The sequence below is a fragment of the Trachemys scripta genome, chromosome 13 (genome assembly GCF_013100865.1).
Source record: "Trachemys scripta elegans isolate TJP31775 chromosome 13, CAS_Tse_1.0, whole genome shotgun sequence".
Lineage (NCBI taxonomy): Eukaryota > Metazoa > Chordata > Testudines > Emydidae > Trachemys > Trachemys scripta.
The window spans coordinates 25499380-25571468 of NC_048310.1; the positions used below are offsets into that span (position 1 = coordinate 25499380).

General features: G+C 43.2%; 3 protein-coding genes across 3 annotated transcripts in view; 1 reads left to right on the forward strand and 2 right to left on the reverse strand.

Moving 5' to 3' along the window:
* Window positions 1-1320: 1320 nt before the first annotated feature.
* VPS35 (VPS35 retromer complex component) lies at window positions 1321-42230 on the reverse strand. The gene is made up of 17 exons (XM_034788294.1): window positions 42129-42230; window positions 25900-25998; window positions 23371-23467; window positions 22255-22378; window positions 20126-20308; window positions 19046-19259; window positions 18019-18102; window positions 17013-17122; window positions 13986-14082; window positions 13748-13896; window positions 11813-12020; window positions 10948-11103; window positions 8735-8857; window positions 6858-7037; window positions 5199-5438; window positions 4014-4157; window positions 1321-2299 (listed from the first exon to the last, which is right to left on the reverse strand). The coding sequence occupies exons 1-17, from the start codon at window positions 42129-42131 to the stop codon at window positions 2120-2122; spliced, it is 2391 nt and encodes a 796-aa protein (XP_034644185.1). The 5' UTR covers window positions 42132-42230; the 3' UTR covers window positions 1321-2119.
* Window positions 42231-42405: 175 nt separating this feature from the next.
* Window positions 42406-55326, forward strand: ORC6 (origin recognition complex subunit 6). Its single transcript, XM_034788221.1, has 7 exons — window positions 42406-42533; window positions 47560-47689; window positions 48575-48738; window positions 50997-51086; window positions 52468-52580; window positions 53658-53732; window positions 54623-55326. The coding sequence occupies exons 1-7, from the start codon at window positions 42457-42459 to the stop codon at window positions 54748-54750; spliced, it is 777 nt and encodes a 258-aa protein (XP_034644112.1). The 5' UTR covers window positions 42406-42456; the 3' UTR covers window positions 54751-55326.
* Window positions 55327-56940: 1614 nt separating this feature from the next.
* Window positions 56941-72089, reverse strand: part of MYLK3 (myosin light chain kinase 3) — a 45255-nt gene continuing 30106 nt past the window's right edge. Inside the window, exons 8-12 of the mRNA XM_034788799.1 lie at window positions 71965-72035; window positions 66424-66552; window positions 64567-64719; window positions 61721-61853; window positions 56941-60116 (exon numbers count right to left, since the gene is read on the reverse strand). Coding sequence (XP_034644690.1) covers window positions 60045-60116; window positions 61721-61853; window positions 64567-64719; window positions 66424-66552; window positions 71965-72035 — 558 coding nt within the window. The 3' untranslated portion in view covers window positions 56941-60044. The remainder of the gene's footprint in view (window positions 60117-61720; window positions 61854-64566; window positions 64720-66423; window positions 66553-71964; window positions 72036-72089) is intronic.

Consider the following 72089-nt stretch of genomic DNA (forward strand, 5'->3'; position numbering starts at 1 on the left):
TTGTATTATATGCAGCCTGTGAACCACTGGTTTTGAAAATCTGTTACTTGTAAAAACTTCCATTAAAAAAAATAAGTTTACTGTAAATGAATTGTCTAAGTCATAAAATAGCCTACTTACTTAATACTTATACTCTGGCTCCAGCATACATGGTTACTTTGGAGACAGAAGCTGATATGGTAAAATGGACCTACTCCTAAGACTGTTAATTGTGCTCTCCCTTGGATATGCTTCATGAAGATCTAGCAGATGGGCCTTTAGGACTCCTCCTATGAGCAGGATAGGGGGTCTGTATTGTAAAACAATGGGTGGTTCTTATTTCTTAGCTCCACACCACCACCTACAAACTCTTACTATAAAGATGACTCACTAAACTTTTTAGAATAGAGTTTGCTAGAGCTACAGAATAGAAGCGATGTTCACACCTTTCTAGCATAGTAGTTTGTAGACAAACTGTTCTTGGAAGGCCAAAAGATGCCAATAACATTAAACTTTTCCATAGAGGGCACGACTGGTGCTTGTAATCAGTGCATCTCTTGCAGATCTTGAGGTATAGTGTAAGGTATCCTTTCCAGAGTTTACTATTAAGCAATTATACATTTAAATAAAGGCACTTATCACCATAGCACAGAATCTGCAGTATCAAACCATTTGCCTGGATCACCAGAGATTTCTAGGTGTTCTCCCACCAGCATCAGCATGTCAACACAGACTTCTATACTCACTGCCCAAATGGGTCCACTGCTGCTATTTGTACAAGACTAATAAAACAGTTTTTGGTAGGTGTTGGTGTTGATTATTAGTCCTTAAGTTGAGTTAGGACCAGGCAGAGGACAGATCTTTTAGTGGAATTCCCTTGCAGAATGAGACCACCAAGTTTCTTACACAGACTGACTTTAGCAGCTGGCCCAGTAGCCAATTTTGTAAGTCTCCTACATCTACTTATATTTTCCTCACCCCTTAACAGCCTTCAGCCAAAACACCCCAGCTATCTGGCTGTGTACTTTCTTTAGATTCTAGTGGTGTATTTTATTGTATGACAGATCTCACAAAAGGGATTCTATAAAATAAAAATATATGTACAACTTTCAGCCAGATGCTGATAAGTGAATGTATGTTAGTGTTCTTGGCTGAATTCTGATGTTAGGTAGCCATTTTATAATCCTGCCATCTGCATTCACTGGAACACCAGTGTACGCTCTCCCCATTAGTTTGAGTTAAATGCACTTAGATTTTTTATGACCCCACCTGCAATTCAAGAAATTTACTTTTGCTTTTACTGTAACAAACATTAAATACAACAGCAGACAGACATAAAACCAGAGTTAATAGCAACTTTATTGTTTCAATGGTGCAAAATCATGATACTGAATAAACTTGTGTAATGCATTTTTCCCTAAATTTACAATGGTTATACATATACACTATATAGATCACAATTTCTCTATTTTTTTATACTATCTGGAACAAAATTATCTTGATAAATACGCCCTGTGCACAGTACTGGCCCTCACTGAATGTCACAGAGCCCTAATATGCAAAATATAACCTTTTGTTTCTGAGCATGGTGTTTTAAAACTCTCCAAACATGCATTAATATATTCTAGTTTTTAGGGAAAATATTACACTTAGACTTAACTTGCACTAAAAGAAAAGCTCAAGCAGAATCCAACAAACAATAGCCCCCAAAATCAAACGCTCCATTAAAGAAAAAAAAAAATATATCAGATCACTTTGAGATGGATAGCCACTGCCAGGTTAGAGTTCCATAGTGCTACAGAAGCGACAGTGAACATGACAGAAAAGACAGGTCAGAACATGGAATAAAAGAGCCCTCACATGTCACATGAATTTTAAAGAAACAGGTCCAGTCATGCTAACATGATCAAATCTATAGTTGCTGGTCCAATCTGAACACCTTTTAAATTTGTTAACATATTGAACGCAAGTGTTTGGAAGTGCTGAACTGAACACATCACATTTAAATGAATTGTAACCTAACTTGGCATTTCTGAAAGGCACAGTCTATTAAATCTATCATAATAAAAAGACATACTGTGTGTAAATGGAAAGACAGAAATAAGTACAGTGTGTGCATGTCTGTGCAAGTGTGTCTTCTTTAAAGGACAAGACCTTCGTAAATTGGCCCTTCAGATTCTGGTGATTCCCTCCTCAAACGCAGGTGCTCCAGTGTGTTATGAAAATGTTTGTTAATTTGTTCCGTTTCTTCAGTAGATTCAAGGTTTGGAAGGTCTTCTCGTATCTTTTGTATGAGCTGATTCAAAACCTGAATTGTCACCTACAATAAATATATAAATAGTAAATTCTACTAGTAAATAACTGAGCACATTTAATAGAGATCCGAGTTCTTTTCACCCACAGACCTTGCCTCCAAGTAAGTGCAGTTAGGGCACAAGAAAGCTAGTCTTGTAGCTCTACCACAGGCTTGTGAGAATGATTTTGTACCTCCATTTACCCATCTTTAAAATAGGTACAATGCTTCTTACCTCACAAAAGTCTGCAAAGACTAATTCAGCAACATTAAAACACTTCAAAATCCCTTGTAAAAAATTATAGTGGCAAGTTTATTCATTTCTATTCGCTTTTCTAATAACCTTAGAATTAGAGCAGCTTCTATTGTAGAGAAAGCAGTCCCCGAAGTCTGGGATTTTCAATGGCACTTAAAGGAGTCTGGCATCCAACTCACTGGAATTCAATGGGAATTGAGCATCCTTAGGCTCATCCAAAAACCCACCCTAAACTTTACATAAAGTAAAAGCCATACACAGGGAATCATTTAATCCACTATTAAGTGCAGCTGCTTCTGGGGTGAAGCACAGCAACTATTTAACAAGACAGTACTACAGAACAGAAATCCTGAAATCTACTGGATTTAGCAGATCATTGTAGTCAGATGTAAGAGAATTGATTTTCACAGCAGGATCTACTGAGAGCGTCAACGCAGTTTGGGCAAGCCAGAGGAAAATGCTTCAGATAAATCACAGAAAAGATAGGTCCTCTGAAACTATGTTTTGAAGTTGTGCATCTTGGAAGGGTATGTTAATTAAGTACAAAGCAGCCTCTGAAGTATGTTAACCACTGAAACCTAATTAGGCAACAAACCCATGCAACCTTATTTCGCAGTAATATTATCACAAAGCATACAAAATTCAAAGTTACCCCATACTCATTTTCACAAATCACATACCATATTGTATCTGAAATCCATTTTAAGTCAGTACAATACCAGAAGCCCTACTGATAAGATAAAAGTTTGCATCTGAAGCAAATTAGAACCAGTTCTCTCCCTGGGCAGAATATCTAAACATTCTCCTCTAACAGTTGTCTTTCCCCTGTCACATACATACAAGCAAGATGTACAAAATTAAACATGCTATCTACAATTAAATTAAAGTTAAACTTTAGGAGTTGAGTCCTAATAAATCACTTTATTATCCAGCCTTAGCTTCTCACCCCTTATATTCATCTTCACTTAAAGTCGCTAGTGGGCAATACAAGAATTTCTACTGAACATCTACATTTTGTATTATAACCTGCTCTACACCTAAAAATTAGGCTGACCTAGCTACAATCACCCAGGGCTGTGAAATTTTCAAATCTTGTGAGATGTAGTTAGGTCGACCTAATCTCCACTGTAGAATACTTCCACTGACCTAGCTATTGCCTCTCGGGGAGGTGGATTACTTACATCGACCAACAATCCCTTTCTGTCAACATAAGAAGCATCAACACTACAGCAGCACAGCTCTTTCCTCCAAGAAACTAGAGGCAAATGGCACTTGCAATAATTTAGAAAAAAGGGGATCTTTTTCACAGACATAGAACTGATTCACTACTTTGTCAAGCAAAGGCAATACTAAGTAAATGGTGCTATGGGATGCATTTAACTCACGTCATTAGGAGAGTTGGGTATAAATTGTAGTGCAAGAAAAAACTTCAAATAGGATTCAAATAGGAAAAATCCTATGGTTCTATATTATATCTTCACTTACCGCATCATTTTCCTTTTCGTAAAAATAGATGTATCTGTTCAGAATTTCTATAAAAAGCTGAACTTGGAGTGAAGGATCCATGCACTGATTTGCTATCTTTAGAGCCTTTTTCAAGCATTCCATTACTCTCTTTCCTCCATGAAGCTAAAGATAGAGAAAAACAAAATGTTTATATATAGGGACAAATGTAAGCCTCCAACACCATTCCAACCAACACCTGAGTGGCCAACAGTCAAGAACACCTGTGTACCAGGAATCTTGCACAGCCTGAGCACAAGGACATGCAAAAACCTACATAAATTCACCCACCTATTAAGAGCATTCAAGCACTCCTTGAGACAGGACTACAAATGCACCCAACACTTCTTTTTAAAAGCTTGATAAAATGTTCTGAGACAGTAAATATAAAAAAGTGTACACACTTGCCTAATAGCATCCACTCTAGCTAAAGTGGCAAAAGCTTTCATTATAAACCCTATGTGAGTTTTTCATCATACTAAAACTTTCTGAAAGAGTCACCAACTGGGCTGAAGTTTGTTGCTTGATCTTTGCAGGAAGGGGCCTTTAAAATTTAGTTTGAGAAAAATCCCTCTAATCTCCATGTAGTTGAAGGGTTAAATTTTCCCCTTTTAAAAAATTTAATTACAATTTCTTCTACGCATGAAACAGGACTACAGTAAAGTCAGACAAGTATGAAACTTGGTCAAGTCCTCAACAAGGATTGCTGCTTTGGAGTTTGGGGGGTGGGGGGGAGATTCTGGAACCCACTTGGTCATTTTGAAAGTTACTTGCGCAGAATACACAATAAAATAAGTCTATAAATGAACACTTCAATATGGCACTGCGGCTAATTTAGTACTCATTTCTACTCCCATTCAAGTCAATATTTTTTTCTACTGATTTTAGGCAATACGGCGTCTGTCCTTAACTGCATGCTTTTCAAAATTTGCACTATTCAGGTGTTCATAACTTTTTAGTTATAGAGCTTACTTTACTTTGTAGTTCTCATCAAGCCAATGTTTAGGAAAGTCAAATTTAGTTGTTTTGTAATAGAGAATATAAAACAGACTTTACATCATAGCTTATCTAAGGTCTTCATAGACATGAAACCAAAACTCTTTGGAAAGAGTCAGACACCCAAATGCTGGGAAAATATCTAAAGTTTTTGTGAATATGCCCTCCTACCTCCTCTCCATTTTTGTCAGTGTTTCTGCCAGACCAGAACAGGTGGGCACAAGTGCTTACAGCCCGGCACTGGTCTGGCTTCTTAAGCAGCTTTGAAGCTGCCAGTGCACACTGAGTCCTCAAAGGCTCATGGTTCTCCTCACTGAAGCATTTCATCCTTTCAAATGTTCCAATTATCAAGGTGATTGCAGCCAGCTGTGCTTTTGAATCACTGATTTCATCTTCATACAGAGAGAATGCCTAATACAACCAAGAGAAGAGTTGAAACAAAGTTACAATTACTGTTCCTTACATCATTATTAGCAAAGGGAATGTAAGTGTGTGTTCTAAAAGATCTCTGGAGCTTTGTGGGTGGAATTCCATACATGCTTTTAGGCTGAACACTTAGTAAACAGGACAGATTAATTCCTGCATCGATAGAACCAAGCTAGAAAGCCGGAAACTGAAAAGAAAAAGAAACACAAAAACCCACAAGCTTGTCTAAAGCAGCCACCACACACACACACACCCCTCCCCCCACCAGTGACTACAACAAGTCATCTTTAAAATACTCTCAAAGCTTTACTAGAGCTTTGTTTAACCTTTAGTTAAAATGGCTGCTTAAGACAAGGAGCTTCCTATTACAGACAGCCCTTGGTGCAGGCTCCACTCTATATCCAGAATAGGTAAAATTGCACAGGGGATGATAAAGCCAGTAAGGGGTAAATTAGTGACCCTGCATAGTAAGTCCCACTGATATGAATGTCCAGGATAGAAACTATTTGTAAAGCGGCAATGCAAGTGTCTCATGAGGAAAAGACCCTCTTATTTAAAAGGACTAGGCACATGCACACACACCTGACAATATCAGTCTCACTTTCATAAAACAAGATTCTATACACAACTTTTAAAAGTCCCACACCACCCACAATTAGACAGTGACACACAGCACATGCTGCATGTCTCAACTATCCAGATCTGGCATTGGAGACACAAGGCAATACTTTGGGGGGGGCGGGGGAGGGGCTTTCAAACAGTTATCAAATAGGAAGATTGAGAGAGAGGTGTTGAGGAAAGAATAGGTTGGCCTCGAAAATTCATTGTTTTCCAGTAATCTGGTCAATGTGCAGTAAAGTTAGCTCAAGGAGTTATTCAACAGGGATCTATAAAATAAATGTGGTTCATTTTCAGATAAAAGGACTATCTGAAATAAGTTTTGTGGATTTTAGCAGCAAGACCCAGTATGAAAACTCAACACTGCAACTTCTGAAGCTTATTGTAAATATCTTGGGGTTTTGCCACATCAGACAGGTAGCTGGACCTTTGAACTAAGACTAGAAAACTTGCTGAAGCAGATTTGAGGTCAGAAGAAGCCACATTCTCCAATGAAAGGACTGCTGGAGCAGCAGGTGGCACTACTGTGCTCCAGAAGTTGTTAAATTAAAGCACTCGTTCAGGCAGGGAGAAGCTAGACTTAACATGGGACTGAAGGAGTAAAAGGGAAGATTCAGGGGTCTCTTCCTGAAGAGGATCAGTTGATAGAATCACACCTTCAGCGATCTTTGTAGTTAAATGTCAGATTTAATTTCTATAGCCAACCCATAACAAAGACAAAACTAGCCACACCAAGATTTTAAAGCAATGCAGGCGAAGAAAAATATTCAGCAACATCATTGTTACCTGGGACATGAATTCATAGGCCACCGTTTCGTGGTTTTCAAAACCAATTTCTCCAGCAGCCAGTGCTCCTTGGAGAAAAAGCCGCAGAGGCAGCTCTGCCAATTCTGCTTTGATTAAAGCACTGATGGTCTGATGTGCAAAAGAGAAGATCTTCTGGCATTTCTTTTCCCATTTGTCATCCTAAAGAAATACGGTTAAGTCAAAGCTTGGACTAAGCTATCGCAACAGCAAGAAGAGTAAGATTCAGGAGAAGAAAGTAATCAAAACATGTTCATCATTACTCTTATTCTCTTCCTCTCTCAACTGATCTCACTCAGCTTTGCACACTAATTAAGAAAGCAGAATGTTTAATCACGTTAGAGCAGGTTACCACACAAAACCTGTTTGCACTACTGTATCCTGGTGTAGAATTCTCAATGGTATTTCACAGAAAACCTTCCATTTATAACAGTTCAAAAATAGCACTAAATATCACCTTCCCTTCCACATTTTGGAGCTTGACTTTCAGAAATGTATACCCACTTTTGAGGCAGTTAACATGTTTATGCTTAATGCTCACAAGCAAGTCAGCCCAACTACAAAACAGTGAACGTGCACATGATGTAAAGAAAAGAGTTGTGAACAGGGGTCATTATAAAATATAATCTTAAATTACATAACAGATTTTGATGCTCACCCTGAAAATATTTTGATGAGAAATGTTCTAACATCTCCAATACTAACCAACATCATCATACAAAGTGTGGAACACACATTTTACTGCAACAAAGAGGTCTTTGGATGAAGTGAGATTGCTAGTTTTCAAGGGGCCAGAGTGGAGTAAATTCTGTACATACTTGAAAAAAATTCTGTAAATTAGTAACTACCACATTATAATTAATCTAAGAGAAGGAATTATTTGCTTTCAAAAGGGCTAACATTTTTAAAGATAGTTTATTTTAACTTTATGCACTTTTAGAGCTGCAGGAATCTAGCCTGATTTTAAGTAGCAATTTCATTGCAGTCACCTGAAGTATGCTCCCTTATTCATTTGCTGCATGATATCAGGGCATTAAAGTCAGCCACTTCCAGTCTCAGAACATAATCTAGAACAGGGGTGGGCAAACTTTTTGGACCAAGGGCCACATCGGCATTGCAAAACTGTTTGGAGGGCCAGGTAGGCAAGGCCGTGCCTCCCCAAACAGCCTGGTCCTTGCCCCCTGTCCCCTCCCACTTCCTGACTGCCCCCCCCCGGCCCCCCCCCCCGCCCCCCCCCCCCCCCCCCCATCCCCCCCTCTCCTCCCCCCCACCCCCTCCAGTCCCAGACCGCCTCCCCCCAGAACCTCCGCTCCATCCAACCACCCCCTGCTCTCCATCCGCTGACTGCCCCTCGGGGTCCCCTGCCCCTTATCCAAACCCCTCCATCCCCCCCTTACCATACTGCTCAGAGCAGTAGGAGCTCGCAGCCGCGCGGCCCAGCCATGCTGCCCGGCAGGCCAGAGCGCTGGCAGTGCGGCGCTCTGTGGCTCCGGGGGAGGGGTAGGAGGTTAGCCTCCCTGGCCAGAAGCTCAGGGGCCGGTCAGGACAGGCCCATGGGCCATAGTTTGCCCACCTCTGATCTAGAACTATCCAAGTTTACATCCAATTTTTGTTTCATAAAATTTTGGGCTAACAATTTCTTAGCTAGGAAACTGAGTGGATAAAACAAACTTTTATTTCACTTGGCTGCCTAAGAAATTGATTTGCTTTCTTATTTAATATCTGATTTGAGAAGATAAAGAAATCAGATTTTAAAACCCTGTATCAAATTTTGAACTACACAGTAAATTTTAGACAAACAGATAAGATTTTTAGGAGAATAGGACTAGAAGCAAGTACACAAAATGTGCGTAACTCACCACTTTAGAATTCTCCTTGTAGCGAAAGGCAAGCTGGTATGCAGCAAAAACCAAGGGTGCCAGTGTGAAACGAATACGTTGGTTTCCACCTGCGCCAAAGTGTTTCCGGGCAGTGTTTAAAATCTAAAATGAAAGGACTAAGATTATTTTCATAAGCCTAGAGATATTTTCACATTTGCCTTTTGGACCATATAGTGGTTTATGCCTTTAGGAATTAGGGAATTTTCAGTGAATGAATACAAAACTGGCTTTACACCTCTGACATCAAATCTACTAATTAATACTGCAAAGGTCCATTGAAAAAGATTCCAGAGAGCAATTTAAAACGTTGTTAAAAAAACACTGTGAAAGTGCTTGCACAAGTGCACTTGTGCATAGCCCCTTCTGACAAGGCTGTTGACTGGAAGGAGTATTAAAAGTTGAGAACCTAAGGTTGAGAGCATGTTTTAAGCACAACATATGCACAGGGTAAAAGAGTGGGATCAGAGAACAGCTTGCATATTTATAGCGAAAGCAGTTTTTCAATGCATATTGAGATTCACCTTCAAGTTACTTCTTGTTTGTAGTTTTTGTATAGAATTCCAATCCTAAACATCTGTAGATTACTTTCCATTTCTGCAAGTGCTGATAATTGCTTAACATTTAAATATTCCCACAGCCACACCACTAAACATAGTTGTCATTTTAAGTCTCAGAAGGTGACCCAGAAATGGGTACTGAGTTGTGCAGGATCATTCTGTGGCGGTGTCTTCACTGCAACAGAGACTAGTAATTCAAGCTAGCAGAGAGGCCACCCTGCAAAACCCTCAGCACAGAGCAATTGGATAAGCAGCTAATGAGATATGTCCTGTAGCTATATCCCGACTGCGTTACTAATTCAAGCATCAGCAGCACTTGAGCTTTAATCCACACACAAACTGGCCAGCTAGTTAAGGTTAAAGCACCACTAAACTCTAGCTTAATTGTGTGTGAGAGTGTGGTGACAGGAGTCAGGTTAAGGACAACACTTGAGTTATACCTTGAGCTAACACTGTAGTGAAGACAAACACGAACTTGGTATTAATCTGTCAGAAAGACAGGAGGACTATTCTTAAAAGGCAATATTTTATTTAACAACTACAAAAATTAGCTTATTCCTTTTGTTACCCTTTTTGTTTGTGTTATATTTCTGACACACTCAAGGCATTGATCCATTGAATGGTTCAATGAATGGCTCATTGAATGCTTCTTGAAGTGAGGAGAAAGGTTTCAGAATGTGAGCGTCAAAGGGACCCTCCCTGTGAGGAGGGAGGGTCCTAGAGCCTGGGCTCCAGCCCAAACCCAAGTGTCTACACCACAGTTAAACAGCTCCTTAGCCCAAGTCCAAATCAGCTGGCCCAGGCCAGCTGCAGGTGTTTAATTGCGGTGTAGACATACCCATAATCTCTTTGTGTGACTCAGCACAGTGTGACCCTCCTCACACTGTGACCAGCAGAAAAAAACAAACATACTGTCATAAGAAAAAACGGTTCTGGCTCAAGATTGTCTGGTGTCAAGTCAATACGTTTCATTTTACCTGGTCAGGGAGAATACTGGAAGTATGGAGCAAAGTTAGCCAGTGGATAGAAAATTTAAATACAACCTGAGAGGTTACAGGTGAGTTTGGTTAAGACTAGTCACCCCAATAAGGCACATAGAATAGGCAAAAACTTAGCTTGACTGGCTGAAGTGTATTCCTCAGATCTGCATTTTATTTAACATTTAAGGACACAATTATGTCTATATTTATAGTAGACACCTATCCCATATAGATTTGGCAATACTGCACGTTGCCTATGACTAGATAGCACAAGGGGATACATTCTCTGACTGCCTCTATGTTCACATATACCCAGCATACACTGACACATGCAAGACGGTGCACAGATAACGTTTCTTCAATTTCAAACAAGACTGAAGGCCACTTCAGACTACTTGGCCCATATGATAGAAATTTTAACAGCTGTAACCACTCTTGGACTTCTGCAGCACCAAGTTTTACACAAGAGTCAACCTGTGTATAGGGAAGTCTAAGTGCTCTCCACCCTAATCAGTATTATTAACAAACTAAGATCTAAAAATTAGTTCCTTTGCTTACATTAAAATGTACCTTATAAACAAATGACAGTCTAAGTTATTACCACAGGTGGCATGCTGAAGAGCATGGAATGCATGTGGAAGTGTTAAAACCATACCAGATACTGTTGATCAGGGTCATCTGAATGTAGAAGATGAATAAATCTTCCCACAAGGCTCTGCTCATCAGCAAAGTCCTCAGGGTCAGGGTCTTCGGCAGGCTGATCTGGTTGGTCCTGGATCAGTGTTGATACCAAATTCATAATTGCATCAACCTGTAAGGAAGGCAACAAAACATATCCAATCAGGCTTAGAGTGGTATCAAACATGTAATAAACCACAAACCCAAGCCAAGCCCATTCATTAGATCCTACCAGCACAAACAAGAGTTACTGATCAGGAACACACAAACTCTTTACATTACTATTTTAAAAAGCAATTCACAACACCCAAAGCACACTGGGAAAAGAGACTTCATTATTATTTTAAAGATTCTTTAGTTTATCCTGTTCTGAAGGGTGACCCTCATAATACGACAGCACCCACTCTGCATGAACAGTAGATTTCATCTCTTCAAGTGTGTGTAAGGTACTTTTTTAAAAACTTGTTTAAATACCTTAGATTAAAACAAAACAATCAATGGTAAATTTGCTTTTAGCTAGAGACTTTACGTAGTCCCTGCCGCACTTAACTTACACTCATTAATTAGCCAGTTTCCTCTGATCACATCTTGGAGGTTTAGGCACAGTGGACCAGGGAGATGAGTGAAAATGACCTAGATAATTTTGGAGGGGGAGTGTAACTCTACCAAGTATGGTAAAGAAAATCATGTGCGAAATTATGCTGTGGTTAGACTGTGGTTTTGAGACACACACACCCTCACCACCCACATGAAGTCAATTAGTGTTGGTTTCCAAGACTTCACACAGACAGAAAAAACACTGAAGTTTGCGATAGTTAATATTTAGCTGTATCTTTTCATACCTGTTCTTGGGAGACAATTACTGTATTATAATCCAGTACATTGCTAAGCACGTAACAACTCATACTCTTTCTGGACTCATAGTCAAAGTACTCAAAGAGCGGATGGAAGTGCTTTAGTTTCAGAACTGTCAGGATATTGTTGTAGGTATCAACCGGGATCTTTAAAAGTCGTGTTAGCTCTTTCGAAACAGCACTGCTTGTTGCAATGCTAGAATATAAGTAGACAGTAAAAAAAAAAAAAAAATTAGAAATCTCATCTGTTTACTGATATTTAAAAAAAAAAAATAGTGAAAGCTAAAGACGGAAATAAGCGTTTCACAACAATGTACACCTCTACCCAGATATAACATTGTCCTCGGGAGCCAAAAAAAAAAAAATCTTGCCACGTTATAGGTGAAACCACGTTATAATCGAACTTGCTTTGATCTGCCGGAGTGCGCAGCCCCACCCCTCCCCGGAGCACTGCTTTACCGCGTTATATCCGGTTGTGTTATATCGGGTTAGAGGTGTAATTTCACTGTTCAACATGTGTGTTCAACCACTTGCCTGTAGTGGGATAGAAAAATCCCTCTACACAGGCAATCTTTGATGGCAATTACGGTGGAAGTTAAGGCACAAATCCTGCCTCCAGCATACATCCCAAGTAGCAGGGCTACACACTAGGAGTTGACCTCCCAGACCAGAGTGGTAGCAGAACTGCAATACAGCTACCATTCCAACTGGAGGGCCAGAACAGCCGTGCCTATGCTATCCCACCTCTCCTTCCCCTTTATGAGGAGGAGTGGCCGGTACACAATTAGATCACTGTGAAACTGTACAAAGGGAGGCCCCAAGGTAGCGAACTCAGCTGCATACAAGTCACGTGAACCTGTGTAGAGACTCTCCAAACCCTGCTGCCACCTCACAGAGTGGAATCGATTCCACTGTAGCAAGATCCTCTGTGCCTGAATGTGCGGAGCAGGGTTTGCCCATAAATTGCCTATTTACTGGCAGGAGAGAAGGGACCACAGAAGTAGTATCTATTAGATACCTGAACACCATGAACTGAGCTAACCTAGTAGAAGCATCCTGTTGAATTTAGTACGAGTCATAAGTAAAAGGGAATACAAGAATCCAAGTCTGTGTAATTTTTAGAGATTAAGAAATGGGTTGACTTTACTTTAATACTATACAGTGTGAAGTGTTTCCTCAACTCTTCCTAGAGTTGCATTTGTTGATTTTTCTTCAGAAACCAAAAGGAAACTTTGAAGATCATACCATAGCTATTTCAGGAATAATCTAGTATTCCTACAATATAACTTGAATGCTGTCCACCCCCAAGGGATGTCTTATAAAAGATCTGTGTACCTAGGATAAAGGTTAGCACCAATAAACAACCTAATTTATTCAGGGTCTCTTCACTGTTTGGTCTTCATTAGTAATTTCAGGATATGTCTACACTGCATTTAGACACCCAGGGCTGGCCTGTACCAGCTGACTCAAGCAAAGGGGCTGTTGAATTGCGATTTATCGTTCTGGCTCGGGCTGAAACCCAGGCTCTGAGACCCCACACAGTGGAAGGATCCCAGAACCCAGGCTCCAGCCCAAGCCCTAACACCCACACTGCAATTCAACAGCCCTTAGTCTAAGCCCCACGAGCTAAAGTCAGCTGGCACAAGCCAGCCACCAGTGTCTAACCACAGTGTAGACATACCCTTAGAGACCAAATCATTATCACCTGTGAAGACTGATGTCATCATTAACCCTTTGAACACTGCATTTTACAGTCTAGCAAACAAATGAATACTTAAGATAACATGTCAATCTCCTCTTTTTTTCGGTCTGACAGTAGGGGTTTGGAGGGTGTTATTAAAAAAAAGCCAAACTAAATACTGTTGCTCCCAGAGAAAGCACAGAAAAATTTCATATGTCACAAGAAAATTAGTGTTCACTTACTGCTCCAGATTAAGTTTATTAAAAATTTCCACAGTTGTCTCTAACACTTTATCAACGTAGTCAACACGATCTGGATAGCATTTCATAGCTAGGTTAATAAGCGAGACTTGCAATGACACCACGTCCTCTGAAGGCATATCTTGTCTAGACTGAAATTTGAGACAGCATAAGTTAAATTTGAGAGAAATGTCTAGTTTTTTGTTAAAGAGCAGATTTACATCTTGTATTCAGAACACACCTGTATAACAGTGGCCACCTGCTGTGAAAAGATGTCAAAAAGCTTAATATCTGCTGGGATCCCTGGTCCATCTTCACGGTGAGCAAATAAAGCTAACCTGTGAACAGAGAAAGGAAAAAAGCTCATTCAGGTTAGATTCTTCTTACTTTAGGGAGACAAAGCATTAAATACACACAAAGAAAAGAGGAATCAAGTCATGTACATAGACCCAATGTATTAATACCTACTGGACATGAGTAGGAAGTTCAAGGGAGAGGTCAGAAGGCATAGCCGTCTTCATAAAAGTAAACCACTAGCACAATCTGGGAAATACTAGCCCCAAGAAAAGAGATTGAGAATGAATGGTGACAAATAACAGGGAGAAAGGAAAAAATAAAATAAAGGAGGAGAACGTGAGGCCTCAGTATGTTTTTGAATTCATGCTCCTAAACATGGGGCATACATCCTGCACCTCTGCAGCAGAGGACAGTCAGACAATGGTCATATTCTGATGCACCCACAACTATTTCATGTTATTTGCTGACAAAACATTATTTACTTAATGTCTGTACTGGTCTCAAGAGAAAGGTGTATTTGGAGATAAATATTGACAGCTGTCTGTACACATGAAAAAAAAAATCAGATCAGCAAGTCCAGGACTTTCACTGCTTGTGCAGGGCAAAACGTGAAGCATGATTATGGTTGGAAGCATTGATGATCAATTTCTTTCCATGTTATGGAGAGAATGCACATCTGCTGAGAATGCAAGCAAGACAAGAGGGGATGTTTCAGTTCTGTATGTCATGTAATTTGCTAGAATTATGCCCAGTAGTTAAAACTGTAAGAGAAACCATTCATGCTCACAGCATGTTTCAATATTTAAAGTTACAAGGGAAACAGGATGTGTTGGGGGGGGAAAAAACCATTTCAAAAGAACAGGAAGCCAGTAACGTTTGCTCTGCTGTGTGACAACAATACATAGACTTTGCCAAACTCCAAGCAATGCCACTTAATTATTGTCTAACCACTGTGCCATAGGTGTTCTTCCAGTGCCTCACTAAAAGGAGTGGGGAGGGGAGGGGGAGAACACCCTGACTGAATATGCAGGGAATCAACTTTAAACCAGTTACTCATCTGCAATACTTGTGACATCTGGAACAGGATTTCAATCAAAGTTTGCTCAGACTTATTACAGAAGAGGCAGGTGAGAAAGGTCAGTCTGCCATGCTCTGTTTCCCAACCAGGGGAGAGAGAAGGGCCTCAATGATTTAGTTTAGAGGCTGCAAGGCTCCATGAGCCAGGATCAACCCATCCTCACACTTCACACAGCTGCAAGTGCATGTTTGCAGAGGAGCAGGCAGCCCCCTGAAAGCCAAAACACCTTCCTTTCCTGCTTCCGCAGTGGCGTCAAGGCAACTGGCCATGACAGTAGAACATATGTCAAGCACTGCAGAATCAGAGTAGAAAAACAGTATTCTGGCCGGCAGCAAAACAGAAGACAGAATTTCTGCACGCTGTGGACAGAAATAGTCATAAGTTAAGGACCCCAACACTACAAACCATTTCTGGGAAGACTCCCTGAACAGAGGGTTCTGATAAGTGTGGTGGGTTAGATCTTCAGGATGTTTTCCTCCCCACAAACCAATCCTGCTACCTCCTACTAAGCTCCTTGTAATAAAAAGTAACAGCCCAACCATGGATACGACATCCACCTATGAAACCAAGCTGCATGCCTATCCCCACACACAGCTAAGCCATATTTGATTCGGACATGAGGCTACATACCATAGATGTTACTATGGTCTCCATACTAGACTGTTTGTAGTATTTCATGAATATGTTGGGTGGTTATAAAATTCTTTTGTTCAGCTGGAATCCAAGATGCATAACCTAAATATCAAATTTTACTCAACACAAATGAAGCCATGGTAATCTCCGTCATCTCTGCTGTTCACTTTGGAAGCTTAGCCCTTTTAGTATTTAGGTGCTTCTCTGTTAATGTAATAAGGTAGAATGTGTACATTTGTTTATATTGGAAAAACAAAAGGAGATCTTTGTTTTGACATGGCTGCACAGAGATAGCGATTTGACTCTCCAACTGCACTTCCCATTCTCATTGACACTTTATACACACACACACACCCCCACCCACCCACCTCCACTCCTGGCCACGGCCCCATCTCCAGCTGTGGCCCCAGCCTTGGCCCCCTTACTCCTGTCTGGGGGAGGGAGGGCAGACAGGAGATGGGGGGGTCACTAGGTAAAACGTTTGGGGAGCACTGCTATAAGGACAGAAATATAGGCCAAAACATTTTCTTTGGTTTATTCAGGTATTTATAATTCAAATAAAATTAACTGTTGCAATTTAAATTTTTTTAAAACAGATACCAAGAGGTAAAAAGCAGCTTTTTTGGGAACAGGAGTAAAGCTCTGCTGGTAAACTATGAAATTAAGAACAAAATACTTTTACCTCCTCAAACTAATTCCTCCTCACAACATTCGAGACATGCAAAATGCTGCATATTTTGTAAATACAAATAGATGCTTGGATCTCAGACGCTCAAACAAGAGATTGCATAATAGATAGTTTCTGATATGCAGCCACCTCTGATGTGGCTGCTGCTTTGTTTCATGACTCCACATCAGAGCTCTTAATTATTGTGACTAAGTTCATTCATTCATTTCCTGGAGATGGCCAGAAAAATCCATCAACCAGAATTCACAAGTCACAAATTCTCCAGGATAGAAAATGCAAAGTTCAAAAAAGAGCACACACAATTAGTTCTTTAAATACTATATCTACGATGAAGGAAATTAATATGAAAGCAACATAAGGTAAGCACATGCTTATCTAGTAATATGAAATCATTCAAGACCAGCTATTCATGGATTTTAATTAAAACTGAAATTTGGAAGATACAGAAACAATGACATTAAAATCAAACAATAGGAGAAATCCAAGAAACAAAAAACTAGTAGATCCTCAGCTGTTTGTGCTCAAGCTACTTAGTCAATATTTATTCCAGCTAAATCCTTCCTCATACTCACCTGTCAATTAAAGCAATGATAATGTTTTTCACATTCACATTTTGGTGTAATTCCGCACAGGCTCGGAGAAAAGGGTTAAGGGTCTGGAGATGAAATTCGTCTGGGAAAACCTAAAATTCACATCAAGAATTACCAAGCTTCATAACAATATACACCTTTAGTTACTCATCTCTCTGGAGAAGTAACATGATAAAATTGCTACTAATGTAAAGAAAATAACTGCAGGATAACTGCACTTCACACTATGCAAGAGAAGTGTCACTTGGTGTCACTTCAGGGCAATAGGCAAAATACAAAGCAGAAGTGGATTGGGCATGAAACGAAGCAGATGAGGACTGCAGTGTCTCACAGCACACAAGCAAAGCTGTTACCATCAATCATTTGTAATGCAGACACGCCTGCCTTGAAGAACTTACAAACTTCCATAATGGAAAACGCAGGGGAGAGGAAATGGGATACACTAGCTGCAGCTTAGAGAGTCACACCTCTAGCTTTCCCCACAAACTGAGTCAGTCATCAAAGCATTGTGCTAGTACCAGGAGACAAAGGGCAGCATATGGGAACTGGGCTCAAGCCAGTACATGATAGTCCCAGAACCCCAAACAAAAACTGCTCCATCACCTATGAGAAAGGAGTGACAGCAGCTATGGTCCTATTAAGAATAAGAAGGGACTCGGATGAGGAAAATTAAGTGGCCTAATGCTCAAGAAGCAACATGCAGATTTACCCAGTGGACCAAGACGAACATTTTGACAGCTATTACAAAAAGTATATAAAAAAAGTACTTCTTCCCAGTGTCAATTATATAAGCCAATAAACAAAAACCTAAGGAAATTCAGTAGTCAGTTAAAAAAAAAAAAAAAAACTGAACACAGGTCAACTGCTTAGCCCCCAGCCCTCCACCTCCCACAAAAAACAGACCCACCACACTACAATACACCACAATTTTAAACATTGCCACCCCGACCATCAAATGAAGCTACTTCTGCTCCTTTCTGCAGCTTACCTGAATAATACATTCCATGAGATACTCCTGAGCTAGAGCATCCCTGCAGTTTACTACTTGCTCCAATATTCCAGGCAAAACAATCTGTAGAGGGAAGGAAGATGCTGCAATATTTGTTTCCTGATTGACTTCCTCAATCTATACAAATCCTGAATCAAATTTTTAAAGTCTTATAAATTTTCAGTCTGCCTACGCATGTACAAACTTTGGCATTTTACAGCACTAATCAGAGTCTCTCTCACTAGGTATCAACATATAAATCACGACTGTACACTGACACTAAAATAGTAATGAGAAGAATTTAATGTCCATTCTTACTGAAAACATAAAAATGAAATTTTTCTAATAGAGGCACATGCACATGCTCACTCTCTCTCACCCACCTCACTCACTGGGCAGATTACGAACGGGTATGTCCATTTATATAAATCTCTCCCACTTTAATTAAATGTAATTGTCTTCAGTGGCATTTGCCATGGCTTACAAAGTATTTCTCATCTATTACTTTAGACTGTCCAGATAACTCAGGGGACATTCCAGATTTTTGGATCATCTGGATTCACTAGTATTGACACTGGGGGGGGAGGGGGGAGGTCTATTATTTTGAACAGGAATGTAGTCAATTTCCTGAATGCTTTGAAAGGTATCATTTCGTCCATCTTTTTGGCTCCTTTCCCTGTACACATGCATTGCATGTATGCATATAAAGGGAACTAGTATTTCCCAGTACACAGACTGGGGGACTGGGAGGCAGGACCTCAAAGTTCAATGGCCAGTTCTGTCACCAACTGTGTAATCTTGTGCATATCACTTTGTCTGGTTGCACTTCTTATTAACCTACCTCCTGGACCATTATGAGATTTCATTAATGTTCTGAGAGCTTCAAATAAACAAACAGTGCTACAAAAACACCAAATACATTGACTTTTGTGACACAAATAACTTTCATAGACAATGGAACTCTCGATTCATGTTTTATTCATCTGGTAAATATGGATACAGTTAAGTGTTAGATGAAAAATCTCACCTGTTTATATCTCTCCACATTAACGCCTTCCAACTGACTAAGGCGAACCAAGTTTGTTCCCACTAGGATTCTCAGTTCCTGCCTTTCCCGCTCCCTCTTTTCTCTATCTCGACTGTGTCCTTGGTGTTGCATTCGCACCCAGAGTTTGTTCATCTCAGCAAAGTTCAGCAACACAAAATCCATGGAATCACTGATGTCGCCAGTGGTTTCTTCACTGAAATAAAGTCAGTGGTTAAAAATAAGAAGGGTATGGCTTCTATCATAGAAGAGGAGTGTGTGTGTGTGTACGCATTTTGTCTTTTTAAAACAAAAGATGCATGTTCCACCGTCCCCTTGAAAGGGGAAAGAACTTTCCACCATAAACTTTAAGTGAGATCAAGAGGAATTTTAGTTTTAGGAGAATGTGACAAAAGAGAAGTCTACAACCAATCAAATACAGATACAATAGCCCCAATCTACACTAGCATTTGAACCATGTTGGAAAAAACTGGGGTGGACAGGGTCAGTACCAGATAGCATAAAAAATAAATCTATAGCACACTTTGTCCACATCCACAATGGCCAGAAAACATTTTGCAGACCAGAGATGTATTTAAAACATTAAATGTTCTCTCCTGTAGAGAGTTTATAGTCTACGTCTTGAAGACTAGAGCTCATTTTATCTTAAATCCTACTTTCCACAGTAAGAGAAAACACAAAAAGCTTACATACCAACCTTAAAGCCAATAAATGAGTTGTTACTGACCAAGTTCTACCAATATTTTTGGGTGCATGGGGGAAGGAGGAAAATGAGGATATGTTGTTTTGACCAGCGAGGCCATTTTAAAGCTTTATTTAAGTTTGGGTTTTTTGCCCAAGCATACAAAGCATCTCTTAAGGTCACCTGCCAGGAATTAATTCATCAGGTCTTCACTAGAGACTGGACTTGCATTGTCTATCCAAAGAACAATTACAAAAAACAAATGCTATTTAAAATATGCACCTATTTGAAGCCTTACAAGATCATAGAGAATAAACACTATTCATGTATTCCTCATTTAAGGATGAAGCCACTCTGTGCTTGCATCACACTTCTCTTACTCTGTCTGTTCGCCTTCGTCTGGTAAGATATTCCTGGTACATTGAAGAAGGTAGTTTCGAAGAAACAAGCCTCTTAGAGGATGCTGGACACCGCGGCACATTTCCACCAAATCTTTCAGGATATCTTTTCTGGACTGAGGAAAGGATTTGACATAGACAACACCTACTGTTATCAGCAGATAGCTAGAAAAGAAAACAGAGTTGAAGAAATTCTGATTAAAATGGTGGATTAAGTATTATTGGGGAAAAATTGTCTTGATACATGAATACAATACAGTAACCTGGTCAGAGGCAGGTCTACCCCTCTCTTCTCACAAGATACTTAGAAAGGATGAGAAAGAATTAAATGAAGTAATGTGTAGGGCACAGATTTTGGAGTGGGTGGGCAAAGAAAGAAGTTTTTTTAACTAAGTTTGGGTAACAACAAATACTTGGCCCTATTACAGCGCTTTATATATTCAAAGCATTGTACAGACATTAACTAATCAGTGCCCATAATGCACACCACTTTTGGCTGGTGGGCAAGAATTATTATTTCTACTTACAGAAGGGGAAGCTTAAGGCATGTCTACACTTACCAGTGGATCAGCACTGCCTCAATCAATACAGCGAGTGTCGACTTAGTGAGTTTGGTGAAGACATGCTAAATCGATGGGAGAGCACTCTCCCATCGATTTATGTATTCCACCTCCCAAGAAGCGTAAGGGAAGTCGACGGGAGATGCTCTCCCGTCGACACAGCGCAGTGTATACACCGCAGTAAGTGGATGTAACTACGCCGACTTCAGTTACGTTGTTCACGTAACTAAAGTTGCGTAAGTTAGATCAATTTACTGTGGTAGTGTAGACCAGCCCTAAGAGATGATGTGAGTGGCCCAAGGCCACAGAGTGAGCCAGTTGCACAGCAGGATTGGAATTCAGGTTCTTGTGACTCCCCAGCCCTATACTCATTCCTCCAAGCATCACTGCCCTTCAATGTTCTATTTAACACCCAGAAGAGGATGTGAGGATTTACAATCATAAAAACTTAATAATTATGGGACCATGGACTTAGAAGGGAATTGAGATTGCAACCCTACAAGCATCTCCTCTTAAAAACTTCTGTATTTGCCGAGTACCCCTGAAGACTCTACATGGGCACAGGGGTCCACTCACACAGAGCTGCTTGCGGGATCGGAAGCTAAATCAACATGAGGATAAAGAATGCTATGTATTTAGGGCAATTAATGAAGTTAAGACTTTGCAGTAGCCTCAAGTGTACTGTATCTGAGTTCTGTTATTGTATTTTGTTGTATAAGCTGAATTTTTGTTTTATCTTCTTTAGTGAACCTTACTAAGAGAAGCACATGACTAAGAATCAGAAGTCACTTCCTTTTCTAAGGATCAAAAAAGGGAAGAGGAATTCTTAAACTGAAGCGCCTCTATTCCCATGCAATAGTCACTTTTTAAAATTATCTTTTCAATACTAAGTTTACTGTGGACTGATTTAAGAGCTTTTATTTAAAAGATACTACTAAAATGAAGATGTAGAGACATGTCACAGTTCTGTTTTTTTTAAAATGTATAAACTACAGGAATATTTAATATATATTTAAAATGTTTTTTCTATTCCCTATGCCAATAACTGAACATAAGCAATAGGAAAAAAAGAGACCTCCCACTTATCTTTACACATATAGGGCTAGATCCTCAGCTGCGTGCAATCAATTTACACCAGGTAAGATTTGGAACTTACGTCAATTAGGCTTACTAAGATCGGTACAAAATATTTGGAGAAGTAGTTAAATAAAAATGTAAGTTTCTAACAGCTGGTTTATATTAACAATTAGAGTCAGTGAAACTTTTTTTTTTTAACTTTATTTCACTAAATTGCTAATAAAAGAAAGTACTTGACTGGAGAATCCAACTACTAGTTACAAAAGCTGCATTTGGGGCCTAAATATCTCAAAATAGTAATCAGGAGGCTCCTGTGTTTACCAGATATAGAGATTTTCTTTAGGGTACTTTGAAATCCTGCTCTGAAGCAGGAGACGAACACAAAATCCAAGGCAAGAATTTCCCCCGAGCAAGACGTTTTAGAAAAATAGTATTCATTAGTTAAGAAAGTTTCTTCAGTGCTCATTTACTTACAGTCTCGGGATAATATTGCCAGCATACTGTACTAGTTCATAAAGATCCGCCACTTTCCTTCCCTTGGCAAATTCATCTGTCAGATATACCTCCAAATAGTGTAGCTCATCAGAAATAGCCATATCTTTTCTCTTATGGTTAAGGATTAAACATTAATATTACTACAACAGATATGCATACCCATTTGCTCAACAGTACCAAGAGGAAGATACTGCCCAGGGAGTTTACAATCTGAACCACACAGACAAACAGTAAGAGTTAGGCACAGGGAGCTGAAAGATTGAATTTACAAGTTGAAATATTTGAAGGAGAAAGGTGTTCAGCATGCAGAGGAGTGAGAAAGTATTGGGGGCAAGGATACTGCCGTAGAAGGTGGAAGCAAAGGCACATCAGACTAGGCAAAATGAAGAGTGGGGGGAAGGTCATGGCTTTCACAGAGGGGTATCCCCATCCTTAGCAGCATATATATATTATACACACACACACACTCTTACTGCCTTAATTTTTTAGAGTGGGAAAGTAAACACCTCATTTCTCTGCATGTCAACAACATATTTGCTACATGACAAATTATTAGATGTTCCCTCAATTGATATATCACATAAAGAGAAGTAAATGTACTAGTCTCCCAGCTTTTAGAAAGAAAAAGCTAAAGCACATAGGGGCCAAAAAAGGCAGCTAATGCCCGCAGCATGTTCTTTTGGGGTAGGTAAGTAGTTGTCCTGACTCTAAAGAGACTCCCTAGTTTTCTCGGCAAAATCTAGGTGCTCCATAGTTCTAACTCCTTGCTCAGCGCACACTGTAGTTTTTAATAATGCCATACAGAATCTAAGAGGTCAGGCCCACAGAGTTCTGATGTGATTATGGACTACTTTATACTATACAACAAGAATGAACAATCTCTTTCACAGTGAGCTAGTGTGTTCCCTTCTTCAGCTTATCTGGATAAAGAACAGTTCTAGCAGACAGAAACCTGAATAAAGCAATGTTAGGGGAAAAAATTGATTTTACAAGAGATGAGACCAAAGGGAGATCATGTTACTACTAGGCACACAACTACACAGACTGCAGTGCACAGTACCTCAAATATTCTCCCATCAACCATTCAAAAGATACAGAGTTCATAATAGCTCTTTGGAGATAGCATAGAAGTCCGCAGCTCACCAAGCATGTTGGAGGCATGTTTCAGAGCATCCATAAGCTTGTTTTTGTCCTAAACAGTGAGTGTAGGAACAAACATTAGCAGTGTTCACTTGTCATTCCCCAGCCTAGACAACTGCAGTTTGATTTGTGTAGCGAGTTAGTTTTCTAACACGTTAAAAACAGCATGGAAAACTAAACTGCTGTTTTTGCAAAAATGCAAAACCAACCCCAAAAAACACAAAACTGAGAAACAATCTACCTCAAATCCAATTATTTTAAGTAACTTGGTCACCATCTAGACAGAGAACTAGTGAGTGTTTAACAAGAAAATGATGCAAGTTTTATTCTGAGTGTCTCTTGATATGGGGATATAGTATACCTGTGGGCTAGGACATGAAACACTGGAGAAACAGCTTGTTATTTACACTAGTGGGGCAACCCTCACCCCTCTTCTCCCCAACAAACATAATCCCACCCTGGAGACCAAAGCAAGACATCTCTACAACTCTTTAAAGTTCTAGACCCAAGTCTGCTTTCCAGCTCAGTCTAGTGATGAAGCACAGCACTATGCCCTAACAGATAAAGATACAGGGTAACTCACATTATTAGTGGAAAACTGATTTGGATAAGATTCCCCTGTCCCTCTCCATAAAATGGTATTTTTAATGTGGGGGGAAAGTGGTGTTTTATTAGACTGTTGAGAACAAGAGGCATATTCAGAGTTCCATATAATTATCTGGACCATGAATCTGCACACTTTTGTATGAATATAAAACAGTCTACTGGGTGGGTGAGGATTAAGTCTTATGTCTACAGAGTTTATGAGCATGGGACTTCAAAATGTCTTTAAATAGTGGGACAAGTTCTCCTTTCAGTAACACGGATGGAAAGTATAGTTGTGATTTCTCTGCAGGTTGTTTTGGAGATGCCAACACATCAAGATATGAACAGAGGAAATTCTGTTGGTGCTATTGTTTCATCCTTGCTGGCTGCAAGTACGTGACTGTAGTTGGCCAAGGACCACTATAAGCTTCCATAGACTCAAAGCTTCTCAAACTCATTTTAAATTCAGCTTCAAGTTTTATTCATTCTTTTGGAGTTAAAGCCAAATTCCTCACATATGCTAGGCTTCCTACTGTTTATGCTCCTCTCATCTTCCCTCCAATTGTCTCTTCAAGTTTCGGCCAGCAGAGGTAAAGAGATGAAGGGAGATCTCAGTGCAATGCATCACAGTACAATCCATCTAAGGCTATGTCTACACTACCCCCCGGATTGACGCTCCGGGGATCGATGCACTAGGGTCAATTTAGCAGGTCTAGTGAAGACACGCCAAACCGACCACAGACCGCTCTTCAGTAGACCCCAGTACTCTACCCCAAACGAGAAGAGTACGGTATGTCGATGGGAGAATGTCTCCCATCGACCCAGCATAGTGCGGACACCGCAGTAAGTCGACCTAAGCTACGTTGACTCCAGCTACATTATTCATGTAGCTGGAGTTGCATAGCTTAGGTTGACTTACCACAGTAGTGTAGACATAGCCTAACTAACGCCACAACTGCAGCCCTCGGAAAGTCCCCAGTGTATGCTATAGGAATAGTACTCCTGCACAGCAGCATACAGAGGACTGCCCTGCTGAAAATACATTCAACAAAATTCTGCAGCTTGACAGAAGGGAAGAGACATGGAAAAGCACTGTGGAGAAATATGCACTTAACATAAAAAGCAACAGAGTCCTGTGGCACTTTTAAAAGTAACAGATGTATTGAAGCATAAGCTTTCGTGGGTGAATGCCCACTTTGTCGGATGCATCCTATGAAGTGGGCATTCACCCACGAAAGCTTATGCTCCAATACATCTGTTAGTCTTAAAGGTGCCACAGGACTCTGTTGCTTTTTACAGATCCAGACTAACACGGCTACCCCTCTGATACTTGACACTTAACATACTGAAAGTAAGGGACAAGCAGGATGTGTTCTTACCATGTTATGGACTACTTAGTTTTACATAAAAGGAAAGGGCTACACTAAAACCTTTGTGAAGATTTAATCTAAAGAGCTTTCAGGCTTGTAGGCACTTGCAGATTTCCACTTGAGAAGACTTATTCCCTCACTTGCTGCATAGAATAGCAGGTATTCAGACACTTTTACATTTTGCTGAGGGAAATTAAGTCAGTAAAACTTCTGGCCTATGAAATGAGAAAAATATTCCTTCCATTTCAGCAAGCAGTGGCACTAAAAGTAGTGCTCCAGTTTCACCCTCTGCTGGAAGTGTCACGTCTATTTCTTCGAAGTGTGCTGGGTTCACCCCGAACAAGGGAGTCAGTCAATGCTTGTGTACTCAAAACAGACTGTAAAGTTCACCATGCTTCCAACTAAATCCAATGAATCGAACTGCAGTTCATGGGGGGGAGGAGAGAAAGAGTTCCTTCCCGCTTCAAGAAATTACATTCCACTACTTAAAAAAAAAAAAAAAAAAAAACCCCACACACACATTTCTTACCAAGCATCGCTTCATCTGGAAAGACTGGACTTTTACAGCCTGTATGGCTTCATCCAGGAGCTTTTCCTGCTCATCTTGAGGAGACTGCTGTGTTGTTGGCTAAAGAAAGAAAGAGACAAGGAAAAAAATTGACTCAAGTGTAACTATTTATGGTTTGTTCTTCTCAAAGTTGGATTCCTACCATTTTGGCCATGAGATGTCCGCTGGGCTTCTATAAGCCTAATCCCAGTTCCACAATTCAGAGTTATTTATCATTGTCCTTCACCTAGGGTATGCCTACGCTTCTGAGGCTACGCAGGCACAGATATGTCGGTATAGCCTAATGAGCTCGATTTGGAACAGGTGCAGAGAAGGGCTAATAGGAATGGAAAACCTACCTTGTGAGACTAGACCCAAAGAGTGTGGCTTGTTTGGCCTAACCATAAGAAGTCTGAGGAGAGATATGATTGCGCTCTATAAACACATCAGAGGGATAAATACCAGGGAGGGAAGAGGAGTTATTTAAGTAAAGCGCTTATGTGGAAACAAGAACAAATTAATATAAACTGGCCATGAACAAGTTTAGGCTTGAAATTAGACAAAGGTTTCTAACTACCAGAGGAGTCAAGTTCTTGAACAGCCTTCTAAAGGGAGTAGTGGAGGCAAAAAAACCTAATGGCTTCAAGACTGAGCTTGGTAATTTTATGGAGGCGATGGAATGATGAGACTGCCTACAATGGCATGTAGCCAATCTGCAACTGCTAGCAGCAAACATTTCCAATGGCTGGTGATGGGACACAAGACAGGGAGTGCTCTGAGTTACTATGGAGAATTCTTTCCCAGGTGTTTGGCTGGAGGGTCTTGCCCACATGCTCAGGGTCTAACCGATTGCCATATTTGGGTCAGGAAGGAATTTTCCTCAGGTCAGATTGGCAAACACCCTGGGGCAGTTCACCGTTCCCATGGCATGGGGAACACAGGACTTGCAGGTTTAAACTAGCGTAAACAGTGGATTCTCTGTAACAAAGTCTTTAAATCATGATTTGAGGACTTCCATAACTAAGCCAGAGGTTGGTGGTCTATTACGGGGGGGGGGGGGGGGAAGAGGAGGAATGTTAAGATTCTGTGCCCTACAATGTGCAGGTAAGACTAAATGATCATGATGGTTCCTTGTGACCTTAAAGTCTATAAATCTATAAGCACAGATGGCAGCCTACTCCGACAAAAGGGGTTTTTCTTTTTATGTAGGAACACTACCTCCTCAAGCAAAGTTAGCTGTGTTGATGGAAGCATATATTCGTCAGTGGCATGGTTTTTTCAACAGACATAACTATGCCAATACAGTGTAACTTACAGGCCTCGGAATGAACCCCTGGAAATTTTACCTTCTTCACACGTCCACATATCTGAGAGGCAGTCATTACAGAGAGGAGATAGTAAGAGAGAGCTCTATGGCTGAGTGACACCACCTCACCGCCAAGTCACGCTCCAAAAAGGAACATATGGTTTTGGCTGCATTTGGCACACTCCAAATTGTAACATCCATTCTTTTCCAGCCATAGGCTTTTTTGCAGGTAGCAGACAGGTGATATACTTTTGTGAGAGATGGGAAATAACCTCACACGAGTTTGTTTGCTTTTAAAAGAAAACTGGACAGCTCAAGTGGTACAAAAGATTTTTATCTTTGCCCCACCAGAAGATACTTGAATGACTTCGGGATTACGTGTATTACATGTAATACACGAATGAACAGCTCTCTTTTCCCTGTCAGGAATTCAAGTTCCACACACACAGAGATGTGGTTTTCTCCATAACATGATATTGCCTATACAGCTAGGAACCTACAGGCAGTCCTATCCTGTTCTGTGATGATCACTTTTCCAAAACACATTACAATACAATGTACTTAGAGAACAACTTCAAGTGACCTCCAGCTCTGCAGCTCTCCTCCATCCACTGCAGGAGGGGGATTTTGCATCAAGGATGATGAGTAGAATACAAGTTTCTATGGAGGGGCTTCCTTCAGAAGTGAAGCCACTCAGACAGATGTAGCTACAGCCTCTCCCATGCGCCTCAATCAAGGTACAAGTTAGTAGTATTTCCAAAAGGAAAGAAGGGATCCCAAAATGTGTGTTGCCACATTAAAACAGGGGTTCAACATAATCTTACAGCTATAGGAACATACTCTTATTCACCTCGTTCCAAGCTGGACTCACTTTTACAGAGGAAGAGCTTTAGATCATGTAAGGCCATTTTTGGAAGCAATACAGTAGAAAGGAGCACTATGGGCAGCCATAGTGAGAACATCCACCCACTTTGCTTCTCTACAGCAAAGCCACTGGATATGATGGAAACAAATGTAACGCTCACCCAGGCTCAACAGGGACCTGCATGAAACATTTGGCCAGAATAAAGCATGGAGAGGCTATTGGCTGCACCACCGCCAGGCAGAGAACATTCAGAGGCAACAGAGTACGGCTGCTTCCCTCCCCGGAGCATTAAGAACAAAGTCCCATTCAAAACCATAACATTTATCTTTGTGCAGAATTAGAGGTTAAAGTGGGCTGTAGTCCACGAAAGCTTATGCTCTAATAAATTTGTTAGTCTCTAAGGTGCCACAAGTACTCCTGTTCTTTTTGGTAAACTTTGCTATCCATGTCCTTATGGCCTTAACCGGGGCAAATATTAGAGAAGCAGAACACTAACAGATCAGAAGTGCAATACACATTTGCAGACAGTGAACATAAAACACATCTTTCCTGTATTCTATGACTTCTGCTCCCCTGCTTCACAGCTTTTCACCTTGATGAATCCAGCAAGCTTCAGCTCTGAACAAATTTGGTTCCTTCTCATTGATTTAGATGTCAGACAGCCTTCAGAGCCTATCACTGTTTCAGCAGAGAACAAACGATCTTTTCACTGATACCAAGACTAATGGGATCATGACATATCCATGGAGATATTAGAAGTCGTGCATCAGTAGCATGCAGCTTGGATGATGGACATAAATATTAGGTATAATATCATGAGCATATCCAGACAAGGGAGACAGAGATACAAGTACTCCCTAACCCTACTCCAAATACAATCTCCTTTGTTATTTGCCAGGTTAACATCTCATTTATTGTATCACATTTTCTGCCCATATACTAAGCAGAAAAAGATTTTATTTTAGTCTTCTACAATGTTTTGAGGCTTTGTACATTAAAACTGATCTTATATAAGCAGCTATAAATATTAGTATCAACTGCACCTTCACTTCTGAACTAGTGGAACAGATTTGCCACATTCCAAAATCCCTTTTATAGCAAGCATCTTTTTACAAAATATTTCTCCGTTGCAGAATTATAGTAAGGAATGTAAATCAGTTCAGAAACAGCAAGTTTGAAACTTAAACAAAATATATTAAATTAAGGCTGCAATATCTGAAATGCAGCACAATGCATCAGTTTGCATTAAATTATTTAAATTTTTAACAGGTCATCCCCTACCCCATTTCCTGTGAAGTGGACACAATCGTTTGCTTCAAGAAACTCCTTCCTATTTGAAAGCCTAGTCACTTCCTTATTATTATCCCTTTTTATAAGAGGGCTACGCTTACTACAAAGCAAACAACACGAGGAAGGGGAGATGTTTACTGCAATTTAGGAATCATTTAATTCACAAGAGACTGTGAAGCAGAACCACAAGCTACTGTTTTTATCATGACTAATTATGAAAACTGACTGCAGGAGTTTAAGTGTTATTTGGATAACTAGGGACTATATTTTTAGGGTAATGCCTCATGTACAGATAAGCCTTAATTATGATTAACTAATATTTCTACCCAAATTTTGTGCCCTACTAGACTGTCCAAAAAAAGGCATTGCTCCCAGTAGGCCCAGGATGCATTCTGGTGCAACACATCTTCCCCTAGCTTGGTGCTGGCCAGGCCCTTGAACAAAGCAGCATGACATACCTCTGGAGCAGACTAACCCGAGACAATTTGTTTCAGGAATAAGATGTACATAATTGCAAGAACACATTCTATTTCCCCCCTCACTAACTAAAGTGTTTGGGTTTAAAAAACACAATTTGGATTTTCCTTTTTCATCTGAAAGGTGTGAAGTTAATTATGTACCAGCTGTAAAAATTCAGGGCTTAAGATAAATGTTGTTCATACACATAAGCCAAAAAGTAGATACTGCTAAAGCAATGTCTACAGAGGGAGATGGTCACCTATCCAAACACAGAAAAATAACTGCAGTAAATTCAAATAATCACATTCAAAATAAATATTTGATGCCATTGCAACTTAATACTAACATTATAATTCTACTGATTCTTTATTCCATATGAGTACATCTGAGTTAATATGTTTATTTAAAAAAAAAAAAAAACACATGTGGTGCAAATTACTCCCCAGCACTACTGCTATTCAACCTACAATGTCAGCAAAATTAACTTGGAGTCAGATATCCCCATCACATTTTATGCCCATTCACAATTACATCTCTGAAGGACAGAGATCATTCCCCAAGGCATAGTGCAGTCTCCAGTATTAAAGATAATAAAAGTAGTAATAACAAGTATACTAAAGAAAGACACTTCATTAGTATGATTAACACATAAGCCTTGTCCATGCTGGGAGAAGAATTGTACTAGCTATCACTATGTTTAAATATGGGATAGTACAATGGCATAGTGGGGTAGGAGGTCATAGAAATATAGGGCTGGAAGGGACCTGGAGAAGTCACTGATTTCCAAGATGTAATTCCAGCCTGGTCAGGAACTTGGTGTGGTCCTGGGAAAGGTCAGTTCCCGTTTTTAAAATGACGATAATACTACCTCAGTGGGACAGGACTTGAAGTATATGACAGATGATAGTAGTGAGAGACTACTTACCAGGCAAAAAGTAAGTATAAAATACGAGGTAAGAACTCTATCAAAGGAATCCAGGAACAATATCCTGACAAGAAGCCGAGCCCTACTGGCTATGCTCAAAAGCTGGGAAGGAGGAAGATTCCTAGCAGAGTATCCAACCACACACCCTTGTCTGTGCATTATATATACTACAACAGCTCCTAGCTAGGATGCTAGATACACATGAGGCTCCATTCGCACTCCCCTCATATACTAGAAGGAACGAGGAGCTCTCCGTCTTTTCTCCACCCTCCAGAGGATCCTGGCTTCTACAGCAAATAAAAGAAAAAAGAAGACAAAGTCTCCTCTGCTCTACTCCTCCCCCACTACCCATCTCCCTTTTGGGGGTTTGCCTCCCAGTAACCCCACAGCCTACCTCTGACAGTCACTAGCTTTCCACAAACAGCAGTAAACAATGGAGATTCCCGGGATTCTTGAATGCATCACTGAGTCCCACAATGTTCTTGACAGCAACATGAGTCAGCATTAATTTCACTCAGCTACTGCTTAGTAAAGCTATAAGCAACATCCGCAGCCTAGGAACTCTCTCTACAGATTCAGGAAGACAACCCTATATTGAAAGCGGTCTTTGCAATGGTAAGGGCTAGCTAGAATCCATTTTCTTAAATCAATAGCAGAAGTTCATGATGTGCACCAGGTCAAGTTCCTACTCATACAAGGCAGGGGAATTTCTTCAAGCACTGTTATACCATGAGACCTGCATAGAGCTACATATTTCTAACGCTCTAATTTATGTGGTGCTCACTGTCATAGTAACTGACCACCTGGCAAATATGAATTTTTTTCACAGCATCCTTGTATCTTAGAAAGTATTAGCCACATTTTACAGATAGGGCACCAACACAAATTGTCACAAGCCTACACACATACAAAAAAAAAAAAAAAACAACTGAGAGAGGTGGGAATCAAATCTACACCTGTCCCGTGCCTTAACTACAAGACCATTTTTGCAAAAGGGCTAATTACTAGTACAAGAGCTATTGCGAACAGATTTAGCACACTTTCTCAGAGAGTAATGCCAGGGTCAGGAAAGTTCGTTCTATAATTTGGTCTGCTGGTGGACTTCATGGCACCCTCTCTCTCTCTAGAATATTAAAGAGCATCATCTAAGTACTTTTAGGGCCAAATTTTCAGGTGTACAAGAGCACTCTGATTTGCATATGTAAATCAAGTGTTTTCATGCACACATGAAGAAGTCTTCCTTTGCATACACAACCACAGAATTGCACTCACAAATTAGGCAAGCCTTTTGCCAAGCCTAAGACTTCTACAAATAAAATCAGGTTCTTACTTTCAGTGCAAAATTGTAATGTTGGCTATAACTGTAAGCCAAAGAAGTAACAGACAACAAGAATGGTGGCATTTGAGTCAATTTATTTAATATTAACACTACATTTATCTGAAAGAGAAAAAAAATAAGCATTGCAAGTGCCAGAATATTCTTATCTAATTCAATTGCTGTAAAAAAAAAAAAAATAGTAGCATAATTTGATGTTCTACAGGGATGCCAAATATACAGCCCATGGGCTGGGTACTACCTGCATGATCTATTTGTGTTGCTCAGATGATATCCAGATTGTGAAGAATCTAAGCTCTTGCACGCGCTTTCTGCTATTTTCTTAAGAAGTTGTTTAGTCCTCAGGGTTGCACAGAGAGCCTTCCAAATATGAACCAAGTGTAACCAACCAACAGCATGATGTCTGCCTCATTTGAGTATCAATTGTGGAACCCAGTGACACCACAACATGAACTGCTCCACTGCTAATCATCTTCACAGCTGAAACAAAAATGTTCAGCTTTTCAGGTTTCAAAGAAGAGCTCTGTGCAAGCTCGAAAGCTTGTCTCTCTTCACAGAAGTTGTCCAATAAGAGATTATTAGATAATATTTGAAAAATAAACGATACAGAAAATTTGATGTGTCAGTTATTGGTCATTGGGGGTAGCATACAGTGTATAGGGGGATGTTAGTATTTTGGTGTTGGGCAGTACAAAATATATACAGACTGCAATGTCCCCAATGGGGGCGGTAAACGGTGAGCGGAACCAAGATACAGCCAACAAGCGGTGAGGGTCCATCACTCATACAGAAAGTAGAGACACTCATGGGTATAAGTAAGTGGGCTGGGTAATGGGGATGGGGTGACCCTCACGTGGTGGGACTCAGTTAGATTCGGTGGGTTCAGGGCTCAGGGGATAAAGTCCAGCGGGGGGGTTTATATACTACCTCACCCTCCTTGTGTCCCTAATATCCTGACACCAACACAGCTACCACATTGCATACAATAATACAATTTTTGAACAGTCAGAGTTTCAGTATTGCATATAACTTCCACTGTAGCTCTTCAAGACCAGAAAGTTAGTATATAAGCCCACTGAAGAGAAATATTTTCTGTTTCCATGCTATCACAGCTGGAAAAATCCCTTGCTGCAGTTTGTTTTTTTCTTTTTTTTTTTCTTTTCTTTTTAACTTCTATATCACTTTGAAGTATGTATATTAACATGGTCTATCTGAACAAGGTTGTTGTTTTTTTTAATTTTAATACTAATTTTGGCCTGCGAATGAAAAGTTTAACTGTTCTAAAAACGGAGTGGTGAAGATACAAAGGTTCTTCTTACATCTAGAAGCCTAGATGGAATAGTGAGCAACTGGAGTCACTGACAATTAGAAAGTGTGTGGCTAGTTAGCAGAATTGTCTATCATTCAATAAGCAGTAAGTGAAGTTGTCAACTAGTAGGAGACTTTGCTTGGAAGAAGCTTAAAGACTTCTGGAAGGTGGGCCAGGGCATCTGATGTGGTTTTATAAGGGTTAGCCAGCTTTATTTATTTTTCAGCCTTCACAATCTGCATTCACTAAGGCAGTTCACCTAGTTCTCATTCCAACTGTATAACTATGAAAGCTGCTGCTGAAGCCTGCAAAAGGGCAATATAGTACATTACTGGGTCTCAGTGTATGAAAGTTTGACTCAATAGCCTTAAAGTGTAAGGAAGTGGTAAGAAACAAGAAACTAAATGGATTTAAGCACTGAAAATAAATCATTCTTCTACAGCAAAATATAAACATTGTAAAGCATTAGAAAATGAGAGAGGATTCATGCTCATCTCAAATAGAAAACTGGGTCCTTTTAGATTCTTCAACATCAAAAAAAAGCTACTAAATGAAACTTTGTCTAATTGAAGATGAAGACCAGAACATTGATGAGAATTTGAATTTTCCAATGACAGGTTTCAGAGTAACAGCCGTGTTAGTCTGTATCCGCAAAAAGAAGAACAGGAGTACTTGTGGCACCTTAGAGACTAAGTATGTGTGTATATATATCTCCTCAATATATGTTCCATTCTATATGCATCCGAAGAAGTGGGCTGTAGTCCACGAAAGCTTGTGCTCTAATAAATTTGTTAGTCTCTAAGGTGCCACAAGTACTCCTGTTGTTCTGAATTTTCCAATGACATCAAAGTCCAGCTTCAGTAAGTCACTGTTCCACGATGCCCAGCAATAGAAACTCTTCAACATGGACTATATTGGGGAAAAAAAATGAGTCTCTCTCACATAGACTTGGACTTGCCATGACAGTATAAAAGAAGGTTGCAACTAACACCACCACCTTCAGTGCAGCATAATATGAACAGTGTAATGAAAAGATGCAAGGAAGCACTTTGCCCTGAATAAACTCCTGAGACAGATTTGAATTTGCAGCTGTGCAGGTCCATTACTTAATGCTCTAAGTGATGAAACAGAGGGAAAAATTGAAGGAATAAACCCACAACCCAACCCCTCAATTAATTTGACATTGATGTAAAATGGTTAATTGAACACCAGAAGTGACTCTGTAACAGCTACAAGCATCAATATAGTGAAAAGTCTGTCCCTATGTTATGCTACTGGATTCAGCATATTAAAATAAAACTGCAGAATATTATGTCCAAGGTGTTGAAGATGCTATCCAAGATGAGCAAAGTATATAAAGGAGGTCTCTGCTGTTTGTTCAGACAATAAACAAAAGACTATAAATTCTCTGACAAAACTACCCAGAACTTTTGGCACACGAATATTCACCACATTACTTAAACCTCATCAAGAAAGGAATAGCACTGCACAGTCCCAAGACACAATGGAGAAGAATTTTTGAGTTTCTACAATCATCAGGAAGCTGATCAGCTGAATGAAATAAGATTTATGCCTCAGGTTCCACAATATTTTGTGGAAGTCCCTAAAAGATTGTTTATCTACATTTATATCCAGCTACCTTGTGTTGAAATCTATACTGAAATTTGTACTAAGCACAAAGACTGATCACAACATAGCAGTCATTTCACAAAAGCAACTGAAGGTGGCTTCAGATGGACTTGACAGATTACAAGATGAACACACCACTGTCAAGTGTGACTGAACATATGGCTGCATAAATTAACAAAGTTTTGGATCACATAAGGTCACAGTTATGTGTCCACAGCGAGAAAATATGGAATCTTTCCATTAGTGTATACGATTGATCCCAAACACAAAAGCCATAGGTTGTCCCCAGACAAGGAAGAAGAGAAAGTTACACAGCTAACAGAACATACATAATTCTGAGTTTCTTCCTTCTCTTCCACAGTTTAACATTGCAAAGAGGAATATGTCACATTTTTTTGCATCAAAATACTGGAAAATTATATAAGTCTCTATACAGAGCAGCTGAATTCAGAATGAACAGTTTTTAAAAAGCCTTACATTTGAACACATTGGAGGAAGGAAACTAACTGGCTGAGTGATAAAATTAAGTAAATTGGCTGAAGGATATCACCCTCTACAGGCAGATACAAAAGAATGGTAGGCCTGATTGGTTGGTAAACTGGGATGCTAATTATTTACTCCTGGGGAAATTCTGCACCACAGCACGTGTACAGAATTCATGTCTACCACAGATTTCTTTGCTTTCTCGCAGAAAAATGACTTTCTGACAAGGAAGCTGCAAGAGCAGTCACACACCACTCCCTAGCAGAGTAGATACATTGTGTCAGGCACCCGGAGCAGCTGGCAGAGAGAAATCACCACGGGGCTGGGCTAGTCCAGGCTGGGCAGGAGAGGACAGGACTGCCTCTTTCCCTGCAAGGAGTGTCTGGGGTTGTGTCAGACCCCACGCCCCCAGAAACCGCCCCCCCCAGCTGCAGAAAGCTCAGCATCCTCCTCTGCTTCCTGCCTCCATCACTCCTCAACTGTGGGGGAAGGGAGCTGCTCCCCCATCCACCCAAGCCCCATGCAGCTGGACCTCCCATATCCAGATACCTGCCAAGCCTCACCACGTACATCCAGAACCCCCCTAGCCCCCAATACCCAAACCCCCCCCTGCCCCCGGAAAATGCCCCCCCCCCCCCCCGCAACGAGCCTCTGTGCATCCAGATCCCTCCACATCTAGACCCCCCTACTGAGCTGCCCGCACCCAGATTGTCCCACACAGAATCTTCTCACCCCACACCTGGATTCCTCCCCCACTGAACCCCTCCACACTCGGATCCTGCTTGCCCCACAGCTGGTGTGCCTGGCACAGAGGTGCAGGGCCCAGAGTGTTTCTGGGGCAAGTCCAGGCCTTGTGCTGTGTCAGGGTCAGGTGCAGCCTCACCATGGAGTCCGGGTCCCGGGGGTGGGGGAGCTTGCAAGATGATCTCCCACCTTCAGCAAGCCAGTAGCCTGTGCTCTCCACTGCCATGCTGGAACCTCTGCATTTATTTACTGACAAATAAAACTTGCAGAATTTTAAAATATTGTGCGTAGAATTTTACATGTTTGGCACAGAATGCCCTCAAGAGTAAAGTTGTTTTATTTACAGAACTACAACCTTTTCATTTTGGACAATATGTATCTTGTGTGAGGAATGGATTATTACAACGTGAATGATGTAGTACAGGGGTAGGCAACCTATGGCACGCGTGCTGAATGCGGCACGTGAGCAGATTTTCAGTGGCACTCACACTGACCAGGTCCTGGCCAGAGTCCGGAGGACTCTGCATTTTAATTTAATTTTAAATGAAGCTTCTTAAACATTTAAAAAACTTTATTTATTTTACATACAACAATAGTTTAGTTATATATTATAGACTTATAGAAAGAGACCTTCCAAAAACGTTAAAATGTATTACTGGCACACGAAACCTTAAATTAGAGTGAATAAATGAAGACTCGGCACACCAATTCTGAAAGGTTGCCAACCCCTGATGTAGTATATGTCCAATGTTTAATTTAACAGGAAGAACATGGTCATCCCTCCCCCCACCACCTATTCCCATTCTCCCCCACACCCTCACCCCCAGAAGAGTTTTTTTCAGATGCGGGAGAGGGTGAAGAATCCCAACAGCCAGGTATAGGATAGATACAGATTTTAAAATGAAACACTTCAACAACAAAACCAGCTACTGCTCTACACTTTCCCTAACGTTAATATTTTAAAGTTTGTAAGACGAAAATTTCTCTTCTGAACAGACTGTAAAGTCCACAGATCTTCATAAAGTGCATAAGTTATAGCAACTTACTAAATATTTTTTTTTTTTTTTTTTTTTTTTTAAGAAAAATCTGCATCTGTGTAGCAGCTTTCAGCACTACACAAACTAAAAGAGTGAGGTTACAGGTCCCCATAAAAAGGGATTTGCAACGCCAATCTTTGTAAATCTTATTACGTTAGCATTACCTGGCAGGGCACACAAGTCAGTAAATGGTAAAGTAGGTAAAGTTACATGTGTAACTCCAACTTTGCTCCTTTCGAAGGCCTGGTCTACATCTAAAAACTTAGGTCAACCTACACCACTCGGGCCTCTGGAAAATTTCATGTCCTGCTAGACAGTTAGGTCAACCTAACCCCCAGAGCAGATGCCGCTAGGTCAATGGTTCTTCCATCAACGCAGCTTCTGCCTCTCCAGGAGAGGGGGGGTGATTTAAATTTTATTAGAGAATATTTAAAAAATAAAGACGGTACAAACGATTCAAGGAGTCAGTTGTCAGTTATTGGGGGGAACATACAGAGTATGGGGGGATGTTTGTTATGTTGGGGTTGGCAGCACACATAATACATACGAACTGTAAAGTCCCCAATTGGGGGGGGTGGGCGGTGGGCGAGATAAGGACAGTTGATAATCGGTGAGGGTCAATCTTTCACACATGGGGTACATATAGTCATGGACACAAGTAGGTGGGTTGGATGGTGGAGATGGGGCGACCCTCACGGGGTGGGATCCAGGGGAAATAAGCCCTGCAGGGTGGGGGGGGTTGATAGGTCCCATCCCCCTTGCGGGCAGGTGAGGTCTCCCCGGCTCACTCCTTGGCATTGACGGTGGCCGGTGAGGTTGGGTGGGTTCAGGGCTCAAGAGATGAGGCCCATTGGGGGGTGGAGGGTAAATAGGTCACTTCCCTCCTGCCGGTGGGTAGGGTCCCCTTGACACACACTCGTTATCGACGGTGGTCAATGGGGTTGGGCGGGTTCAGGGCTGGGGCGAGGGGGAAGTATGGGACCCCTCCCCCTCCCAAGTGGGCAAGGTCTCCCTGGCTCGCTCACGACACTGGAAGCGGTCGGTGGGGTTGGGTGAGAAGGGGCCCAGGGGGTAGGGTCTCTGCCCCCTTGTCGGTGGGCGAGGACTCCCTGGCTCGCCCTTGGCATTGGCGGCGGCCAGTGAGGTTGGGTGGGTGGATTCGGGGTTCAGGCCCAGTGGGGGGCGGAGGGGGTGGTAGGTCCCTGTTGGTGGGCAAGGTCTCCCTGGCTCGCTCCTGGAGTTGGTGGTGGCTGGTGAGTTTGGGTAGGTTCGGGACTCGGGGGATAGGGCCCAGTGGGGGGAGGAGGGGAGTTAGTGAGTCTCTTCTCCCTTGCAGGTGGGTGAGGTCTAAACGGCTCGCTCTTGGTATTGGCGGTGGCCGGTGATGTGTTCCGTGTAAATGTCCCGGGACCAACGGATAGTGTCTGAGACCATCAGGCGTCTCATGAGCCGTGCATAGTGACGGCCCACTCCACAGGTCCTCAGCACTCTCTCATTGCATGGGTCCCAGGCGCCCAGGGCCCCGACAAGCAGGGCGTCAGTGTGTACTTCATAGCCCTTTGACCGCAGGGTGTCAGCCAGGGGGGCATATTTTTCAAGCTTGCGGGCTCGGGCTTCACGGAAGGCTGGGGTCCTGTTCTCGAAGGGGATCGTGATGTCGACCATGATGACCTTTTTCCGGACCTCGTCCGTGATGACGATGTCTGGGCGCAGCAGGCTGTCGGTACCAGGGACGGTGCGATTAACGGCGATTTCCCCCAGGCGTGGGTCGATGGCCTTCACCAGGCGATCTTGGACGGCGTTGTGTCGCAGCTGCCAGGCTCTGGCATGGGGCTTGCAGCTGCATAGGACGTGGGGTAGGGTTTCGGTCACGTACCCGCACTTCCTGCAGCGCTTGTCCCGGTTCCCGTGGCGGACGGCTCCGTTGAGGGGGACGCAGTTCAGCCGGGCTCGGTGTATGAAGCGCCAATCGGCGAACCGGGTGAAGCTGCCCGTGGGGAGGAAGTGGTTGCTAGAGTCCCACTTGCTGGTCACCTCGAAGGCCTTACCCTGGTCAGGTTTTTTCTTCAGGGTGTCTATGTAGAGCGCGTGGACGGCGGCCTTCAGGGATCTCTCGAGCATGCCTCTGGCTCCGGGGGTGATGACAGTGTTGTCCTCCGACTCGATCCGCGGTATCAGTATTCCCAGTTCCCGGCGTTCCTCGTTCCACACCCAGCGACAGCCCAGGCGTTTACCCAGTCGGCGAGTGGCATTGCGGGCGCGGGACCACAGCGAGGCGATATCACCTCCGTCGCGGGCGAACTCACCGTCCAAGGAGCCGCTCAGGAAGGTGGCCACGTCTCGGTCAGAGGGAGGTCTTCCGATACGCTTCTCCACAACGGTGCGCAGGGCAGTCGTACTACAACAATGATCAACCCCTTCTGTCACTGTAGTAAGTGTCTACACTACAGCAGCATAGCTGCAGCTGTAGTACCTGTGGTGTAGACAAATCCTAGTCTCCAGATGATCATGTACTGTTCCTCAAGTACAAAACACATTTTTCTACAGCCTGACTAGGTAGCTAAGTTCCCCGTAAGCTGCGCAGCACGCTTCTTAGCACCACGCAAGTGCTCAGGAAACCCGCCCGGGGACCTGCCACAGCCAGGGGAGGGGCGTCCCTCCCCCGTCCCCAACCTAGCCCAGCCCCCAACCTGCCACGTCGCCTCCCCTACCCCCACCCAACTCTGCCATGGCCGGGGAACCTGGACCAGCCGGTTTGCACCTACCCCAGCCCTAAGGATGTGACATAGGTCACAACTCTGTGCTGATTGGGCCACAGGTTGAGAACCACTGGTTTAAGCCAATCTCTATTAGGGACCTTAAAGGGGAGATTATCCTTATCTGCTCATGCAGAGTTCTTACACCTTCCTCTGAAGCCTCTGGTGTCAGGTGGCCACTATTAAAGATACGATACTTGACTGGATGAACATCAGATCTGACCTAGTATGGCATTTCCTAGGTACTACATATTTAGCAAAGGTTGTAAAAAGTTATGTGATCATTTAGTTAATGACTACCACAATGTATTTGGAGAGGAATAGAGATAAGGCTACTCATTGAACTTTTATCTTGTCATTGCCTGACTTGAATGCTTAGCCACACAACCCAAGTCCTCTTAGCATGTTTCAAATGAAATGTTCCCACACACCTTGATTAGGTTTGCAATAGGGAGTCCCTGCCCTGCATATCTTAGGAAGTATGTGGGAGTCCTTTTTCTCCTGCAAAGTTTCAGAGCTATGCAGCTTTTACTTTATAAGATGTTCAGCAAATAAGACAAGATCTTTGCCTCATTCACTGCACACTATCACTAGTTTTTTCCATTCCATAACTAAGTCAGTCAACACCTGAATGCAGTGCTGCCTTCCTAACTGTACACGTTACAAGCTTAGCAATAATACACAATGCAAAACACACTGAACATATACAATTTTAAGCATATCACAACTTTCAAGTCAAAACTTAAGTATTCCACTGAAAATAAGGCGCTACCCATGAGTGCTATCTCCATGCCAAATTTCAGGTTGGTCTCCCCAGCCATTTCAACAGTAGGGCTGTTCGAAAACAAGAACAAAACCTATCAAAATATTTTCAATGTCCATGCGCTCCAATTAGCGAACTGTTTTTGTTCAAACTACCCAAAAGAAAATTCAATTTTAGTCAGAGACCCAGATTGGAAATGATCAGCCTGAAAGATGAAAACTATGGAATGTTATGAGTGACTGTAGACAGCACATTGGAATGGGGACACTAATTCTATCCTAACTGTAGCTTTGATATTACTAATACTTTTACTGTGCCACTCCTGCTATTGGCAAACCGCACTTAAAGTTTAACCACAAAAGCATTGTTAAGGCACCGCTATGATAAAATATATACATCCCATATATATTCAAATATTTTGTTGTGAAATTCAAAGATACCTAGGTATTTCTCTACTAGTGGATTAATAGTTATAATCTGCACCAACAACTTACATTTTAGTCAAGAATCTCTGAGAGGTTTATAAGCATAAAATAAGCCCAGGAAGGAAGGCAAACATTCTTCTGCCCATTTCACAGATAGGCAGACAAAAAAGTCATGGGCCAGATTTTCTCCTCAAAATATCATCATCAACACCAGCCACTGCATTTTCAATAGAGTCACTGCAGATCCACAACAACATAACTGAGGGCTGAACTGGACCAGACCCAGTAGCACCAAGCTAAAGGAATTTCAGCCTTAACCAAAAAAAAAAAAAAAAAACCTGGGGATTTTTCCACCTCAAAATATAAACACGCTCTCAGCCTCCACAGAAGTGGATTCACAGACATCAGCTACAGACTGTGTACAGCACTAGAGAAGGGAAGGAACAACTTAACGCAACAGTGACACGATCGCAGAGGTGGGTTGGTATTAAAGCTAGACTTTGCCAAGCACTGGTGGCCTGAGCAAGGATAACGTTTTACTGCACTTGCTCATGCCCAGGGCACGCTAGCACAGACCGCCCCTGCACAGGAACCGCCCCGACCCCACTCCTCCGGTGCAGACCCCTCTAGGGCAAGAGGGGGAACGCGGACGAGGCTGCCTCTCTCCCACCCGGGAGCCAGGGCCTTGGACTGTTCGACGCCTGCCCCTCACCCCAGCGCAGCAAGGCCAACCGCCTCCCCCCGCCCCGGGCCCCATGCAGGGCTGCAGCCCCCGCCCGCCTCCAGCCGCAGGCTAGGGCAGCCCCCGGCCTACCCGAGCCACAAGCCGCCGCCGCCGCCGCCACCGCCCCCCAGTCTCTAGCCCGCAGGCCAGCCCCACTCACCATGATCGCTCCAAGCCCGCGGCCAGCACCAGCACCAACACCAGCCCAGACAGCGTCTCTCTGTCATGTGACTCCACGGCCTCCTCAAAGCCCCGCCTCCCCCAACAGCGACTCCTCTTCATTGGCCGACTCCAAGGAAGTCAAGCTGTCAAGGCTGATTGGTTCTAGTGAGCCACGATTGACGCTCAGGGTAGCCAATGAGTTTCAGGAATACTCCGTGCCAAGGTGGCGGCTCACGTCACGCCTTCCAGTAGCTCACGTCACGCACTGAGGACAGGCGCGAGCGGGCGGAAGGGGCGGGGCCAGCTGTGGCGAGCGGCGCGCGGGGATGCGGCCTATGGAGGAGCCAGGAGTGATCCAGCGGCTGGCGCCCAAGCTGGGCATCGCTGCGCCCGGAGTGCTCAGGTAGCGGGCGGGGCGCCGGACACCCCCCCCCCAGTGCCCGGCCGGGGTAGCCCCAGCACCTCGGAGGGGACCCGCCCCCGGGAGCCGCCTGGTGTCCTAGGCGGGAGTGGGGGCTCGGGGCCCGCCGCCCCCGGTCGTCTCCTGCCTGGGTGCGAGGGGTGGGTTAGCGCTGCGCCCCGGAGGTGGCGGGGTGGGGATGATGGGTGGCAGGATCCCTGTGTGACGGGCGCATGTTGGGACCGACGGGAGCCGTGCGAGCATCTCTTTGCTGTTCAATAATAGCGGGGATGATCGCCCGGCGCGTTTACATTGTAATTAGGCGTGGCAGGATTCGATTTGTATTTATCGCTTCAGCAATCGTAGTTTTATTTATACGCGTCTTTTTTGTTTGTTTTGTCAATTTAGATTGTCTCCGTTGCACAAAATTATGGGGTTTTAATCTTGTTTTAGATTATTTAAATTTTCACAGTTGCAGGAAATTATGCTGGGGTCAGATAGTCACTTAATGGCAGTAGAAGGTGATGCAGAAAGTTAAAGCTTGGTAACCATTGAAACACAAATTGTCAGCATCAGGTGTCAAAATATACACAGTAAATGTCATTAAATCAAACTTAAATTCTCAAGCAGCATTTTTCATATGCCATCTGTAAATTTTGATTGTTGATGGAAATTTGTTGCGTCAGTTTGTATGTGTACAGTGAGATGAGAGTGGATTTTTACTTAGAAAAAAGAAAAACATTGTTTTTTATCCACCCTGAGTGAAATCAATGTTTACCAATAAAAATGTAATCCTTCCAAGCCCAACTTTAATACCTAGCTTTTAAATAGCACTTTTCATTAGTAGATCTCAAAGCACTTTATAAAGATCAATATCTCCATTTTACAGATGGAGGAACTAAAGCAGCATAATTGACACATGTGCACACAGAGGCTAAACTGGAATAGAATCCAGATATCCTGAGTCCCAGTCCAGGGCCCTATTCTCTAGGCCATTCCCAGAAAGCTCCTTGTGCAGAGACGCTATTCCTGGATACGTCACTTTATTCCAGTTTAATTAGTGTTCTCAAAGTGCACCAATTATTCTGGAGTAATGTGTCCACACAGGAAGCTATTCTGGTCAATTTCCCCATGTAAAGAAGTCCTAGTTCTTTGCTGTTATGGTCGCAAAAAAAACATAACCTGGATGTAACTGTATGGTGTACAACATAAATAATGCAGCAAAGAGCCCTGTGGCACCTTATAGACCAGGGGTCTCAAACTCAAATGACCACAAGGGCCACATGAGGACTAGTGCATTGGCCCGAGGGCCGCATCACTGACACCCCCCCTCGCTGGCCCTGTCCCCACCCCCACTCCACCTCTTCCATGAGGTCCCGCCCTTGCCCCATCTCTTCTCCCCTCCTCCAAGCGTGCTCCTCCCCCTCCCTCCTGGAAAGTGCTAAGCATTATACAAAAAGAACAGGAGTACTTATGGCATCTTAGAGACTAACAAATTTATTAGAGAATTTGTTAGTCTCTAAGGTGCCACAAGTACTCCTGTTCTTTTTGCGGATACAGACTAACACGGCTGCTACTCTGAAACCAAGCATTATACAGAGCATACAGATCACTGCTGCTCCTACAACAAGTCATTTCCAAGCGGTTTTAATAAAATATATGCACTCAGTAATGCACCTCATTCAAAGGACAAAACATGCACTTAGTTAGATTTACTTCTGTTAAAGACCCCCCCCCCCACTGCACTGGGCTGCACCACCACTCCACCACTGCTCTGCCTCTTCCAGGGGTGGCAGGTTTGTAGAAATTTTGGTGGTGCCCAGAACCTGCCCCCCCCAAACTCCACCGCCACCTGCCTAAGGCTCTGGGAGGGAGTTTGGGTGGGGGTGGGGATCTGGGGTGCAGTTTGGGGTTAGGAGGGGGTACAGAGGTGAGGCCGGGGGACACTCGGGGGGAGGTGCGTGGGGGTGGCAGGCAGGCCCCAAACATTGGGGAGCAGGGAGTTTAGCTGCCACATAAAATAACTCGGGAGGGGGGGGGGGAGGGTGTGAAGGGAGTTTGGCTGTGACCGGAAGTAACTGCGGGGGGGGGGGGCACGGGGAGCTTGGCGGGACGCAGGGAAGAGCTCCGCGGGACGCATGTTTGAGACCCCTGTTATAGACTAACAGACGTATTGGAGCATGAGCTTTCGTGGGTGAATACCCACTTCTTCGGATGCATGCATCCAGATCCAGACTAACACGGCTATCCCTTTGATACTTAACATCAATAATGTCATCTGACTGAGTTTGTAGGGAGCCTGACATTTATAGCTCTGATGTGTCAACTGCCCCATTTATTTCAGTGGGTGCTAACTCAGATACTAATAACTAATTAACAATGTTGAAATTTAAAATATCTCACTGTTCAGAATGTGTAAGAATGAGGAGGAAGTATGCTACTGTTAGAGCCGTACCTTGGGTAGGGCGAATCGGGGCTACCACTCCAGGCCACATGCTTCGGGGGGCCCTGCAGGCTGGTGCGATTGGCTGGCACAGTTGGTCCTGGAAGACCCAGTGCAGTGCGTTCCCCACCCCCGGCCAGAGCCCTGAACCGCCGTGGTACTATGGCCAACAATATCTCCGCAGTAGGCGCAGGCAGCTGCCAGCAGCAGCAGGCGGCCCAGCACCTGGCCAGATCCATCCTGCCGGCCCAGCCGCCGATGCAGAGTGGGGCCCCCAAGCCTGGGTGGGGGGGCTGAGTTGCAGTGGCGCTGGAACATTTTTAATAGTGGGGGTGCTGAAAGCCAGCCCTCTTACCCCTGTCCACCCCCTCCCCACTCCCAGCTGAGCCCCCAGCGCGTGGGGCCGGCAGCCGGGATCCTGGGGGTGCTGCAGCACCCACAGCACCCTCCACACCCCTAGTTCCCGTGCCTATGCTGATTTGTCCTGGGCCCCGCACCTCCCTAGGGATGGCCCTGGCTACTGTGATGATAAACACAATTTAGGATATGTCTACACTTAAACAGCCACAAAACCTCATCCATCCACTCATCTAAGAGACCACTAGCCTCTGGCTGAGTTACTGAAGTCCTCAAATCATGTTACAGAGAACCCACCATTTACACTAGTTTAAACCTGCAAGTGACCCATGCCCCATGCTGCAGAGAAAGGCAAAAAAAAAAAAACCCCAGGGTCTCTGCCAATCTGACCCTGGGGGAAAATTCCTTCCTGACCCCACATGTGGTGATCAGTTAGACCCTGAGCATTTAGGCAAGACCCAGCTAGATACCGGTGGAAGAATGTTTGCTACCAAGTTTTAAAGAAAGTCATACTGATGGAAGTCACTGGCTAAGCACGTGGAATGGGAGTTTATTGAAGTTCTAAACCAACTTTTGAAGTCTCTGTTTTCTTCATTTCAGTTTATTGAACTAGTTCAGTTCAATGATGAGTTCATTGAAAGTTAAGAAACCAATTGGGAATTAGAAAAGCTTGTTTTCTTTTCCAATCTATGAATAAAAATAAGGTGGGAGGATCAGATCTTCTAGTTCTAAAATCTTGAAGGACATAATGACCGGAAACAATCAATTTAATTAATTAACTACAGATAATTCTTCCTTTGTTTAATAAATAAGTTTTCAATGCAAAACAGTTTTGATAAAAAAAAAAAAGTCTGGTGTCCCGAACAGTTAAGGTAGTTTTATTTAATAAAAACATTTAAAATGCTGGTTTTGTGAATATTTAATTGTTTTGAATTTCCATCCAAATAGAACTTGACACAAGCACAAGTAAAAATATATCACCTAGTAAATAAGAAATGCATCATTTTCTAACATAATAAATGTAAAAATTAAGAACCTGAATAAATGTAAATTAAATAAAAGTTAAGCTATATAATTGCTTAAATAAATGTGTATAGATATAGTGAATCCTCCTGGTTAGCAAAAAGAAGTACCAAATTTAACGTGAAGGCTGTATTTAGTTGCAAATCAACATGTTTTAATGGTTACCAACCCATGAGAATCAACTTTCTTTAGGAAAATAACTAAAGTACAAATACAAATATGATTTAAAAATTTGTGATTTAAATCAATCCATTGTGGTAAGGCTCCGTGTGAGGGCAGGAAGGAGTATGCTTGTGGCAAGCCTGTTGCAGTATTGAGACCACATCAGTTAAAACACTTGCAAGCAGATCTGTGCAAGGATTCCTGCCATTGCTAAGCCTCACCTATAATAGCAATAGCAATGGCGGGACACCTTGATGCAGAAAAGCACAGAGAAGGCCCTTGGCCTAAATGATTCTTCCCATTATCCACTTTAACTCTGCTGCCTTTTTAAAATCTCTCATAGGGATGACTAGTCCCTTATCACTGGCCTACTAATTCGCACCTTAAATTAAATTTAATTTGAAATGAGATAGTTCATGCATAGACTGGCCCTGAAATAACTAGAGGTGTGAATTATAACAGATTTAGTTACTTCTAGACTAGTCTGTTCCACCCCCTTGCCTGAAACGAAAGGTTGTCTTCCTTAGATTACGCCAGCTGGTAGAGTTAGAATAAAGATGAGTTTTTACTATAAGCTTAATTATCACAAGGGTGCTCAGTGTTCTGCATGTGTGTAATGGTTATTATAGTTAAATCAAAATAAATATATATGTGCATTCCCTGTAACCTTTGAACATCACTAAGACCTATAACTAAATCCAATCTCTTAACTTCTCTCCAGTGCCTAATCCAGGGAAAGGGGAAATTACTTGTAACACTGTTCAAAATTACTTTGAATTCCTTTTAACTAATATTTGATTGACATTTCGGTAGGCTACAACACGCTACAGTGCATACACAATTATGCAAACCAGCCTGCCAGTGCTTCCAGACACATTTCACTGATCTCCCATTTATCTTAATCTTCTTTTATCTTGATTTAAAGCAGCCAGTCCTGGGTATGTGTGTTTGAATTCTTGCAGATGTAAATGCCACCAATCTGTAACCTCAGTGATATTAATGAATGGCATTTTGTGTGTGTGCTCACGTGGGGATATTTTACAGAAAAGCAGAAGAATATCTGCGACTGTCCCAGGTGAAGTGCACAGGCTTATTGGCTCAGATGACAGCAACAAGTAATGCGGTGATGTGCCTGGACCTAGCAGCTGGCTATATGCAACACCCAGTGGACAAAGTAGGATACAATACGTGACATGGTTCTTTGTTCTTCCTAATGCTTACCAACTCCAATAAAATTTGTACTGTGTTTAGTGTATATGATGAGGCAGCAAGGAAAGACTAGTAAATTCCCATTTCCTCACATTATGGACCAGTCTGCAATTGGGTCCTTCTGACAATCCAGTGCTATTCCAGTTTTCATCAGAGGTTAACAATGGAGAATTGGAGACTAGAGTCTCCATTACATTCTGGTGTGAATTGACTTCTACCCCTGACTGAGGGTTCCTGAAGGGTGGTAAACAGTAAGCCGGAGTGCCCCTTTATTGTGAGAAGTGATGCAAGGGGGCTCTTAAAGCTACCAAAAGGAAGCAATGGCTTTATGTATGTCCCTCTGCCTCCTGCAAGCCTGTGGATGCCTGTTTGCAGGACTGCCAGGCAAGACAATTGTCCCCCCCCATCACCCAAAAAAAAAAAAAGAGACAGAAGACATAGCCGATTGTCCATATAATCTTTTGTAAATTCCTCCTCCATACATGGGAGAGGTTTCCATTTCCTAGATTCCCATGAGTAGCACTGACCCTTCATACAAATGATCCTGGTGTCTTAGCTCTCTACAAGGCAGTTAAAAGGGCCAAATCATTTTCCAAACTGCAGCACCAGTATAACTATCTGAAGGTAACTGTGCATTGAAACGTGTGTTGTTCCTTTGCCATTGTGTATTTTTTCCTCTTCATGAGGAAGCCTCACGTGTGTAACAGATCTAACCAAACAGTGAGCAAACAACAACAAAACTATTCAAAACAAAAATAGAAGATGGATTGATTAACCTATTCTATTTAGATGGTTAAGTTCCAGAAGGGAAATTCTGCTCACACATGAGGTTTTGTTTTGTTTTTCAAAGAGCTACTTAGTTAAACTCTCCGGTTTGAACAAGAGGACTTACCAGAGCTGTATGAAGTCTTTCGAGTGTTTGCTAGGTTTGAACTCCAATCTGGGAATCCGAGATTTGGCTGTACAGTTCTGCTGCACCGAGGCAGTGAACACCGCTTCAAAAATATTACAAAGGTAGGGCACATAACCTTTTATGGCCATCCTTTTATTATCCATTTCTATTAAGAAATGGAAATGCTTTCTTTGTTTTTAAATAAGACTGCTCTTTAAGTATGAAAAGTCTGATTTTTAAGAGGTACTGAGCACCTGCAGCTCCCATTGACTTCAGGGAATGTTGAGTGGTCAGCACCTCTGAAAATTAGACCACTTATTTAGGAACTCATGTTTGAAAAATGTAGACCATTTGGGAATAGACTGCAGGACTCCTGACTCCCAGTCCAATTTCCTATCCACAGCCCCACACTTCCTCTCATTTAACCCTAGCTGTAGCCCTTTCTCAGTCAACCTTGCAGTTCCAGGAGATATATACAAATATGAAAGAAACCACATGTCTAGAGAAATGTATCCATTCCAACATGAATCCTACATTTTCTTGATAAAAACTGTTGAATAAGAAAACTTGACAAAGTTGAGAGTCCTTTCACATAAAACCCTCTCCTCTGTGTAATATCCGCTTTAACAAAAGCAATTTTTAGCTGGAAATTATAAAAAACAACAGCAACAAATGGAAGAAAGGAGAAGCCAGTAATAATGGCTATCAATCAGAAGATAGAACTGTAGAAAATTGGTCAAGGAAGCAAAGGGACATAAGGAGACATCTATGGCCAGCAGACTTAAAGGCCATAAGAAGGGGAGGTTTTCAAGTAGGAACAAAAAGAATTCTGACAGTGGGATTAGTTCATTGCTAAATGGAAATGGTAGAATTATCAATAATAATGCAGAAAAGGCAGAAGCGTTCAATAAATATTTGGTCTGTATTTGGGGGGGAAACAGATGATGTAGTCATATCTTCTTCTTACCATATGCGCAACATGCCAACGTTTAACATCTTCCTAAGATACTAGTGGAATAGAAAGTTTTATCATATGGTATGACAAAGGGAGCATGGATCAGTGTTCATGTTGCACTCCCCATCAGTGCCTGGCCCGGGCCAGAGAAGCTAATGATTCGACTAGCAGACCAAATTCGTGGCCACCGATGGTGGCATGTGACAAGGATTCATGACCAAATTTGGTCTACTGATTGGACCACACAGCATTTTGTTTAAAAAAAACCGAGAACAATGCATAATTAACATGTCACACTTTAAATGGATTAAAAGTTGGCTAACTGATAGGTTTCAAAATGTAATTGTAAACAGGGAAACATCATTGAGTAGGTGTGTTTTTAGTGGGTCCCACAGGGATCTGTTCTTCACTCTATGCTATTTAATAAAAATGTTAATGGCCTGGAAGAAAACAAAATCATCACTGATAAAGTATGCAGATGGGATGACACAAACCACTGATATAGCACAATCCAGAGGCTGGAAGTTGAAGTTAAACAAATTTAGTCTGGAAATAAGGCATAATTTTTTAACTGAGATAATTAACGATCTACACAATTTACCAAGGGTCATAGCAACTTTTAAATCAAATTGGATGTTTTCCTAAAAGATCTGCTCTAGGAATTATTTTGGGGAAGTTTTAGGGGCTGCGTAACAGGAGATCAGACTAGATAATCATACTGATCCCTTTGGGCCTTAGAAGCTATGAATCCTGGGTTGCAAAGAACAGTCTTCACTTATGTAGCTGACACTCTTCATGGCTGCATCATATTTAAAGATTAAGGCTTTTGAAACTTACCTATAGATGTTTCCCTGTATAAACAGTACACCTGTCAGTCTGACAACTATAGATTGAAATAAATGGTCTGTTGGCTGTTTCATAATACTCAGAGAATGTCTCTGTGCTGAGGGCTCACAAAGCCTTCTTCCATGCTTAAACCCTATATCAAGGGGTTATTGGGGGATTAAATGGTTAAAAGAGCTATGGGCAGACCCTCTGCACTGGGATGAATTGAATTCAAAGTGGCTTATCACATTTTTTAGAGATAATTTATAGATGTTAAGTACGAGGTTCCATTGAGTGTGGTGAGTAGGTAGAACAGAGACTGTGCTGACTCCACCTTGTCCCCTCTGCCTGATTTCTTGATCTAAAATAAATATCACACCTCTACCCCCCACCCCCTATCTCAGGATGTGCTGCCATCCCTTTCCTGTCTTTGCCTCTTTCTTCTGTTCTCAGGCAGGAGTAGAAAATGCTTGTGCCTGGCTGAGACAAAGAACCAAACAATCTTGTACCAGATCTTTGTTCAACTCCAAAGTAATCAACTTCACAAGCTTTGTTTAGAAGCAAACTGGCTGTGTAATAAACAATGTTGCTCTCTTTTAGGTATGAATCCAGTCTCTCTGAAATGCAGCAGATGGATCTTGATTTATCAAAACCCTTGTTCACAACAGCTGCGTTGTTCACAGCCTGCAGGTATGCTCTTCATACAATTACATGCTGGGTGAGATTCCCCATTATTCTAACTGCGAGAGCACAAAATCACATTATTGGATTTCCCCCCAACTCAGGCATGCGGTACATGATAATGAAAGATTTCACAAGTGTTACAGTGCAAACAGCTGCTCCAGGCTCCAGAATGCCTTAATATCCTAAAGGACCTTTAGGTGGTTAAATGTATCTTGTAGCACTACTCTCAGAACCCCAGATAGTCTTGACTGCCTGCTGAGGCTAATGTCTTCCTTGCAGTGAAGTATTCAGCCTAGAACTAGATTGTGTTTTGCCTTGGAGAAAGAAAACATTATATCAAACATGTAGTCTAGTAGCACAAAGGCAAATCACATGATTTTATAAATATTGCCACTGGTACTTAAAGTATTATGGATGGATGATTCTACAGTGTGAGAGTCATCTGAAGATCATCTGTTGGGTGTGTTTGACCTTCCATCAAACCTTTCTCCCAAACCAACATAAGAATCTTACTAGTTAATATCTTGCATTTGGTGGGAAGATTGTTTCTGTTTGCCAAGATGTACTAGAGTGTATTTGAGTTGGTCATATAGCAGACAAAGATGTCTGTGGAATGTGCAGTGGTAATGAGATGATGTCTTGCATTCAAATTGGGAGCCATTGCAGAAAGGCTAAAGACTAACAAGCTCCAAATAGTCATCTGTTTCTCTGCCTCCCCCACCCTGCAGGCAATCTTGCCTTTGAGACATGGAGCCCTCTAAAGAGAGAGTTGCAACAGCCTGCAAGTTAGTGTCCAGCAGACAATGACTCAGGAAAACCCACATGGACTTTTACTGTACATGAATCTTCCCCCAAGCTAAGAGTTATACATGTTAGAAATCTTATGAACCCGTCTGGCTTTAGGGGTGCTGTACAGTTCATCAGATGAGCTTTAAAAACGAGCACCTGTCTACTGGGGTGAAAGTCCCATTTGGCTCATTGCAGGAGTAGGATTGTATACTGTCCTGGCCAAATTACAATTTGTAGAACTACTTTCTTTCTATTTAAATTTCCCCTTGTGATTTCAACAAGGTGTGAAATTTTTCACTTCCTGTTCCAAATTGTTACATGCTGTTAGGATTAATTGATCATTACAGCTTCCCTGTAAGGCAGATGGGTATGGCTCATCATCCTTTTTACAGACGGAGAAACTGAGGCAGGAAGGAAGTCTCTTGAGCAAGGTCACAAAGTGAGTCAGTAGCCGAGTTGGATTTGAATTCTGGAATTCCAGGCCCCAGCCTTCTGCTTATTCTCCAAGGCAGCGCTGCCTATAAATGCATTGATCGACCTGAGTTATGTATGTTTGAATGTTGCTTCCTTCAGAAAATAAACTAACTTCCTATTTTAGGTGCTTGAAACTAAAAGTGGATAAGAAGAAAATGGTGGATACCTCTGGGGTGAAGAAGGCAATATTCGATCGGCTCTGCAGCCAGCTGGAGACAATTGGCCAGCAGATCAGCAGTAAGTGTTCAGCACTTGCAGTCTCATGCTCTGGAACGCAGGTGATGTAGCCATGCTGTTGGGTCCCACAGAGCAACATCCTTCTCTCTCTGCACCCTTTCTGAGGGTGATCTCCTTTGCTCCTCTAATTTCAAATGTTTTGTGCCAGCCTGTCTGTCCACTCCTAATTTGTCTCCTTCAGTCCACTTTTTGATCACTGCCTGTCTCGTTCCTCAGGGATGTCATGTCAGTCTGTCATCTAACTCACATAACACAGGAATTGTCTCTGACTCCTCCCTTGTGCTTGCCCCATACATGGGAGCAATACAAAACTTACGGCTCTTTGTCTGCAATATGTCAAGTTCTGGCCTTTTCTTTACCGCCACACAACTAAAACCCTCTTCTAGGTCCTGCCCTTCTTCTGCCTTTAGTAGTGCAGCTGCCACCTCTGAGTGACTCTCCTGTAGCCCCACTCCATTTCGTACAGTGCAGCTGCCAAGATCATATTCCATACGTGTCACGGAGCCCCTGTTAGAATCCCTCTGTCTCGTCCTTCTCCAGTCACCAAGTCAATGTCCTCACCTTCCTTGTACAACTCTGCCCCATCACGATTTGTGCACTTTTTCCTCGTACTCCACCACTGGCACCCTTAGCCCCCTATCCCCTGTCATTGCATCTCCTACCATAATGCTCATCATGCAGAGAATGTCCCACCTGAACTTATCCATAAAGCCATTGCTCTCTCCTCCTTGAAAACCCCTTCAAGGCCCACATCTGTTGCTGCTCCTACAAGAAATTAGTCCATTGCTGAAACGGGGATTGTTGCTGCCATCTTCAGCTGGGAAGTTTGCCAGGGAAGACACTGTTCTTGTGTGTGTGGCTTGCACCCAGCACATTGCAGGTGCTAGAAATACATTAATTGAGGTGCTGGAGAAATGAGAAGCAAGAGAGAGTCCTGCCAGAGATATCAGCAAAGTAGAGGGAAGTGTGTGTGGGGGGGGTCCTAAGTAAGGCATGAATGTGAATCATTAGGTGCCCTAGTACCCCAATGACTGTCCAAAATTAAATAAATAAAAGCAGCTTTCTCTTCTTTAAAAGGAGACTGTGCTTCACTGACTCCTCAGCCAACCCAAAGCCAGAAGACCTTGCTTGAATGCATTGAAAAGGAAGAGAGTAAGTTGTCTCTTAATTGTGAAATTAAGCTTTGATCTTCTGCCGTTGCCTAATAATGCTTTAGCTAGATAACTTTGTTATAGCTCAGTATGTCTTGAGGCTGTTCTCAACAACCCACTCCCTTCCATATGGCCAGATGTTGGAAACACTGAGAGTCTAGTGAGGTGGGGCACGACCCCTCTGCAGCAATGGAGGGGGGGGACACGGACCACAGGCGCCAGCTTTCTCCGGGTCCCAGGGGTGCTCAACACTCAGCTCCACCCTAGACCCCACCTTCACCCACCCTCTTCCCCTAAGCGCGCCCCACCTCTTCCCACCCCCACTCCACCCCATGCCCGCCCTCACCTCACCCCTTCTTCCAAGCCCCCACTCCAACTCTTCCCACCCAGTTCTGCCCCTTCCCCGCTCCTCCCACTCCGTGCCCCCTGCACGCTGTGAAACAGCTGATTGCGGCGGGGGGGAGGGGGAGGTCAATCCACAGGGTCGCCAGCTGATGGGAGGCGCTGGCTGCTGGTGGGTGCTAAGCACCTATTAATTTTTTTTCCGTGGGTGCTCCAACCCTGGAGTACCCATGGAGTCAGCACCTATGGTGCGGACAGATTCTATTACTGGGGAGGCGGAGGGGGGGACAAGAGGAAAAGTTTGGGCATCGCTGGCCTAGGGGAAGCATCATTACGTTTTTGTGAAGCAAGTCTAGTGGAACTAGGGTAGCCTTTTCCGCTCAAACAAAAAGATAAATAAGTGAAGATCATAGTGTTAAACAAAACTACAGCTTGATTATTATTTTCTTTTAAATATTTGATGGTAGTCTTTGTGTGAAATAGACTGGTATGTGATAGAGAGCGTTTCCTGAAAGTTTTGTCCTTCCTCCCCCCCCTCCCCCCCGGTAGATCATGAAGATGAACTTGAGACCCCTCGCAAGCGGCAGAAAAGTGAAACCGAAGCAAAACAAGATTATGAAGAATGGAAAAAGAGAATCCTGGAAAATGCTGCTAAGGCAAAAGGGGCCAATGTCTGACTTCAGTCTCTGGAGTGCCACCAAGCAATATCACTACCTCTGGTTTGTAATTTTAAATCCCCCTTCACACTAGTGCAACTTGGTAGCATGTGAATTTATGGATGGTAACCAGCCATTCTTATTTATTTGACTGGCAAGATTTTAAATTGTTAAAGCCTATCATTTTACTAAGTAGGACCAGCATTATGGTGACACACTATTACTACACAGTTGGCCCAAGTTTGAAAGTTGACCCTGTGATGCCTTCTCCTCGGACCAGTGCAGACCTCAGCTCTAGGACATGGAGTAGCCTTGCTACTTTTAAGCAACAAACAGGCCAAATAATGGTGCAGTATTAAGTAACCTCTGAAAAGGTTGCACACTCTTGTGTTCCGAACTGAAGCTTCAGTCATGGTTACTAAGGTCTATGGAAAGGTCCATCCATGAGGAAACCACTTGTGTCATCGGCGAAACAAAACTAAGGAATTCAGACTGTTAAAACTTTTTTATAGCCATAATATCTGATTAAATAAATTTTCTACTGTGTATGTGGGACCTAAATCTTTTTAGAGAGCAATAAAGATACTTTTTCCTGGATCTTTAGTTTAAGAATTTGCATATGGTCCTAGGGTTGCTTCGGTGACCTCTTATCACTTTTATTGTATAAATACCATCAGGCTCAAAATCTAAATGGATTTAAAGAAACTTTCTGTACTTACTTAAAATGTTTATTTACGTCCAGTAATAAGGTCTACAGATCTGTGATAAGAGGTACTTCAGTCTGCTTGCAGCTTGGGAACAGAATCAAATCTGCCAGTCAGTGGCAGCAGGAGAATGCCCCATCCTCTGACCTTGCCTCCACTTGAGACTACTTCCACAGCCAGCATAATTCATTTTTTTCCTCCTACATTAGATTAACTATACTTTGACGAGAAAGCACAAGTTTATCCTATGGCAGAACCTGGGGTTAACTTCTAACAGAATAAACCTGAATCTTTGGATGTCACTTTCCATCTCTGCTCTGGGTGATCTGTTTGTCTCCAGGGTGAGCTGGATCTGACTGGACTCTGTTTCTCAAAGAAAGGACTCTTTCAGGTAAGCCAGAACATTTCCTATTCATTGGGCTAAAATAGAGTGGGATTTTCACAACTGTGTGCCTCCACTGTTGGAAACAAGATCATTATCTATTTACATTGAAAATGAGGTTTATGGAAAAGTTGTGAAGACTACTTGTCTGCAGTAAAAGTACAAACCTGGGTCTCATCTGAGGAAGCTACCTGAATAAACTCATCTGCATAAAGATAGTAATCATACTTCCTGTACACTCATGTGGACGTTGTGATGACACCTACCATGGGAGTGCTGCACCAAGCAGGAACAGGTTCCAAGGCTGCACTCTCTACATTTGTGGGGCTGGAATCACTGTAGTTGCCCTCAGGAAGCGCAGAATGTCAGGGTTTGTACAAAACTTCATTTTGTGAACATGCTGAGAAGACTATAGTGCTTGGATGCTAATACACCTCAGGGGGTTGGGCATTCCTCTGCTGTCACTGACTGATAGGTGTGGTAGCCATTGTAACAGAGCGGTGGAAATTAGTACAATAAAGTGAACTCCTATGTTTGTCTCCTCTTCGCACCCCACATTTCCACACCGTGCCCTGGTATAAAGGACACGACTAGCCTGTTACAATATAATGCATATATGAAATTAAAGTGAGAGGCCCATCTCCAAGGTTAACGAGTAGAGATCCGGCACAGAATCTCGCCCTTCAGAGCCAAAGCATGGAATTTACAGAGGCAGGGTAGGTAATCCTGCATTAATCCACCTTTGGGTCATCCCACTACAAGGCTGCTCTGGGCCCCCAGCATAATTAAAAGAGCCTTGTGCACCGTCTGAGGTATGGCATCCTCACTCCCACTGCCTGCCAGGAATGGCAGTAGGGCGGAGGGCTACAGCCCCACCCCGCCAGTACATTGACACTTGTGAAGCAGGTTCCTGGGGGAGCTTTTGGCCTGCACCAGGGGAGTCCTCCCAAAACTGGGAATTGGGACTTATAGGGCCATGGCTATGAAAAGGGGCCAGACTATCACCCTAAATCTCTTTTAATCCACTGCTTCATTTGTACGGGACTGTGGTACAAAAGTCCCCTCTGATGTAATAAGGATGAAACCAAAAGGGTTCTATAGAAACTGCTGGGTTTTTTGTTTTTGTTTTTTTTAATAAATTGAAAGAGTTCTGCAGAGAGGGGATTTGTGAAAGCCTGGCCTGCTACCATCTGCGGGATGGATATTCTGAAGGGACTTTCATGTTAAGAATTAAGGTCTGAGCCTAAAGTAGGCAACTGAAAAAACTAAACATCAAGGAACAGTGTGCAGCCTGCAGTCAGCCTAAAACATATATCATGAATAAGGCTACGTTTTAGTCACAGGTATTTTTAGTAAAAGTCAGACAGGTCATGGGCAATAAACAAAAATTCACTGCCTGTGACCTGTCCATGACTTTTACTATATACCCCTAATTAAAACTTGGGCTGGGGGCTGCAGGTGCTTGTGTTTGGGGGTGCCGTGGGGCTGAGGGAGGTTGCTCAGGACCCTGATGGTGCTGGGGGGGGGGGGAGTTGGCGAGGCTGGCAGGGGCTCCCTACCGTGCTCTGCGTGTCCTGCAGCTCCTAGGCAGTGGAGCTCCACACATTGCTTCCACCACAAGCACTGGCTGCGCAGTTCCTGGCCAATGGGCGCAGCGGAGGCGGGGCCTGTGAGCACAGACAGCTCGCAAAGCCCCTTGGCCCCTCTGCCTAGGAGCTGCAGGGCCACGCCAGTGGCGCCGGGGACCCTCCCATACCCCGAGGTAAGCATCCCCAACCCCCCTGCCCCTAGCCCTGAGCTCCTTCCCACACACCCAAACTGCTGCTGCTGGCCCAGGGCCAGCACCAGCCACTGCAGTAGTCACAGAGGTCATGGATGCCGTGACTTCTGTGACAGACTCGCAGCCTTAAGCATGAATAAGTAAGGGCATCCATCCATTATCCATTTACAAAGACCAGGTAATGAAGAAGAGATGCTGCCAAGGCAACTGACCAGCTTCTTAAGAGAGAAGTTTGCTTCTCTCTCTCTTCTATTCACCCACTCTGCTCCACCCCGTTTTACAAAATTTAAGAGTGAAAGTGGAAGCCTTCCTCCTGGTCAACTTAGAGTTGGTTTGGGGTTGGTTCAAGTTAAAATTTTAATAAGTTGATTCAGGAAGAGGCCAGACAAATGCTGAAGAGCAGGGCAAACACGGAGCAGTCTCAACTCACTAAGAATAGCTGTAAAATGAGATTCCAGAATTTTTTTCTAATTCAGATTTCATAATATTGAAGGAGGGTCCACACTCTGGGAGAAAGTCAGTTATCAAGGGCTCACCAATGCTACCTTTACATTAGACTGATTACTGTATTTCAGACTCGAGAGAAATAGGCCAGTTACATTTTTACTGAGATGTATTAGTGTTAATTTCATAACTAGGCATACTAACAATAACTATTTACCATGCAATGTCACTGGGGAGGGGAAATGTGAACAAGCTTGGGCCTTCATAGAAGGTGATCCCTTGTCAAGATTTTTTCATGTAACTTTTGTTGCCCTCTGACATAATGCCAAAAATGCTGTACAAGTCCAGTCCATCTGGAAGTGAAGGGAGATGTTCTAGAACTGAAAAGCTAGACAAGCTTAACATTAAACTAGTGTAAGCAATTTTTAAGGTCTTGATGAGGGCTGGTAGCAACAACCACGTTAGGCAATTGAAGGGCTATGAGTTAATGGGAGTAAAATAGTGATTTGATTAGGCTTAATGTGCAGTCTTAAGCTGCTACTGTTAGTGATAAATTATTTTAATCAGCTCACATAGAGTGGTGCAGCCTCTAGGTTAGCCACAAAGGAAACAGAAACAGCATGCCAGCCACCTCTACAAAAGTGCCTGATAAACATTAAGGAAACACAATTGATACTGGGCTTATGTTATAGGGGGTGCCTCCAGCTTTATAAGCCTCAGGAAAAAAATCTTTGGTTCTTGAAATTAACCTTTTTCTTCACAATACTAATTTACGTTTGTTTTTAAACAATCAGAAAAAGGGCAACAGTTCCCATGTGACTGAAACAGAGTCAAAGGCTGGCAATTCACTGATTCTTCTCCCCCACCCCCCCATCCCCAGCAGCTGAACAGAAACAAAAACCAGTTCATCTGTTACAAAGCAGTAGCTTTTCTGTTACACTTCATGGCATTTGGCAGAAGTGTTGAACTCAAATATCAGCTTAGAAAACTAAGCATTCAGGTCCCAGCTACAGAAAAGCATTGATATGTTTAAAATGTACCCCCTGAAACTCACACCCAGAGGGGAGAATAAAAGAACCTCTGTTCCTGGGGAGGAGGTGACACCTAACTGCACAGTATTGCATCCACCAGATTGTCATCCCAATTGTTTTTTATTTGTGGTAGTTGAACCTAGATTCATGCCAACCTAAAGAGCTATTTAATCAGTTTGACCCATTATAAAAATAGAGCAGTAGGGGACAATCTGCCTTAACTTGTGCCAGGTTTTAAATATCTCTGAAAGCAGTAGGTTTTGTTTTAGAGGATAATGTGGAAGACACTTTTTCTTTCTACTCTGACTAGTTGCCATGCATTATTGTGCTGCTTCTGTGCAAAAAAAAAAAAAAAAAATGGGGGGGAGGGAAGAGGCAGGAAAAAAATCAACCCCTTTAGAAGAAATGTAGAAAAACTGCATTTTTCAACCTCAGTTTTGTCCCTGGGTATTTTGCTTTAAGTAAAAGTTATCTTTGGGGAAACTATAGCACTATTATCCCTCCAAATTTATCTCCACTGTGGCAACTCCCTAAAAGTGATAGTATGGCATCTCATTAAGATAGAAAGTCTTAAGGTATCCCACTGCTGCTGACCAGGTGCTTGCTGCTATACTCCACCCTTTGGATTTATATAAATAATCAAAGACTTCCAAACAAAATGGGTCCCACTCAAAGAACTTAGCTGCTAATTATGAGCATATCATCATAGCTATAAGTGGAGTTATATCAGGAATATTTATGTATCACTATGTCCAGCAGCTCAGAGCTTGTAAAACAGAACTATGGAAACCCCCATTTTATAAAGATGAGTAAAATTCATTCTATGTTGTGCTCTGAGGCAGTGCTGGTACCTGACACACACATGATACATAACATGAGGGTGGCAGAAGTGGTGGGGGAAGAGAGAGAAACGTCCAGTTCTTGTCTCTCTGCTTCATCTCTAGCTCTAATGCCTATAGCTCTTCCACAGCAGCCTAGGCAAGGTTGACAGACATGCTCGGAAACCTTCTCAGCCGATTGGCAGCAGCTACCACGTAGAAATGTTTCTGTGAACGAAACAGAAAAACCGAAATGTGAGCATAAACTGAGCCAAAGCATACTTTGCAATTAACACTGATGTTTTTCAATAAGGGACTCTGAATAGTAAAAGCAGATTTTTTCTAGCTCCCAGACCTCTGCACTGAATACTACACAGAACAGCCTTCTGTTGTGTCACTCCAATATTGACTACACGTTGAAGAAAGGGTAATGTAACTATGTCAACTGAAAAGTAGTGGGAGTGGAAGGTTCATGAAGTTTCTGAGGTACATTTGTAGCCTTAGTGAAATTGGAGGAACTAATCAGCATCAGTTTTCACATCTGTTGCACCTGTCAGTCTTGGGGAAGCCAACTAGCTCTAAGTACACCTCCATTCTTCTGTAGCTCCTAATTAAATCAGGGTTACATTTAAAATAACACAGTCCCCTTTCTCACAGGAGAGTCTTGTAAATAAACTGTCATAGGAACAGCCATAATGGATTAAATAGGTTAATCTCCTGTCTCTGGATAATAGCCAGCGTGTTACCAACTCACAGGCAACAGACATTAATTATAACATTTTAGGGACCCAAGGTGTCAACATGATCAAAGGAAAAGCAGCTATCTATGATTAGTGTAATGTTAACAATGCTAGAAGAGTGACACTTGAATCCTCTCCATTGGGAATCATAAAATGCTTTGTAGTAGAGAATACTCTTTGTGGCTGTAAAAGAGTGTTTATACAATGAACAAAAGGCTGTATGCATCTGTTAGCAAATGTGTAATAAAATAGCTTGGGATGAAGACATTTTTAAAATGCAACAAGTAGCAGTAATTCTTGAGTCTGGGCAAGTAAACGAAGTTTGGTCTTCAAGGTCTAACTCATTAGCAAGGTTTTGCTACTCTCACCAGTGTGTAAAAACTGGGTTCGAGTTCATCCTCTTCCTATAGGTTAAATCTTCCAGGGTTGCTGTGTCCCTCCTTTGCAGAGTATGATTATTGATCACCGTTTATGGAAATTTCTACATATTTACTGAGAATGGTTCAAGAATTAGCAAGAGATTATCAGTGGTCCTGAAAGTATGTAATTTTCCATCTGGCTGGATTGTGACACAAGAAGGTCAAGTAATTTTCCCAAGGTTGTACAGTGAACGAGGGAATCAGAATGGATTTGAACTCAGGTTTTGCTTGGACCTAGACCTTTGCGATGAATACTACACAAAATAGCCTTCTGTTGTATCATTCCAATATTTCCTATACATTGAAGACAGGCTAATGCAACTATATCAACTGAAAAGTAACTGCTTTTGCTTGGAAGGTTACACATTTAACATAAAATAAACAGTGTCTGAAGCCTTTGAATCCCTGGAATTTTACACCTAATTTTTTTTAAACACCAATAAGAAATAAGAGTAAAAATTTAGAAACAAAGTATCTAAACTCAGAGATGCCGTGACTTAAAAGAGCAAGTGAACACTCAAATCTATAACTGCAAATATAATTCCCAAATTCATATTGCAAGGAAGATCTCCATGTTTAGAAGAGGACTATGACAAAGAAGGAATAAGGGCCCTGCCTGCATTGAACTAGTACAATCACTCTTCTTTGGAAATAATAGACTTTGTCTATTTACCTTCCATTTTCTATGAGCCATGTAACTCCGTAGCAGCAACTGGGACTTCAGGCAAAACTTGGATTTCTTGGCTTTGCCAGGCAGATCATTTAGCCACTCGTGTTTCAGACACTGTGCTGCGCTCATCCTGCAACTAGAAAATAAAATTTGTGAAGGGCTGTGCTGTAAATGTTGCTACCACTATTGCGATTTACACAGAATCTCCTTGTCTGCTTGCAGTGGAAGGGTTCAGCTGCTCTTCACTGATACCACATGTGAAAGGCTGTTTTTTCTAAATGAAAATAAAAGTAAAGTAAAAGGCCCTTTGTAGCTGCCAGGTATCTCAGCACAGAGAGCCTGCATGAAGACCAATTCTCACTCCTACCCTCCAGGTGGGACTATGTGGTGCTTAGAGGTGTTTTAGGTTCTTCTGCACTTGGGTTTATGCCTGAGTATTGTGTAGCCTTGTTGCTCTATTATTTGGATGTGATTTTGGAATGTGAATGGTAGAACACATGGCATTTATGTAGGACTGTGCCAAGAGCATCAAAGAACATAGAGATATTAACTTGTGGTGTTATGTAGTCCATCTCCCCTGACAATGCAAGAGCATTCCCTTCTGTATATTTAAGGAGGATCACAGATGCCCACAAAAGTCAATTAGCACTAATGAGAGCATCCATGTGTAAACAAAAGGTATGGCTTTCAAGTATTCCTCCCTGCAGCTGGCTGGAAACTTACAGGTTCTGTTTCAGATTCAACTAGCTGCACACAGCTTGTCTTTGAGTTCAGTACTTTGGAGATGTGACAGCCAAAAGGCTGATTTATAACTGAAACATAATTTAATTGTAATAAAAATAACTACAGTATGTAGACAATCAACAAGGTGCTCAATAGGAGATCATTTCCATGAGCCTTTGAAAACACATGAAGTACAAGAAAATCCTGGATCTTTTCTTTTTGGGGCTCCTTTGTGCAATTATTTTTTTTTAATTTGAACTTGCCTTTGAACTTCAATGTGAAAAGATAGGGCTAAGTCCTGCCTTCGGCTCCTGCCACTCAAGAAAAAAGGTGTCAACAGAACTGATGGTTAGCAGCCTTGTGCATAATGTGAGCAGCCAGCCAGAATCCCTCCTGGTGAACAAGAACGTGCTAGGAGGTAGGACAAGCTGTTGCACAGGTCATCCCCAACTGTCTCAGGAGGGAAGGGTTTGCTGTGGACTGGTCACTCCCCTTTCTCCAAAAGAGTGAACCACAGCCTCCCATTATGCCTAGTGAGCAGCTGGCAGATCCAACAATGCTGCTTGCTTATAATAATAATAAACAATCATCTGCCCTTAAATAGCATTTTTCATCCCCAGATCTCTAAGTGCTCTGCACAACCTTAAAGCATTACTAATTTCTTTTTACAGATGGGAGTCTCAGAAGTTAAGATCCCACAGCAAGTCAGTGACCGTCAGGAGCAGACGCCTTGTCTTCTGACTCTTAGCCCTCTGCTCAAGTCCACTAGATGACAATTACCCTTCCACTTTAATGCCCGTCTTAACTTTCATTGACAAGTTAGTATTAAGAACTTTATTATTAAATCTCATTTGCATAGCTTAGCTGACAGCATAGGCGTGGGAACTATAGGTGTGGGGGGTGCTGCAGCACCCCCACATTTTACACGGGACTGCTGACCCTGGGCCCAGGCCTCCTCTCCCCAGCCTGGGGCTTGGGTCCTGGCCCTGCTACCCGGCCGCTGGCTCCATGCCTGGGTCTCCGTGCCAGGGCCCTGCTCCTGGCCCAGGGCCCCATGCCCCAGGACTCTGCTCCCTGGCCCTGCATCCGGGTCTCAGGTCCCAGCCACTGGCCCCACGCCCTGCTCCCCGGCCACTGGCCTGGAGCCCAGGGCCATGCACCTGGCCCCCCACTCGTGGGGCTCTGCTCCCAGGGTCCTGGCAGCTGGCCCCGTGGCCGAGGCTCTGTTACTGGCCCCACATGAGAGGTCCCGGCTGCGGGCCCCCCCCAGCCTTTGCTGTCCCCTGTCTGGGTCCCCCTCTCCTGGAGACATGGCACTACTCCTGGCCCAGCTGGGGGGGGATACGGACAGTGGTAAGGGTGCTGGCTTTCAGCACCCCCACTATTAAAAGGGTTCCAGCACCACTGGCTGACAGTCTGGAAAAAGCCAGTGTTCTAAGTGTTCCTGTTGACAATTTTCTCCTAGAACAATGTGAAACATTTCCATTACTGGTAGAAGGAGTCACTGGACACATGTTCATCAAAGGAAGACGAGGCCCCTGTAACTTCATTCGGCATCAGTATTTGACAAGCTGGGCCACATTCTGTCCTGCAATACCACGTATACAGCTCCCTTTGACTTCAATGGGAGCTGAGCGTATGACTCCTAGAGCAGAATTAGGCCCCAGATGGTTCTTTGTACCAATCCAGTGTATGGAAGGCACTTAGATTGGGAATTACGTCACTTTCATAACTGCAGCTGCTACAAATCACCTTTTGTATTTTGAGAGACATTTTTGCAGTTTGTATCAATGCTTATAAAGAAGCCAAAGGGAGGACAAAACTAGCTCCCGGACGTATGTGAAAGGTTTTTCTTAAAACAAAACAAATGATTCCACATTTCCTCTGCTTAACCTCTCTTGCAACAGGCACAGTTACTGGGAGAGCCTTTACCTTGATTGAAATACATTGACATTTTTCTTTTAAAAAATGAGGTTTGTGTCACTACAGAACTGCCTGGTAGACATGAACGTGGCAAAAGAAAAGTCATGGTACTAACTTTCAGTGATTGGCTGCCATACATACATTTAGCTAGCAAGGACTTATTCTAAATGTAGGACTGCCATGGCAAACAGAGAAGAAGATACCTCTTCTCCTTCACAAGGAGTTTGGAAATAAAGTCTTTTGCCTCTTCTGAGAGGTCTTCAAATGCATCTGCATCAAAATCCCAGCTGCAGTTCACTATGTAATTCATTGTCTCTGCGTCCGTTTCTCCTAGGAATGGCGATAAGCCACTGAGCCTTTAAAAAGAGAGAGAGAGAGAGAGAGAGAGAAATGGACAGCTAATAATGGGAAACATGTTTTTCTCCTATGTATCCTCACTGTTGCTTAGAATCACACCAATCACATAGAAAAGAGGGTTCCAGCTAGATACTGTCCGAAAGGCCAGTGCAACATTTGCTATGGTGGGGCTTGGGTACCTGGCTCAGTCTCTTACTACTCACGTCAGTGGGGCTAGGTCAGTGGCACAATAAAGCTCAGTCAGGAGGGAAGGAATGCTTCACATTGCCCATTTGCAGCTCACTCAGCCAACTCAGGGGTCAGAGTTAATGGACACCCAAGGAATTGAATTCAATGCGATGAGAGCACATGCTCAACTGCTTCGTCAGAGAAGAATAGGACTGCTCACCTGCCTAAAGCTAAGCATGCACACAAGTGCTGAATTGAGGCCTAAATCCATATTTACTCTGGATTAAAATACTGTTTGAAAAATATTTTCTTCAATTAGTCTCTAAGCCCAGATTTGTTTCTTCAATAATTTATGACTGGATTCACATACACATTTTTTTCCCCCGGCTTCTACATAAACTTAAATAAAAAATGACCCAGGCCATTGAAAACAGCTACAAAAAAATGTTGTGATGCTGTGTAGGAAGAGAGCCTGTAGAGATGACCCCCCGCCCCCCGTACTCCCCCAATGGCCCACAGCCTAAACTCCAGGAAAGAAATACAATCCCATGTGAAGTGAATTTTTCAGGCCCAGGAAGTAACTCCCCACAGGGCAGGAATAACTCGTGTGTGAGTGTTGGGTGCAAAAGTCCTTTTGGATCAGGTTCCCAAGGGCCTGATTTAAATGAAAAGATAACTCTGGGCAGGGCCGGCTCTGGCTTTTTTGCCATCCCAGGCAAAAAAGCCTCCCGCTGCCCCCGGCCCCTGGCGGGGAGTGTGGCAGGGGAGGGCGGCGAGCCCGGCCGCAGCCCCGCTCTCCCCGGCCGGCCGGAGCGCCGGGGGGAGGGTGGCGAGCCCGGCCAGGGCCCCGCTCTCCCCGGCCGGCCAGAGCGCTGGTGGGAGGGCGGCGAGCCCGGCCAGGGCCCCGCTCTCCCCGACCGGCCGGAGCGCCGGGGAGAGGGCGGCGAGCCCGGCCAGGGCCCCGCTCTCCCCGACCGGCCGGAGTGCCGGGGGGAGGGCGGCGAGCCCGTCCGGGGCCCCGCTCTCCCCGACCGGCCGGAGCGCCGGGGGGAGGGCGGCGAGCCGGGCCCCCGCTCTCCCCGACCGGCCGGCGCGCTGCCCCCCTCCAGGTGCTGCCCCAAGCACCTGCTTGGTCTGCTGGTGCCTGGAGCCGGCCCTGAGTCTGGGACCCCAATAACTCATTGAAAGCAGAAGTTCTGTTACGTTTCGGATAACTGATTAGACCTTGTCTGAGTAAATGAAATTATTTGTTTTGTTTTTATTAACTAGACACCAAGAAGGCAAAGAGAAAGCAGAGGGTTTAAGTATTTAGAATGAAGATTGATTGTTTTTCAGGTATTTCAAGTTGTGTAGCAGTGACGTTCACTTTCATTGGCTCTCTCTTTTGGGTAATGAAGTGAGTGCAACAAGAAAGACACACTCCCTAGATGGGAATCTCTGAATCGGCTGCATTCCAGCTCTGCAAATACCTTCCATTGGCCTTTCTTACAGAGCATATGATGCCATGGCTATGACCCACACAGAGGCTTACTCACAGCATGTACGTGATGACGCCTACACTCCACATGTCAGTTGGGAACGAAACAAAGTCATAGTTCACCACTTCGGGAGCCAGGAATTCAGGAGTGCCAAAATTAACTTTCAGCTTCTCACGAGGTTTATACCTTCAGCAGAAACAAGAAGGGGCATCAGCACTGACAGCAGACTAAGTACATGCACTGCACACTTGCAAAAAGAACTGTCATATTTTTCATACTGTAGCAAAGCCGGACAGGTACATTCTATATCTAAGTCTTCAAGGATGCAGAATTTCAGTCTGTGCATCCCCACAGAGAGTTTTTTATAATTCACAGTCACTTCCAATTAGTTTGATCAAATGTTTAAGTGAATCAGCCATTTAAATCTGAACAAAATCAAATAAACTAAATCATTTGTATTAACTTTTTGTCTCTAGTGAATCAATCTCTTGGTGCATATTCTAACTTTGGCACTCTGCTTCAATTCAGAAAGTCACAGTCATAAACAGCTCATTATCCATCATTTAATTTTCCTAATTTAGACAGATGGTAGTATGGCAGGAGAAGGACTCAGGACAATAAAAATATGGTTGCAACTAAAAGTTGCATGATTACATTAAAATCACTGCCATGTCTTCTGCAAACTTCTGTATGCCCCATTGTGATGATTTACCTAATAAAATCAATCCAAGTCACAGGAACAGATGTGGATGAAATAGGCTGAGGGCACTACAGTTGGTTTTCTGTGTTATTGCAGAAAAAAGTCAAATTGGAATAGCTAACATTCAGGCACATGTAACTCAGCCTCTGTCACTTTTATAGATATTATGTTTGAGTGAGAAATCTCTGGCACAAGTTCTAAAGAAATCATCCTCAAACTAGAGAGACAAGGTGGGTGAGGTACTATCTTTGATTGGACCAATTTCTGTTGGTGAGAGAGACAAGCTCCATCCTCAATCCTCAAATTGGCAGACACAGGGCTTAATTCACGTTGCAAGTACATGGTAGTGTAACCTACACGCCCCCATGTGGCGACAAGCTTTCCACAAAGAGAGGTATATAGATTGTAATGGATTTTTTACCTTCACAAAGAGAGGGCAACTTTAAACTTTTGCTGGGCTCCAGAGGAGACTCATGAGCAAAAGTTGTCCAGAAGATGCACTGAATCAACTTCCATTTTTAGGCAAGTTTGGAGATATTTTGCTCAGCAGCACCCCAAACCATAATTCACTGTGTAAAAGTGCTCAGATCACAGAGTTATGAGCAGTGTTGTAGCCAGGTCCTAAGTGCAGGGGTGCAACCATAAAAAAGGCGCCCCCCCCTTGGCTCCTCCGGCCACTCCGCACCCCTCCCGCTGGCTCCTCCAGCCGCGCCGCGCCCCCACCCGCTTGGCTCCTCCAGCCACGCTGCGACCATGCTGCACCCCCCCCCTCAGAGGGGCTCGGTCCGGGGGGAAAGGTCCGGGTACAGGCCAGCCCTGCTGGTTCTTGCTGAGTCCGGTGCGACCTAGGAGCCGGCTCCCCATGGGGAACAGAGTCTGTCCCCGTGGCTCAGGCGGGGAGCTTCCTTCCAGCTCGTCTCCTCCTGGGCTGGGAGCAAGTGCCGGGCTCGCTGTCCCTCCTCCCCAGCAGGGGCTCAGGCAGAGTGGGCTGGCGGCGAGGGCTAGCTGGGGCTGGCGGCTCCCCCCAGTGGAGCAGCAGGCACAGCCTTCGGGGAGGCCAGAGGGCTCCTCATGGTGGAGGTGGGGGGAGAGCCTCACGGCTCCAGCTGCGTTCCAGGAACCGGGGCTGCCACCCTGGGGCCCGAGCCGGGCCACAGCTGCTGGGGTCAGGGGTGCTTGGCCGGCGCCGCTCGGCCAGGGCCGGGGCCAGGCCGGCGCCCCGGGGCCCAAGCCAAGGTGGGCCAGAGCCGCTGGAGCTGGGATCGGCGCACTCAGTCGGAACCGGGGCTGGCGCCCTGGGGCCCAAGCCGAGCCAGGCCGGAGCTGCTGGGGCCGGAGCTGCCGCGGCTGGGGGTGCTCGGTCGGCGACACTCGGCCAGGGCCAGGACCGGGCCGGCGCGCTCGGCCGGAACCGGGGCCGGCACCCCAAGGCCCGAGCTGAGCCGGGCTGGAACCATTAGGGTTGGGGCTGGGGCCGGCGCCAAGCTGGGCCGGAGCTGCCAGGGGTGCTCGGCTGGCGCCGCTTGGACAGGGCTGGGACCAGGACCGGGCCGGCGCACTCGGCCGGAACCGGGGCCAGTGCCCCGGGGCCGGAGCCGGGGCCGGCCAAGGCCGGTGGGAGCCGCTCCGCCAGGGCCGGACTGGGCCACACTGCGCCTCCCCGGAGCCCTCCTCCTCGTGTCCCCCACTCCCCCCGCCCACCCCAGCTTACCTGCTGCTGCCGGCCTGCCCCTGCTTGTTTTCAGACTTCCTGCGAACATCTGATTCGCGGGAAGCAGGGGAGGGGGAGGAGCAGGGCAGCAGAGCATTCAGGGGGGGAGGAGTGGGAAGTGAGATAGGGGAGCGGTGGACAGCTGCGGGGCCCTTTTAGGCGCGGCCGGCCCTGCTTAGACGCCGCTTTTAAAAAATGTGCTGAGGGGAAGCGGCTGCTTCCCCTGCACCCCACTAGCTATGCTTCTGGTTATGAGCACAGTATAAATGCCCAGATGGAACCCTGAGAAGGGACCATTATTTGATTTTAGTAACCAGCAGGATGGTTTTGCAGGAAGTGAAAGATGCTAATAATTTGCTAGTTAATATAAGGAAGGGCACAGTCTTGCAGTCGTCACTCAGTAATAATTCCAATTAAAGTTAATGGAAATTTTGCCTGTGTAACAAGTAAGATCAGGCCATAAATGGTGGTTGTTTTTTAAAACACTACTTCTTGCATGTTTCCAAACTGCCTTTAATGAAACCTTTTCTATTGGGCACCCCTTTCCCTAAAGCTGTAACTTTATTTGTGTACATTTTTTTCTATTTTTATAAAATCCTTTTAAAGAAAAAAGTTCTTCGAGCTGAAATACACAGGTTTGTATAATGAGGACCCCACAATGTTTAGAAAATAATTTTTTAGGAAAATATTATTATTATACTACCATAAGAAGTTGTTGCTTTCTTCTCGGGAGGGACTAACTCATGCCCACACGTCAGTGCCTCCTGTTTCCACTCAAATATCCCTCGCCTTTTGCTTTTTCCTTTAGGAAAGAGGATCATGCTTCATAGCTACTTATGCTTTTCCCCCCATATTATTTTTTTTTCTGTATATTAAACAGGACCCTCTTTTCTGGTCACTGCATATATGTAATAATAGGCAAAGTCATAATGATGAGAGCAAACTGACTAGGATAAAAACATCATCTATCTCACTGAGCCGCTTCTGGACAACTCTTTGGAGGTACAAAAAGAAATCAAAATGCTTGCAAAATGAAAGAACAGCTTATGAATTAAGATATAATGTTTACATAAAATTTCCTTTGGCACAACAGCTATGTATCATCCGGTCAAAGCAGGGCTAATGCTGGTAATACTTCATAAGGTGAAACAAAGGGTCAACAATTTATTTTAGAACTGTTTAGAGAAATCCAGGTTCCACTGAAGTAAATGGGAATTTTGCCATTAATTGCAATGGATCCAAGATTTTACCCACTGGCTTTCCTCTAGTTCAGTGGAAGTGAGGGCAAAACATAGATGCAATGGAAATAGCAAGGCCTGTCAAGCCCCTGAGGACCAGGAAAGAAGGCTGGGTCTGGGTTTTTATTTAAATTAAAGTGGTCAGAATACGAGCGGCCCTGCAAGAGAACTGGGTCAGCATAGAATTGATGTAAACCATGACCTGTTGTTTACCTAATCAAATCATCTCTCCCTACAGAATTAAGTTAACATTTCCGCAGGACTTAACTATTATTCTGTTATTACAAACTCGTGGTCACTTGCTCCACTCTGTAATACCAGACTCTCAAAGGAACTGTGCTCCTTTTAAATGTAGTTTCATATTAACTGGAGAGAGGGACGAGAGCTAGCAGATCATAGCTGCCACCCACCCAGGCATAGACCAAGGGATTTTTTCACAGTCTCCATGGCTGTTTTGCAGAAACCTTCCCTATGGTAAGGGACCCACTCCCGAACCAAGGATATCATTGGCCCTTAACAGCTCTGTTCTCTCCTCCTAGTCTTAGGGAGAGTATGTGAAATGGTGATCAGGGAGTATTCCCCCACATGCCAACCTGGGGCAGGCACAGAAGCAACCAGGCCTTCTTCTAACCATGTCCACGTGAGAGGTGTTAAATCCTGTACCATTTGGCTGATGTAAATGACCAGTGTAAAAACTGGACCCCAGCTCACATATGATGCTGTCTATATGTCTCAAAGCCTTTAAATACTGAACTATGTTAAACCAGAGCAACAGAAAGTGAGCATTGGTACATCCCTTGCTTGACACATTCATAGGAGTTTGACAAAGAAAACACTTGTCAAGCCTCCTATTAGTCTCTCTCCCTGCTGTCGCAGAAGTGTTCTAGAACATTCTCTAGTGTTTTGTCCATTCTAATTTTAAATGCCCCAAGACATGGGGCTTCTATGTTTTCGATGGATGGCCTTGCTACAATTTAGTATCCCTCACTGTTAGGCTCAGATTGAGCATGCATTTTCCTTCCCTTAATTGCATTCCGTTACTCCATGTTTCACCACTATTAACTGGACCTGCTAATTCCTCTCTCTCCCCTTGCTGTTTACCCACTACATATTTATAGGTGGTTATGCCTCACCTTAGCTGTCCTTTAGCCAAGCTAGCCATATTAATCTTTTTTGCCTTTCTTCTTAAGTCTAGCTCCCTGATCATTTTTATTGCTCTACTCTCAGCCTCCACCAATTAAGCAATATCTTTCTGGTAATGTGATTCCTAGAAGTGAAAACAATATTCCAGGTGCAGTCACACCAGTGCCAAAAGAGGGATCATTACTGTCCTGCTCTGTGATACCTTTGTGCATAAAGGCCAAAACTGCATTCTCCATATTGCAGCCATTTCAGATTGCAAACTCCTGGCTAATCTTCTATACACTCTCATCCCTTACCCTCATCCATGAGAAGCAGACATTGTGGCAGATGAGGGATAAAGACTGGGGGAAGGGGGGAGAGGGGTGGAGAGCTGATCCATTGTATGCCTGTTTCAAATGGGATAGTTTTGTCATGCATTTTACTTTGCGGACAACCATCTGTCTTGGGGGTTTTAGACTGAGGCCCCGCACCACAGAATCTGAGCTCCTTCCATATAAAATCAATAGCAAAGGTGAAGTCTGTAATGGACTTCCTGGAGTCGCTGGAATAAAAACTCCATTTGAGACATTATTGTGTGTAAACCAGAATACTAATACAACATTAGCCTGCAAAAACATCATTGGAAAGGACAATATGACAGTTAGTGCGCTAAGCTGCAAATTCATGCCCGAGGAGCATATTGCTTTGCTCCTTCATATTTCAAAATCACTTTAAAGTCACTGAAATGTGTGAACAAACAGATCACAAGAATGAAAGAAAAGAAAATGTCAATGGATTTTGAGTGGCTCATAATTGAACTGTCTTACCTCCTAGCTAAACCAAAGTCAATAATTTTAATCTGGTTTCCAGTGCGATTTATACACAATATGTTTTCAGGCTAGAAAAAGAAAAAAGTATATTTTTAGTTAAATAAATGAAAGTGAAATTGCAC

Coding starts and splice junctions, on each gene's coding strand:
- VPS35 (XM_034788294.1), bottom strand. Junction 20,309..22,254: donor GGCAATATTATCCCGAGACT/GTAAGTAAATGA, acceptor TTTCTTTTCTAG/CTATCTGCTGATAACAGTAG. Junction 17,123..18,018: donor TCATGGAATGTATTATTCAG/GTAAGCTGCAGA, acceptor TGTGAATTTTAG/GTTTTCCCAGACGAATTTCA.
- ORC6 (XM_034788221.1), top strand. CDS start 42,457: ATGCGGCCTATGGAGGAGCCAGGAGTGATCCAGCGGCTGGCGCCCAAG. Junction 47,690..48,574: donor TGCAACACCCAGTGGACAAA/GTAGGATACAAT, acceptor TGTTTTTCAAAG/AGCTACTTAGTTAAACTCTC. Junction 53,733..54,622: donor ATGCATTGAAAAGGAAGAGA/GTAAGTTGTCTC, acceptor CCCCCCCGGTAG/ATCATGAAGATGAACTTGAG.